The sequence below is a fragment of the Accipiter gentilis genome, chromosome 21, assembly GCF_929443795.1.
Source record: "Accipiter gentilis chromosome 21, bAccGen1.1, whole genome shotgun sequence".
NCBI lineage: Eukaryota > Metazoa > Chordata > Aves > Accipitriformes > Accipitridae > Astur > Astur gentilis.
Window position 1 is genome coordinate 25,077,225 of NC_064900.1, and position 72,089 is coordinate 25,149,313.

Below are 72,089 nucleotides of genomic sequence, written 5' to 3' on the forward strand. Positions count from 1 at the left end.
ATTAGGAAAACACAGTAAAAGTACAGGCTAGTATTAGAAAATAGTTTTAAAGAACTGCATTTATTAAGCATTTATTTATTTGTACACATTTATTTATTTGTATTTATTTTCTCTCACAAAAGAATTAAATAGAAAGTGAACCATTTGTTTCTTGGCTTTGTAATAGAAAGCTAAGAATCTCAGTATTTACGGAATCAGACATTCACAGAGACCAGAAATGTATGTCATTTGTTGAAAATGATGTAAAAGTCAGCTATATATAGTATTTTAAAAAGCATTTCCTTTCCTTTATATGTTTTCCCTACATTGGTTACAGAATAAATATTTTGAATTAAACAAGAGATACTGAGAAAGCATTACATTTTAGAAAAAGAACATGTCATCTAGATTTTTTATAGTGAACTTGTTAACTACCTTGTTTGTCTATTATATTGAGTCTGTTCTTCCGTTGTTAAAATTGGACATGCCATAATAACAGATTTGAACTTTCATTAGACACTAGGCCTGTAGGAATGGATCCCAAATAAAAAGAGTAAGATTCTTGAGGACAGTTCTGTGAGACCACAACCCTCAAAATGCTTATGAGTTTCACAGTTTTCACTCTTAAAGACAAGTTACAGTATCATTTGTTGGTACGTGAGTCTTAGAAGACAATAGCAAGAACATTAAAAATTAAAACATCAACAGCTACAGAGATGAGGGCCTACAAGCTCAATCCAGAAAAAAAAAAATCACATAACTTGCCCATTAATTATAAACGCTTCTGCATCCAGACCTTAGAGAGATATTTAAAGCACATATGCCCATGTTTATTACTATAATCTAAAAAAATTCTTCCCAGTTGTTATTGGGAGACACTTTACTTTTCAAATAAACAATTTTATTCATAAAGTTTTCCCTCTAGAAACACATCAAAACAACTGAGTCTTGTTAAGATTGAGCATGCAAAGTAGTTGCTGCCTAAATCTGACTATCAAAGATGCAGAACTGAGCTAAAAAGAGAAGTTACAACTGCTGATTTCTTTTTAAAATAAACAGAGGAGGCGATTCTGCTGCTTTCCACCTCTCTCTTGCTCACCCCAACATGCAACATCTTGGCAGGTGTCTTTCTAAGGATTAAAAGCACTTGGGTTTAATCCTCCCTCTGCCCATGGAAGACTATTACTCCCCTTTCAGAAGAGAGCTCTCACCACCTATCTCATGGTTTTGAGAGAGTATGGATAACAGGATTCAGTGCCATATGGCTACAGACAGAAAGCATACATGGCAGATCACAGCATTCAGTTATAACTTGAAGTACGTTGGTTCAGATTATGATTTCTTCTTGTTGCATCAAGCAGAGCCTGGAGCTTGGAACATCCTCTGCTACATAAAGGGGACATGGCCCATCATCTCCCTTCCACAGGGGCTCTTGGCTTTGAGGCTGTGTTATGTTTTGGGTTTAACACTTCAAGGCGCTGGCAGGGTAGGCTGCAGGGCGGCCTCTGTGAGGAGAAGCCGGGGCTGCCCTGAGCCGGACACAGCTGGTTCCAGCCGGCTCTAACAGACCCACCGTATGGCACAGCTGAGTCCTGCAGCCATGATGGTGGCACCTCAGGGAAAGCCTGAGTAAGAAAGGGCAAAACACTACCCGGCAGTGAGGGGTGAGAGAAAAGTGTCAGAAACAGCCCTGCAAACACTGAGGAGTGTGGTGGTGCATTCCTTCCCCCTCTCTGGGCTGATCTATAAACTTGGGAAGTCTCACTAGGCCTTAGCATGAATGTAATGATTTGGGCGGTTAAGCATCCCTTGACCGTACGAGGAACTCTCATGTGGCTAAGACAGACAGTTGTGCTGACCATTCCAAGGACTCCTGCTGCCCGGCAGAGTTCTCTCCTGACAACCTTGAGACATATCTCAGTCCTCTCCTAACTGCCTTGGAGCATCCTGTATCTGAATCTTAAGTCATTCTCTAACAGCCTTGGAGCCTTCCTTATCTGAATCATAACTCATGCGTAATGGTACCAGTGCAACTGGAATTCCAGTAATTTGCTGATGACTAAAGCCAATCATCTCCCAAACCTATAAACAGCGGTACTGAGACCCTTTGAGCTCTCCTGGACCACAGTGGGCTGCGACCAGTTTCTCTTTCTGAGGGGAACCCTTCTCAGGGCTCACAAACTTTTCAGTTTGCGAACATCGGAAGTCTGTCACTGAAAGCCTACAAGACAGGCTGATACTCCCCACTCCTTGAGGATCGATCCTTCACTCGTTGAGAAAGATGCTGAAGCATTTGACATGAGTATTTTCACTGAACTCAAGGGGAATTTTTAACAGATATACCTCTTTTACTTGCTTATGTATATCTCTTAGTGCCTTTACGCATGTGTGTGTACTAACCTGAATATTCTACAGCAAGTATATTACAAATACTACTTTTCAAATCTATACTTAAATTACTGTCATGAATTTTACTTGACTGTGAATGAATCTCAGGCTGGTATTATAATCTCTTTAGATATAAACTGTTGAGCAAGTTTGAGACTAGGAGTTGATCCAGCCACACCTAGACTCCGATAGCAGTTTAGAAAGCAAGGGGGTCTCCTCTGAACCTCATGACTCAACAGGAGAGAAACTTTACAATATTATGTCTCAGTTCTTCTTCTGCTGCACTACATGTTTCCTCAGCATGCCAAAATTCAGTTGTGTGAGTTTTGTTTCCAATTCAAATGTGTTAACTCTGGGCGTTCATTTAGTATCTGCACCAAGGCTTGTTATCTTTAATCCTTTCCAACCTCACAAGTGGAAGGTCTGTAGCATTTTTTTTTACACTATTTTTGTTTGAAAATAAATCAATCTGCACTTTTTTGTTTACAATATTTTTGTGTTACATGACACAGTTTTGTATTTTTGTTTTCTGTTTTTTTTTGTTGTGGTGTTTGTTTTTTTTTTTAATTTCTATAAAGATTTTTAAACTAAACAGGGGCCTGGAAAAGGAAAAACAATCACTACCGTTTCTGATTTTTTTTTATTAAGGAATGCAGCAATATAAAATGACTATCGTTTCTCAAGTAATAAGAACGAATACTTAAACACATTTTCTTTCCAAGGTAGCTTTCTATACTGCATATGTTAAGTGATGTTTTGCAAAGCTGGACATCTAACAGACTGTTCATAAGAAGTCATTCTGCTGGTGGTTCATCGGAAGATATTTGCCTATTATAAGATCACCAAATGTTATTTAAAAACTAAACTGTATTTTAAGAAGCTGTTTGGTGTTAATACATGCAATGAGAAAACCTGTCATGCTGAAAGAGGGCATAGCTACAGAATGCATTTGCCACCTGAATTCAAATTCCATCTGCAGATTAGCAGGAGTGACTAAACTAGTTATATATAAATCTAAATTTATGAATGGCTTAATTATGAATTAACCTCACTTCTGCAGTAAGTAGCACAAAGTCTATGTGCCGATTAAGTCCTGTTCAGTAGCTTAACTACAGTTTGCTAAAAAAAGACATCTTTGAAGGTCTTGTTGGGGTTGTTTGTTTCTTTCGTTGTGGCAGATGTTCCTGTGATTTCAATCATACCAGAACTAATTCTTTTTATCACTTGCACAATTGCACTGAAGTCATGCACACAGTGATTGTAACTTGCCTGTCAATTACTGTTCATGTTCAACTTGTCTGTTTTCCACAGCTTATAATTTATCCCTCTTCTTTAATTTTGGTAAACGTTGTGACCTATTGTTCAACGTCTTTGGCCTTTGCCAATAAAACTGTTTTGTCCTTATAACCTCTAGCTCAATTAACACAAAGTGGGTGGGAACCCAGCACAGACAGAAGGCTGATGTGATGACTAAATCCCAGAAATCTTTTCTTTATGTTTAAATGTATTTTTTCTTCTAATGTTTAATAACATTGCTAATAGAGGTGCTATTAACTCAGACTAAAAGTTGACATGCAACTGGTTTATGCCTGCAGTCTCCTCTGCTTTACCTGCCATGTAAAGATGTTTCAAAATACATTGACAGTCAAGCAAGAAGATAAACATCAAACAGAACAGACAATAATTCTGCTAAACATGGTAACATTTGATGTGCTGAGTTAGACAAGATTTGGGTTTGTCTCAGAGATTATAAACTTGCTTTTCTCCACACTAAAAAACAACCTATAATCACTGAAAAAAACAGTATTTAGATGGATGGAATTACACACAACAAAATTAGAAATTATATCTGCAATTTTTTCAGTTCTGTGGTATAGATGTGAGCTAATCAATTGCCCACTAAATGGATGTCCTTTTTTTTAAAGTGATGCTTTGGAAGAATCTCCCAAATGTATGACTCAAATACAATGGAATCTGTCTCCATCTGTGAAAGAATGTTGGGAATGTCAGTAGTAACTGGGATCATCAGCATCCTGAAGCATCCAGGGTGTGTGTGGTGGAAATATGCATAAATATGGACATGGAGGAAAGATCTTCAGTTTTTTCTGTGGTTTTGTTTTTTTTTTTTGTTTTTTTTTTTTTTTTTTTGCCAAACAGGTTAAAAATGGAAATTCATTACACTATCCATCCAATAAACTATTAACATTGAGTAACTAACATCTGGCTCTCGGGGAGCAGGAAATGTACATCCTTTCAAAATTCATCCCTCATACCTTGGCTTCTTATATCCATCTAAGTGCTATTGCACTGGACTACTGTCTATATTGACTTGGGTCTATTAGGTTCTGAATCCTGTTCATGGTTTGAAGAAACATATGGTTGAACTGAACTTAATAATTATTGAAAGAAAAAAAAAAACAAAACACTGTTCTGCTGAGTTAGTAAGTTTATGGAAAATATAATGTGAATTATCTGACTAATTCTTATAATTTACTTCGGGTCAAAATGAAGACATTTTTGTACCATTTTAAATTATTTAGTTACATAAAATATAATGTAACTGTGATACTAATTATGGGCCCTGTTTCAGGAAATCCTAAAGCAGGAAAGTCCCTGTTAAGTACATTCCCAGTCAGGAAAGTACTTAGATCAATGCCCTTCAGACCTAAAGGCCTCTCTGCCTCTATGAGAAGTTCCTTTCTGTTGGTAAGGTTTTTTTGTTTCCTAAATAAAATAAAAAGAAAAATGATTAAGAGGAACATCTGGCTTGAGCATCTCTACTGCTCATTGTTTCCTTCAGTAATGGAGAGCTACACCACCTGTGGAGAGCATGGTCTGGTGCTCCAGAAACACTAGACCAACTGCGATATATTTCAAAAGTCAATTTTCTTTTAGTGATATCAGAATGCAGTTGTCAAATTGAACAGGAATGTTATGTTGTATTGAGATGTAACAGCCAGATTGAACAGGGATGTTAGGCTGTAAACACTGCAACAAGCACAACTCATTATAGGTTCAGGATGTCAGTTGGGAACTATCACTACATGAACTGTAACCAAATCTAAGCTTAGAATGGTGCTTCAAAATGCACACATCACTCACCGAAAAGGCAAGGCTCTCAACCTTAGATGGTGTCCTGATCGAAGGGGAGAATCTCTGACTGCAGAGGAAGACTGGTGCAAGGGGGTCTTCCGGCGGGCTCCATCTATACCCTAGGTTGGATCAGGGCTCATGGTCATGTATGGTCACTCCCGTACTGCTCTTAACCGCGGTGTTCCATTGGATGAGGTGTTTCTGGCGGGCTCCGGTTGCTGGGGTACCTGACTTGGGGCTCTCTGTGTAGGGCAGCTCGACCCTGAACTGCAGCTTCTAGTTTAACCCTTTCCTTCCTGGGGTCAAGAAGTTTCAGTCTTTATCGGGGCAGGTGTACCTGCCACATCTGGCCACCAAGAGTGAGAGGAGAGGTGCAAGGGGTGAGAGCAGGGAAGAGCTATAATCAGTCAGTAGAGATTAAAAAGTGAGAACCTGTCCATGAAGGAAACAGGTAATGTAAGCTCTGAAAGACCTACAGGGAGTAATAGTTGGGAAAAATAAAAACAAACAAAAAACCCTTAGAGTTCTGGAGTAGTTGGCTACAAATCTATTTCTCTTTATCACACTCCAGTTTAACTACAGCAGTGTTAAGCACCTGGTCATGAAACGATATGCTCTTACATCAGGAGCATGCTTCACTTAAAAGGATTGCCACAAGTGTGTGTAACTTCATCATATCTGATGAAGTATTGATCTGTTTTAACATATGGTATTGACATAAAGTATTTGTTGATATAAAAATGTATGTATTGATTTAAAGTACTTATTGATATAAATTTTATTTATTGACTTAAAATATTCAAACAAGCTCAAAGCCCTGATCCTCATCATAAAAGCATGTATAACCTAGACCCAGCATATTTAGGAGATGGGGATAATATAATGAAGAAGGATTTTCCCAAATACAGTCCCAAGGAGTTCTCAGTTGTCATGGTGAAAATAACATTTCCAGGGGCCAAAGCCCTTTTCACAACCAGAAATTAATCTGAAGAGGTACTGAAAATTCTTAGAGCATTGCCTCCTGCAAGACTTCTGTCTTCAGTCTTCCTCTGTGTAATTGAGTTTGCAAGGCAAGTATTAAAACCCCGTCAAAGAACTCCACAGTTCTCTCCCACTAAAATTTGCAAAACGGAAAAAAAAGACTGCAAGCACTCTTCTCCATACCATAGTTTATGTAGTGCATGTGTTTTCATCCTATTAGATGTTAACAAGCAAGCTTCTTATTGAACATATCAGCACTCTCCACAGTGGTATTTTTATGAGCAATATGTATACTGAGGCTTTCTTACTGCTAACACTCTGTAAATGTAAGTGCTACTCTCAGCTCTGAGTGAAAACAAGCAACCCATGGTAAATTAAATAGCATTTAGGTAGTTAGATTGCCCTGAAATATCCTTCAAAGAACTGTATACAGCTGTCTTTCTGAAAAGCACTACAGTGGAGGCAGCACTGGGACATTAACTTTTAATGATCAGTAACTACAGAGGTGAGAAGAGTTTGGGTATTTGTAGTGCAGAATTCAAACAGAATGTCCAGAGGTTTACTGCCTGTTGGTCCTGTTATTCTTGCTGAGATAAACTGTGTCTTATGATATTGATCAAATGAGTATAAGAACTCCGAATGCTGTAAGCTAGTTCTGAATTAGTTTACTACCCCAATTAATAGCTGGAAAATGTTTAGATGGGCTTCTTGATTCTCTAATTTCATTGCTCTCCTTTAAAAGGAAGTCTCTCTCTGTATGGAGTCAAGTTACGTTAGATTCACTTCTGGGATGGAAAAGAAAAAGATGCCGACACCCAAAGTCTGTGTCTTGGAAGCAGAAATGCCACCAAATTTGCCTGTATAAAAATACTCAGGCTAATCTAAAGGCATATTCAATGTCAGGAAATAGAGGCTGAGTTTTTAGCAAAACCTATGACAATGAAACAATTTTTAATTTAGGATCTATATATGTCATACTGCCAGGGAATGAAACCACAAGCTTAAGGACCTATTTCCAGAAGATGTAGTGACCTGTAGCAATGAATAATTGCAGTATCCATGCTTTATTTTTTGACTGTGCTTTATTCTGTAGCATTATAGCTTAAGGACAAAAGCCAAAAAACCGAAAATCTTTCTAATAAAATCTGTCTTTAATTAGAGATTGGATGAAACTGTGCTAAAAAAAAGAAGAGAGTTTTCTGAAGTGCTTTATGTAAGAAAATAAAATTTCCTAGGGGTCCATATTTTAAATTTATTGTTTGTGGTTTTCCTTTTATTTTCTGAAATTATGCAGTCTTTCATTATATTTGAAGAAGAACCCATAAATCATATGTGTAAAACATTAGCAGCAATCTGTATAGATAAATAGTCTATAGAAATAAATCTTTTCTACAAACTTTATAAAATTTTGATCAATAATTTATGTCCTTTAAGCACAGTATAGATATGCATGTTATGCAAGATAGAATATAAGCATATATACAGAAGGTGCTGCAGGAAGTTATAAGCAGAGGAAAAAATTAACCCCTACATTGATCTAAAATATGAATAATTACTATATTATAGAAAATAGTAAGTAATCTATATAATCTTTATAATCTATAAGCATGACATTGATAGAAGTACAGTTCCTCTAAATCAAAAGCTGGATGTACTACATTGTCTTAATCTATTGGTTAGTGGAGTTATTTCAAATAAATTATCATAACCAAGGGCAAATTAAAAAATAAGGGCAAGAAGTAAGGGAAACTGAAACATAAAACGTTGATCAAGCTAGACTTGAATTTGACCTTTTTCAAAACTAAAATGCAGTTAGCATATATAGTCCCAATCTGATCACTCTTTTTATGAATTAATCAAGTGGAGTTAATGATGTCATGCCAGTACATGTGAAGCCATATGCCATGGAGATTCATAAAAACACTTGCTTCTTTTTGTATTGAAAACCACAATATCTGTTGGTGACCAGTTGGTTGGTTATTTCACTAATTTTCTAACAGTCTTTCTTGCTACACAAGAAGTGAGCACACAAACATCTTCACTGTACCTAAACAACTGTGGGTTGCATTCTACCATCAGCTGCTTATGTCAGGACTCTTCTAAGCCTTCATTTACAGGTTTTCACTGGGGCATAGTGTGGCTTTTATTGCAGCACCATTTAACTGTTCCAGTCATAGGTAAGGCACACTATACCTAGAGCATGCAGAGCTGAAGGGATTATATTGGTTTTCTCCTTGCAGAATTCGTAGTACAAGTAATGAAATATTAGGTGTTTGTGGTAAAATCGTAACTCCATTTGAAATCAATATGAGTTCTGTAGTGCAAATGGTAGAATTTAACATTTGAAGTTCATACCCAGGATTTTCATGAGACCTTGTCAGTTATAACCAGAACTTTCTCCAAAATATTAAACTAATGAGGTTGTGCCTTCAAATTTAAAGTCTTCAAATTATGCTTTAAACCCTTTTTTAACTCTGTTGCTTGTATAGAATTGCACTGCTACAGCAAGACTCAGAAGAATATATTCTTCAGGTTGTTCATATTATTATTTGTACTCTTGAGGAATATTGATTTTTAGTGTAAATTTACTTTAGTTGGTAATTAGTCATATTAGTAGACCAACAAATAATTATATTTAGTGCCTAACTCCTACATACAGGCTTAAATCTCAGTTGAAATCTATGCAATAGGGATACCTAAATACTTTCTTTTAGACATCCCCAACACACACTTGTGACACAGGACAAGATTCTTGAAGCTTTTTAAATAATTTTCATTAAGTTTTATGTGAGCTTGGAAACAGCATACAGTCTCTGAGAGGGGAGGAGGGAAAGACTCTCACACTAGTGAGAAAGAAAAGATGTGTACCTGAGGAAAAAGTAGACCAATAGCTGATAAATTTACTAATCATGAAAATCCACACAATTACTGAATTTGACAAAAATCAGATGTTAACATGCTTAACCAAAGAAGCACAGAAGATTTGTCTTCCTGTTCAACAGCAGATACTTTATTTTAAAGGATTTTTTTTCCCCCTAGAGATATAAATAGCTGGTTTTGAAATTATGTAGTTCATGAACCTCTGAAATTCTAACTACAACTTTTACATCTAAGCTGTTGACAATTTACCACATGGAAAACTGGATTCCAAATATATATATTTTTTTTTCCTTTTCTGATTTTTTTTTTGAAGCAGGGACAGATGAATACTAATTAGCAGTTAATAGGTAATATTCTCCATTCTGTTTAGCTAAATACTGAAATTACTTCCATCAATGTAGTACCTCAGAAGCTCTCTACTTTCATCAAAATAGAAATAGCAATATATTTGCTTACCCAGTTTTCAGAAGAGTCAAGCTGACATTTTTACAGCACATTTGTTAGTCTGAGGAAAACACTGATGGCAAGGTAAGCTGTGGAAATGAGGTTTGCTTTCAGTTATTATTGCTTGGGGTTGTGACCTGAGGTCTATAGTTCCTGTCTACCACAGTAATAAAACATACTAGTCTAAAATTTCCACGAATGGAATGTTACTATCACTGATTGCACATTGAGAAGCCCTGTCTTCTCATTGTTCTTTTGTGGGTCAAACCAATACAGGTATTGCTAAAGCTGTTGGTTTTAAGGTAACATATATATTCAGAAATTCTGTCTAAAACATCATATGTGCAATTAATTCATGAAAAAAAATGAATACTGTGTTTATTTATGGATTTATGATGGTATCAGTACTGTTGCCTCTACATGGGAATCATCAACTGTATTATCAGTAGTTTAACGAGATAAAGAAGAAAAAGCTTCTTGATGAAATCCACAAGTCTCAACCTAGGAGAAACTCCCCACACTGACTCCAGTGGTTCCATTCTGAAAGAACCCCCCCCTGAATTTCAGAGCACTTCTGCTCACATTTTTGGCTTCTTGGAGTTAGAAGTATTTGTCTATACTATCAAATGCTTCGTTCCCCCAAAAGACTGACTAATGCTGAATTTATTTTGTCACATTGAGAAGAAAGGCACACTTCAGAATAAGTTAGCAAACCATTTTCATTTCTATATCCCATAACTCTTCAGTTACTTCTTAAATTTTTTTTTTTTTTTTAATTGCAGATTTCCTAAGAATGAAAGCTTCTTCAGCAACACTGAAAATTCTAGCAGGGAGGAGGATGAAGAAAGTATAATCATAAGGTACTGACTGTAGTTTCATTTGCTGATTTTTTACTCAAATGTCATACGTTCATCACTGCATTATACTATTGGTAGTTACATCTGTCTAAAGTATTAAATTTTCAGTAGATAATTATCAAGGCTTCTCTGTTTACCAAAGATTTTTGGTGGAGAAATTAACTGTGTTACAAAAAAAAAAAAAAAAAAAAAAAAAAAAAAAAAAAACTGATTGGAAAGATTTATTACTGTGTCACACATGCCTTTATTGTGCTCCAGTGAAGAGTCAATGAATATTGCCAGAATAACTTCTTACTTTCTGATGTTCATAACACCAGGAAAAACACTGACAATATTAGAGTGAATTTAGAAAAGAACAACAAAATTGATTAATAAGTTGATGAGTCTGACAGACAAAAAATAAAAAAAACTCATTATGAAAAGCTTGGTTAAACAGTTACTGTGTACAGGAAACACTTATTGAGATGCTTTTGGGGTGTGAACACTGAGTCAACTGTAAATTCTCCTTTTACTACCAGGAAACTTACTCTTTTATTGATTTTGAATGCAGCATATGGTTTAAGGGAAAGTAGTGTCCTACTGCTGCTTTCATTTTAAAGTAGATGTAATGAAGGTGTATAAACGCAATCTTGGAAACTTTAGATAGTAGCTTTTGTCTGTATAATATTTAGAGATTGTTTCATTTATTTTTATATTTCTTCTGTCCTGGAAAAAAAGTCCTAAACCAGACATGATTATCCTGTAGGGGATGTAGGCAAGGAGTTTATGTTTATAGCTTATTTTGTCCAGATAACCAGCATAATCTCAACCAGATAATTGGGGTGGGTGGGAAGAGCAGTGTTTGTTGTTTCTGCTAAATTTATAATTACAGATGTAGCAAGAGACAATCTAGAATAAATACGGATTCTAAACATCCAAAATAAAGTACTCTAAAGAGCAACATTTCATGCTTTATAAGATTTTATTCATTGGAAATGTTATAGACGCTCGTGACAAATTGGAGGAGTCAATTTGTAGTGAATAAAAAGATCAAATTTATTAGCAAGCGATAAGAGAGCAAAACAGCACTGGGCGGCCGGGGAGACAGTGCTCCACCAAAAGCTCACAACTTTATGTTATAGTTACATTCCTTATATACAGTTCATGCACTCCTTTCTTGCAAGTCTCCGTCCGCCTTGTCCTGCTTCGTCTTTCTTCACTCGTGCAGGTTTGTTACTAGGCAGATTCGGTTGATCTTCTTAAGGAGGAGTGTCTTTTGATGTAGAATGTCTTTTGATGTGGAGAAGTACAGTCTTGGTAGAATTAATCCCTTTATCTGGTAAATTGTAGCTGTTGTCTTTTCCCTCCTTATCTAGTAAGTTATAGCTGTTGTTCTTTTCCTTCCTTAGCTAGTAAGTTATAGCCGTTGCCCTCTTCCCGCGACCTTTATGCACCATTTAAGCAAACCTTGTTACTTACACAAGGTATGTGCTAAATCTCAATATGTCTCTTCCCCCTTCCCGATTTCATGAACAAATTTAACCCGTTCATTACAGGAAATATAATACTTTTTTTTTTTTTTTTTTTTCTTTTGAACTCATACTACTCAGGTGCTGAATCTTGTAGAAGTTCTCAGTGACAGAAATTACATTATAGACTCTAAAGTATATTGCCATTTAATAAATTCTGTCATTCTATGCTAACTTGGGGATATAAGGGATTATATAAGTAAGCTTGTTAGCTTTTTCATTATATCTGACAGTTTTATTTGTGAATGACCATTCAGGAGGAAAAAAGATTGAAACTGGCACCTCAAATGCAGATCTATCAATTAGTATACTCTGGAAAAAAAAAAAAAATCCAATGTTTTTAGTTATTGCTATGTCTTTCTAAGAAAGTAACTTCTTTTGTTTTGAGTATGGAATCATCTATTAAACATCTGTTCCACTTTCTGTGTTCTGCAATGATCCTAATGTTTTTGTAATGCTATCTGAATATAAAAATTGTATGACGCTTAGATGTATTCATTGCCATAAATTCTCTAGTTTAGTTCTCTCTGGTTCACATACTGTGAGTTTCATTTTGACTTCAATATTCTATCTTCCTCAGTTCTTAATTAAGCATGTTGAAGAAAATGAGACATCCCCAAAATCTGGTTGTTTTTTTGTTGGTGGTGGTTTTTTGTTTTTTTCCATGTTAACTTTGTGATGCTCTGCAGTGAGTTTAAGTAGCTAACTACTGGCAGTTAGCCAAAAATGTACTGACTGTAGGTTAATGCTAGTCCTTTCAGATCTGCTTTTAGAAAATTGCCTCATGTGTCCTTCATTTGCAGGCTACCATGATTTTCCTGTCTTGCCCCACTGGAGAAGTGAAATGTCCTTTCTCATATTCTAATTTAGCAAAGTAGAGTTTACTTGCTCCTAAAATGCAGAAAAAGTAGAGTTTTAGAATTACTGACGTGCAAAGATATTCAGTATGGGTAACACCGTCAGTCCTTTGCACTTGTGTCACTTTGGCTCCTTTTGAAACACAGTTGTTCAATGCCTTTCACAACCCCATAGGTACTACGCCACCACAAATACCTAAGATGATAGCAAAGCCTGAAAGATTTCTGTGTCAAAGGAAGTAGAAATTGGTCTTTATTCAATCTGTATTTATCAAAGCATACTTTTTTCATGTTACTCTTAATAGTGCAGAATGAGAAATTAAAGTAGACTTAACCTATTCAAAGAAGAGTTTAGGAGATCCAAGAATAAATTTTACTTTCATTGAATGTCCTTATTTTAAATTGTGATGTCTTCTTTCTTCTGGTAATTTCAGACTGAGATACCCAAGTTCTCAAAAGCTTTAAGTATAATATAAAATTTAATTTCTCACCTTTTCTCAAAGTGTACAGTATATTTCTGTAACGTACCTTAAAATAAAAATATTTATGAAATATATTTTCTGTTCAAATAGGAACACAAAACCGCACACACAAACACACCTAATATAAAGATCTCAACTCTCTTTACTCCCTTACTTTATATTCATCAATAACTCTAGCATCAACACAATACTGGTGACAGAATTAAAAAAAAAATAAAAAATAAAAAAAAAGGTGAAAATTTTGATAATATTTTCATTTTCTTTTAGTCTTGCAAAGCTCCATAGCTGCAAGGTAAACTGCTGGCTGTAATATTTATAAAATTGATGTTACAGCAAAATGCAACACAAAGAGGATTACTGTTGGAACACAGATTTGTAGACGATACGGCTTCAGCTGCCTGAGGCTTTCACTGAACACTCCAGTGTGCTATAAGTGATGGGATCATCTTCTTTTTTTTTTTTTGTAAGCCAACAGCAATAGCACAATAAAAAGCCACTACAAAATGATGTTTCAGTATTAACCATGAAGTCCAATGGAAATTATATGGACAATCATGGTCATTATAGTCAGTCATTCAGTGACACTTGACACTACTATTGATTTTCATTTCATAAGCCCATAGCTAGAGAGTCTCCATATTGTTCACCTTTCTAACTTAGTACACATTCCAACAAAATGCTGTTGGATCATTTTCTGTTTACAGAGCATCCTGTTTTACTGGATGGCAACAAAAAGTTGGAGGACAGACTTGGATGTGAATTGTTTTGCGTTTTTTTGCTTGGATTTAGCATTATGAATAGTCGAGGAATATTCCAAGTGAGTATAAACACGCAAGATGACTAGAAAATGTGGATGACTGAGGGCTAAGAAGTTAGGAGGGCAGAACACACTATCATTTTTTTTTTCATGATATAAATCAAGAAGTATTTGTGCCAGTTGACATTCTACATATTACTGACAACAACTGTTCATGATTTTGAATGTGAATTGCACAATGTAAAATTCACTTTTATTTAAAGGCTAGAAGGGTAAAAGATTTAAGATTAATTACTGTGATAGTAATCAGGATCCAGTTATTAAACCTTTTTCCTCCCCTCCCCTCCCCTCCCCCCTCCTCTCCTCTCCTCCCCTCCCCTCCCCTCCCCTCCGCTCCCCTCTCCTCCCCTCTCCTCTCCTCTCCTCTCCTCTCCTCTCCTCTCCTCTCCTCTCCTCTCCTCTCCTCTCCTCTCCTCTCCTCTCCTCTCCTCTCCTCTCCTCTCCTCTCCTCTCCTCTCCTCTCCTCTCCTCTCCTCTCCTCTCCTCTTCCCTTTTCCCCCCTTATGTTGATGTGTCTTTTATTGCTTTTTAAAAAGCCATTTCCTTTTTTAGATTACTTTCTTGAAAAGTTTTGGAGTGTGTTTGCTGGACAAAGAAATGTGTGAAAAAACGTTTTAGATCAAGCATTGTACCCATGTCCTGGTTTTGGCTGGGATAGAGTTAATTTTCTTTCTGGTAGCTGGTGTAGTGTTATGTTTGGATTCAGTATGAGAAGAATGTTGATAACACACTGATGTTTTCAGTTGTTGCTAAGTAGTGTTTACACTAAGTCAAGGATTTTTCAGCTTCTCCTGCCCAGACAGCAAGAAGGCTGGAGGGGCACAAGAATTTGGGAGGGGACACAGCCAGGGCAGCAGACCCAAAGTGGCCAAAGGTACCATATGACATCATGCTCAATATATAAACTGGGGGCACTTGACCTGGAGGAGGCGTTGCTGCTTGGGAACTAACTGGGCATCGGTTGGCGAGTGGTGAGCAACTGCATTGTGCATCACCTGCTTTGTATATTCCCATCCCTTTATTATCATTGTAATTTTATTATTGTTATTACTACCATTATTAGTTTCTTCCTTTCTGTTCTATTAAACTGTTCTTTTCTCAACCCATGAGATTTACCTTTTTCCTGCTGATTCTCTTCCCCATCCCACTGGGTGAGGGAAAGTAAGTGACCGGCTGTGTGGTGCTTAGTTGCTGGCTGGGTTTAAACCACAACAACCCAATATGAAAAAAAGCACTTAAATTTGGTAGCTAAAGATTTTGCAAATGAGTTTTTGCAACTGATATTAATATTATTTAAAAATATATACTCATGTTATTATTTTGCAAGTAAAGTAATTGATTCTGTATTTATTTATTTTGTTTTGCTACACTTGTAAATATCTTTCTTTGTTCCCAGAACTCTCTGTAGTTCTAGATGTAGGTAGATTTTCCAGACCTTGGACATCTCTTGCAGTCACATTTCTGAATCATTTTAATATTTGAATATTTTTTAAGGTGTGTGAATACGATGCTGCTATTTATTTGAAGGATTTCTTTATAGTCTTGCACAAACGTAAGGACCAGAGGGGATAACTTTATGAGGAGAGATTACATTATATATTTGTTTGTTATCAAAATAGGTTTTATGTTGTTTTCCCTTATGACATGACTTTTTCAGTCTGTTTTTTTGTGTGCTATGAATCCAACTGACAAATGAAAGTGATAGTTTTATTGCCACCCCCCTTCAAAAATTTAAAGCTTTGCAGGCTATTCTGAGATTTCCAACATTTCACCATGTTTCAGTATGAAAATGAAGTAGAAACATGTAAAACCTTGGAAGATGAACATTTTGGTTTAGTAGCTGTTCTCTGTACCTGGTGTTGCAACCCCAAAGAGAATACGTGTTATGACAACAGGGGCCTTGTTGGGGCATGCTGGCAGCCCTGCCTTGTCCTCATGGCCCTGCTGGCTCTCCCTGCCCAGGGCCCAGGAGCCCCACCTCAGCTCTGGACTCGTCAGGAGCCTGTGCACAGATCTGGTCCTGGCCCCAGCCCTGGTCCAACGCCTCATTGCTCCTGGGGCTACTGAGGTGCCTGCTTCTGCCCTCGGCTCTGCCCACCACATCCAGGGGCTGGAGGTAGAGGGCAGGGCCTTGCCTGTGCCCAGGTCACCCTGGCTCCCAGTCCTGTTCTCATCCTTGGGGCAACCCCCTTCCCGCCATGCTCAAAATGCTCATGACCCCATGCCCTAAAGCTCCAAACAAGGAAAGGAGACTCATTTTGTTCCTCAGTGAGTCATCATCATCCACCTCACATAGCTCCTGGGTATGACGGTGTGTGGGTGGATGACCAAGCCCTGGCCCAAGGTCTCAGCTTCTGTAACACAGAGGAATCGTTGTGTGTTACGGAGAGCGAGAGGCTGACACGTTATAGCAGTGCCATGAGGAGTCCCTGGATGTTACAGGGGTTTAAGCTGTAGCTATGCAACAACAAGCTGAACTTCAGGGGTAATTGCAGGGGAGTCTTGGAGACCTTCTGGAGAGCACCACCATGCAAGGCCAGCAGTGCTCCAGTAACTTTATCAGTTGTACCATATAAGGCCATGAATGCCCAGGTGGTGGTATCAAAAGTAACAAAGCAGGGTATGGTTGGAGCAAAATGGGGTCCAGTGGGGCAAGTTGTTTATTTGGGACAAGGCAAGGTCTGAGAAAACAAGGGATCAAGGTGGGTAGGGAAAGAACAAGGACACAATAGTGGAGAGAATGGGGGACAGACAGGGCCAGCTGCAAGTAAATGAGCTGCTGGGTGGTATGCCTCTCTGGCTGAGCTCTATGCCTGATCACCACTGTTTATCCCTTCCTCTTATTAAACTCTGTTACTAAATATTTTAGTGTGATCTCACTCTGTATTCAGGACGTGTGGGGAGAATTATGTATGTATCCATTAGCTAACAGGCTTTGAAGTAGACTAGCTGGTGAGTAGAACACCTGCACCTCGAAATAGTAGAGATCTGAGCTGGTGACTGAATAAGGGTCCTGCAATCTAGGCACAGGTATTAGGTAAACATAAAGTCAATGCTAATATTTAATGGATCCATGGATGTGTGGGGCTTTGTGAGTCAAGAGAGTGAAGGTGTCTGCACATGTCACCAGTGAATTTCCAGTCTGATCAGTTGGAAAGACGTACAGGGCTGGGCCATCTGTCTTGTTCCGTGTTTATGTGAATGAGGTTTGTGTTTATTTGGATGCCAGTAAAGGCACTGCACTCTGTATTGATCTGTGTGGCCGGCTGTGTCTGCACTCTGTGTGTTCCCTGAAAATAGGAAAAAAGCAGCTGCATTTATTGGACTGGGATGGGAGGAGTCACCTGGGACTCTAAGGCTACAAATTTGGCTTTCTTCTGGCAAGCCACATAGTGTTTTGCACCTGCTTTATCTTCTCTTTCCAGACTGTATATTTGTTCTGGTTTCAGCTGGGATAGAGTTAATTGTCTTCCTAGTAGCTGGTGCGGTGCTATGTTTTTGAGTTAGGTATGAGAACAATGTTGATAACACTGAAGTTTTCAGTTGTTGCTAAGTAATGTTTAGTCTAAAGTCAAGGATTTTTCAGCTTCTCATGCCCAGCCAGCGAGAAAGCTGGAGGGGCATGAGAAGTCAGCACAGGACACAGCCAGGGCACCTGACCCAAACTGGCCAACAGTGTATTCCATACCATATGACATCCCATCTAGTATAGGAACTGTGGGGTGGGGGCAGGGAATTGCCGCTCAGGGGACTGGCTGGGTGTTGGTCTGCAGGTGGTGAGCAATTGCCCTGCTCATCATTTGTACATTCCAATCCTTTTATTATTGCTGTTGTCATTTTGTTAGTGTTATCATCATCATTATTAGTTTCTTCTTTTCTGGTCTATTAAACCGTTCTTATCTCAACCCACAAGTTTTACTTCTTTTCCCAATTCTCTCCCCCATCCCACTGGGGGGGGGGAAGTGAGTGAGCATCTGCGTGGTGCTTAGTTGCTGGCTGGGATTAAACCATGACAATATTGCATAAGGAGAGACACAAGCACGATGATGCTGCTCAGTGGAAGAGAAAACAGGAATAATGTACACACAGCCTAAGCTGTGGGGTTTCTTTTCCTTCCTGTCCCCCTCATCCAGGCAGAAGGGGCTCCAGACAGGAGAGGCAGTGGTCAGTGAAAAGGGATACTCCTTCAGCTGGCAATAAAACCATGTACCACTCTATGACCTAGCTTGCTTTTTAAAGTTTTATTTTCAGCGTCTGGATTGAAACACTTTAAGTAATAAGCTCTAGATAAAAATCTGGGAACTTAATTGCTCTGAAGTACTGTTTCCCTATGGAAAATCATGGAAGTGAGGAATTACTTTGTTTCCTAGGTTTTTTAAGATCATATTAAGGTTTATAGCTTTTGTTCCTGAAATTAGTTTTCATGTTTTGCTGGCTCTGCTGGACATTATGTAATTATGTTAAGATTTCCTGTGGTTCTCATTATTCTTTCTTGCTTGCTGTTGGTGCATATAAATAAATTTCACTTTTCCCTTGTGGCCTGCACTGTTTACAGCCAATACAGTCTTGGCAGGACTATATTAGTAAGGGTAAAATGAGTCTTATTCTAGTGAGGTCGTGCAAGAAGGCAGCTGTATTCTACTGGATGTTCTCAAGGATGGCAAAAGGTCCACTGGGCACTGCTGTTAATTTCTGTGATTTCAGTGAGTCTGTGGGTGAGCATGGCATAAGTATGATCTTGACTTTCTGTAGTTGGGATCCCAGAGTAGTATTTCACCAAGACAATAACAAAAACCATTGTGAAAGTTATATATTAAAATTACTTCGGTTAGCACAACATGCTTCTCACAGTCCCAGTGACATTAGGAATCCTACTCGTTGTGTCTCCACATGTGCAGCTCAGCTCAAGATTTTTCTCTTCACTAAACACTCTACGCTACATAATTCAACTATTCGCTGTTATGAACAGCAAGAAGGAAATATGATGCCTACCTGGAAATCCCCCTTGAAATCCTAATACAAATAACTATATAGAATAGAGAGTTTGATCTTGTGTCTCAAACTAAGAAGAGGGATAGGGTTTTTTTTATTATTCTTATTCTTTCTCATGCACCTAGAAATCTAAGCCAAAAAAAGAGTACATTGAAGTGGCTTAACTCCTTTTAATGAATAGAGGAAACTGCTTCTGGCAGTAAATGGATTTCTGTAGGAGACATTTCTAGCCAAACATTTTAATCTTCTTTTTGGAATGACTGCAAAGCCAACTGAGCAATGTAAAGGATAGCAGAAAACAGTATCAAACATGCAAGTGAATGGATGAAGAAGAGAAGACAAATGACCTTTAAGCTACCTTAAATAACGGTGACCTTACCCAGAAATCCAACAAGTCACTGGTTTGGTGAAGTGTATAAAAAATATTATGTCACTTCTTTCTACCATGTTAACATTACTTTTAAAATAGAAGAGGAAATGAAGGAAAGAAAGGTCTGTGATAAAAACTAATGCATTGACTCAGTAGAATGTTGTGCTGGATTTTATTATGTATTAAATCTGACAACATTTTTATGATATGAGAGTGTTATGGGATTATTTTTTTAATATTTTGTTGCTTGTATATGGCTTAGTATGCAAACAATTATGATGCTAAGTAGCTTAGTACAAGGTGTACTCATTATATGTGTGATTATTCATGTTTGTAACAATAGCATCAAGGTCATAATAATGGATATAATGAAAAAAATAGCATTTTATATTATATTTTTACTATGCAATCTTGCACTGGTTTAGACTGGGATAGAGTTAATTTTCTTCATAGTAGCTTCTATGGGGCCATGTTTTGGATTTGTGATGAAAACAGTGTTGATAATACAGGGATGTTTTATCCATCACTAAGCAGTTCTTACACAGAGTCAAGGCCTTTTCTGCTTTTCACCCCAACCCACCAGCAAGTAGGCTGGGGGTGCACAAGAATGTGGAAGGGTGCACAGCCAGGACAGCTGACACAAACTGTCCTGTCCTGGTTTCAGCTGGGATAGAGTTAACTGTCTTCCTAGTAGCTGGTACAGTGCTATGTTTTGAGTTCAGTATGCGAAGAATGTTGATAACACTGATGTTTTCAGCTGTTGCTAAGTAGTGTTTAGTCTAAAGTCAAGGATTTTTCAGCTTCTCATGCCCAGCCAGCAAGAAAGCTGGAGGGGCACAAGAAGTTGGCACAGGACACAGCCAGGGCACCTGACCCAAACTGGCCAACGGTGTATTCCATACCATGTGACATCCCATCTAGTATAGGAACTGTGGGGTGGGGGCAGGGAATTGCCGCTTGGGGACTAGCTGGGTGTCGGTCGGTGGGTGGTGAGTAATTGCCCTGCGCATCATTTGTACATTCCAATCCTTTTATTACTGCTGTTGTCATTTTGTTAGTGTTATCATTATCATTATTAGTTTCTTCTTTTCTGGTCTATTAAACCGTTCTTATCTCAACCCACAAGTTTTGCTTTTTTTCCCAATTCTCTCCCACATCCCACTGGGTGGGGGGGGAAGTGAGTGAGTGACTGCGTGGTGCTTAGTTGCTGACTGGGGCTAAACCATGACAGTCCTTTTTGGTGCCCAATGTGGGGCTCGAAGGGTTGAGATAACGACAAACATGACCAGAGCTTGTTAAAACAAATCTGTTATAAGCATTCATTATATTGGTCTAATAGTTGCTGGTCACTATGTTGATTTATGTGTTCTTAGAGTTGTTGCTCTGGTTTTTAAAGTTCTGTTATGTGTCACCTCGCTTGCTGTATGTAGTTCCTCTTCTGCTGCTTATTATCCGTGGGAGGTGGATTCAGGTTTTCGCTTTGATGTATTGTATAACACTGGTTTATGGTATGATAAAGTCATCGGCTGTGGGTTTAATCTGGTATTTGCACTTAGCATTGTCACCTTTGTACTTCGGGAGCCATCTGTGGGAAACTATTAATAATTACACCATTTACCTTTCCTCCTTGGAAAACCAGTCTATGGGTGAGGTACCTCTCTTCCCCTTTCCTTTCTCCTTCAGTCCAGTTACAATGGTGTTTGAGAATTTTGAAAAATTTGAATACTCTTGGGATGTTGAGACCAGCAAGGTCATAGCCCTACTGCTAGGAATTAGCATGCTTCTGAATGTGGTTCAGCTCTCATTTAAGGTTAAACAACTATTTAAGAAGATTACCCAGAGATCTGCCCTGAGGTTGGACAATTATGAGTGGCAGGGTGTGTGGGGTAGTATGGGCAAGTACCTAGAAAAGTGGGCACCTCCAATGTTTTGGAAATTCACCCCTGAACAAGTGCAGAATCTGGAAGAACTAGTAAAATATTTGGAAAAGGTATGTTGTCACCCCAGCAGCTCCAGAGAGATACAAATCACTGCAACGTGCTGGAGCCTGGCCCATGCCTATCGAGCCCTGTTCAACACCACTCAGTACCCTCAAGGGGAGTAGAAGGTCTCTGGACCTAACAACAAAACGACGAGCACTGTGGTCACCCAAACCTTGGCAACAGCCACTGTGGCCCCTCCAGCACCGGCAACGGGCACTGTGGCTACCCAATATCAGCGACAGGCACTGCAGCCCCTCCAGCCCCAGCGACGAGCACGGCAGCTACCCAAACCTCAGCAATGAGCACTGCGGTTATCCGAAACCTGGTGAGCGATACTGCAACTGAACCAGTGGACCAACCTGCACCAGTATCAGTTGCCCCCATACAGAAAAAGAAATATACAAAAAAATCAGTTCACTTAGCGAAGGATGAAGGTGAACCAGGGTCATCACAGGAACAGGAGGAAGAGGCAGATCCAGAGGTAATAACCTGATCCCTATCCTTGAGTGAGCTGCGGGATATGCGAAAAGACTTTGGCCACCATATAGGTGAGCATATTATCATCTGGCTCCTCTGATGCTGGGACAATGGGGCTAATAGCTTAGAATTAAAAGGTAGGGAAGCCAAGAAGCTTGGATTGCTTGCCAGGGAAGGTGGCATTGACAAGGCAATTGGAAAAGGGACACAAGCCATCAGCCTCTGGAGGAGACTCCTGTCAAATGTGAAGGAAAGGTACCACTTTAAGGAAGATGTTATATGTCAATCAAGCAAGTGGACCACTATTGAAAAAAGTATCCAATATCTCAGGGTATTAGCTGTGCTAGAGATGATTCATCATGACCCAGACAACCCACAATTACCCAAAGATCCAGACAAAGTCCAGTGCACACGACCCATGTGGTAGAATTTTGTACGGAGCGCACCATCGTCCTATGCCAACTCACTGGCAATAATGGACTGGAAAGACGAAGAGGCACCGACAGTGGATGAAGTGGCTCGCCAACTCCATCAATACAAAGAAAATCTCTCCTCCTCCCTACAAGCCTGCATTTTGGCTGTGGAGAAGCTGTCCGAGGATTTCCAGCAATTCAAAGAGGATATGTCCTACTCCACAAGTGCAAAGACCAATGTCTCAGCTATTAGGAGTGAGCATTCCTCTGCTCAAGAGAGAGAATATGGAAGGTACACACCGCAAGGTGCCCTGTGGTTTTACCTATGTGGTCATGGAGAGGACATGAGGAAATGGGATGGAAAACCTGCCTCAGCCTTGGATGCATGGGTACACGAGTTGCGAGAAAAAGCAACCAGAAAAGACAATTCTTCTTGGAAACCTGCTGTTCCAGTTTCCAAACAGAGTAGAAGGGCTGATCTTATTTCTGTTCCTCTTGAAGGGAATTCTGAGCCAATTTTACGAGAAATGAATATTGGATACTCTGACCAGAATTAGAGGGACCCTGCCTCCAGCCAGGTGGCAGAAAGGGATAACCAGGTCTATTGGACTGTGTGGATTGGATGGTCTAGCACGTTAGACCCACAGGAGTATAAGGCTCTAGTAGACATCAGAACCTATTTGTATTTCTGGTGTGACAGGGGGATCCCAAGAGTTAACTGTATTGGAAGCTGAAGTAAGCCTAACTGGAAATGAATGGCAGAAACACCCCATTGTGACTGATCCAGAGGCTCCGTGTATCCTTGGCATAGTCTATCTCAAGAGAGGGTATTTTAAGGACCCAAAGGGATATCAATGGGCCTTTGGTATAGCTGCCTTGGAGGCGGAGGGCACGGTCTACCCTGCCTGGTGTCTCTCAAGACCCTTTGACTGTGGGGTTGCTGAGGGTTGAAGAAGAACAAGTGCCAATTGCTACCACGACGGTGCACCAGCGGCAATATCGCACCAACCGAGACTCTGATTCCCATCCACAAGTTGATTCGCCAACTGGAGATCCAAGGAGTGATTAGCAAAACTCGCTCACCCTTTAATAGTCCCATATGGCCAGTGCGGAAGTCTAATGCGGAGTGGAGACTAACAGTTGACTATCGCGGCCTGAATGAAGTTACGCCACTCCTAAGTGTTGCCGTTCCAGATATGCTAGAACTTCAATACGAACTAGAGTCAAAGGCAGCCAAGTGGTATGCCACAATTGACATTGCTAATGCATTTTTCTCAATCCCTCTGGCAGCAGAGTGTCGTCCACAATTTGCCTTTACTTGGAGGGGTGTCCAGTACACTTGGAATCAATTGCCCCAGGGGTGGAAACACAGCCCCACCATTTGCCATGGACTGATCCAGGCTGCACTGGAAAAAAAAGTGAATCTCCGGAACACCTGCAGTGCATTGATGACATCATCGTATGGGGCAACACGGCAGAAGAAGTCTTTGAGAAAGGGAAGAAAATAATCCAAATCCTTTTGAAGGCTGGTTTTGCCATAAAATAAAGTAAGGGGCCTTCACAGGAGATCCAGTTTTTAGGAATAAAAAGGCAAGATGGACATCATCAGATCCCAGTGGACGTGATCAACAAAATAGCAGCTATGTCTCCACTGACTAAGAAAAAGGAAATACAGGCTTTCTTAGGTGTCGTGAGGTTTTGGAGAATGCATATTCCAAATTACAGTCTGATTGTAAGCCCTCTCTATCAAGTGACCAGGAAGAAGAATGATTTTAAATGGGGCCGTGAGCAACGACAAGCCTTTGAACAAATTAAACAGGAGATTGTTCATGCAGTAGCCCTTGGGCCAGTCCGGGCAGGACAAGATGTTAAATATGTGCTCTATACTGCAGCCAGGGAGAATGGCCCTACCTGGAGCCTTTGGCAGAAAACACCTGGGGAGACCTGAGGCTGACCCCTGGGGTTTTGGAATCGGGGATACAGAGGATCCGAGGCTCACTATACTCCAACTGAGAAAGAGATATTGGCAGCATATGACGGAGTTTGAGGTGCCTCAGAAGTGGTTGGTACTGAAACACAGCTCCTTTCAGCACCCCGACTGCCAGTGCTGGGCTGGGTGTTCAAAGGGAGGGTCTCCTCTACACATCATGCGACTGATGCCGCATGGAGTCAGTGGATTGCACTGATCACACGACAGGCTCGCATAGCAAACCCCAGTTGCCCAGAAATTTTAGAAGTGGGTGACCACGGACTGGCCAGAAGGCAAAGATTTTGGAATGCACCAGAGGAGGAGGTGACACGTGTTGAAGAGACCCCGCTGTATAATAAACTGCCAGAAAATGAGAGGCAATACTCCCTGTTCATTGATGGATCCTTTCGCACTGTGGGAAAGCATCAGAGGTGGAAGGCTGCTGTATGGGGTCGTACATGACAAGTCACAGAAACTGCTGAAGGAGAAGGTGAATCAAGTCAGTTTGCAGAGGTGAAAGCCATCCAGCTAGCGTTAGACATTGCTGAAAGAGAAAAGTGGCCAGTGCTCTATCTCTGTACTGACTCATGGGTGGTGGCAAATGCCCTGTGGGGTTGGTTACAGCAATGGAAGCCGAGCAACTGGCAGCGCAGAGGTAAACCCATTTGGACTGCTGCACTGTGGCAAGATATTGCATCCCAGCTAGAGAATTTGGTTGTAAAAGTACGTCATGTAGATGCTCACGTACCCAAGAGTTGTGCCATGAAGAACATCAAAAGAACCAACAGGTAGATCAGGCCACCAAGATTGAAGTGTCTCAGGTGGACCTGGACTGGCAACATAAGGGTGAGCTATTTATGGCTCAGTGGGCCCACGATACCTCAGGCCATCAGGGAAGAGATGCAACATATAGATGGGCTCGTGATTGAAGGGTGGACTTGACCATGGACACTATCGCACAGGTTATCCATGAATGTGAAACGTGCTGCAGTTGAGCAAGCCAAGTGGTTAAAGCCCCTGTGATATGGAGGGCGATGGCTAAAATATAAATTTGGTGAAGCCTGGCAGATTGACTATATCACACTCCCACAAACTCGCCAAGGCAAGCGCTATGTGCTGATAACGGTGGAAGCAACCACTGGATGGCTGGAAACATATTCTGTACCCCATGCCACTGCCCAGAACACTATGCTGGGCCTTGAAGAGAAAGTTTTATGGCGACATGGCACCCCAGAAAGAATTGAGTCAGGCAAAGGGACTCATTTCTGAAACAACCTCATAGACAGTTGGGCCAAAGAGCATGGCATTGGGTGGGTGTATCATATCCCCTACCATGCACCAGCCTCTGGGAAAATTGAGCGATACAATGGACTGTTAAAGACTACATTGAAAGCAATGGGGGGTGGAACTTTCAAGCATTGGGATACACATTTAGCAAAAGCCACCTGGTTAGTCAACACCAGAGGATCTGCCAATCGGAGTGGCCCTGCCAAATCAGAATTTTTATGTACTGTAGAAGGAGATAAAGTCCCTGTAGTGCACATAAAAAATATGTTAGGGAAGACAGTTTGGGTTACTCCTGCCTCAGGCAAAGGTAAACACATTCATGGGATTCCTTTTGCTCAAGGGCCTGGGTGCACTTGGTGGGTGATGTGAAAAGATGGAGAAGTCCGATGTGTGCCTCAAAGGGATTTGATTTTAGCTGAGAATAGACAGAAGTAAACTGTATGATATTAGTTGCTATATAACCTTGCTACTGTATGTTATCATTACTATAATTGTTGTGTGCTATAACCATAGTACTATGGTAAGAATCACTTAGATCAAGCAAGAAAGAACTGTGATAAAACTGAGCAAAGCACAGTACTGATGGAACCAGAACTGACTCCAGCATGCAACAATCCAACGGTGCACACCATCCTCCTGCTGCGTCAAATGTCACCTGCTCATCACACCCGATTTTCTCCCCCATCCCACTGGGTGGGGGGGAATAAGTGAGCAGCTTCATGGTGCTTAGTTGCTGGCTGGGGTTAAACTACGACATGGCCAGAGGGATATCCTATACCGTATGTTGTCATTCTCAGCATATTAAGCTGGGGGAAGAAGGATGAAGCAGGGGGACACTGGGAGTGATGGCATTTTTCTTCCCAAGTAACTGTTACATGTGATGGAGCCCTGCTATCCTGGAGATGGCTGAACAGCTGCCTGCCAATAGAAAATAGAGAATGAATTTCTTATTTTGCTTTGTTTGCATGTACAGCTTTTGCTTTACCTATTGAGCTAACTTTATCTCAACCCATGAGTTTTCATACTTTTACCCTTCCAATTCTCTCCCCATCCAGCTGGGTGGGGCTCAGCTGCCTACTGGGGATAAACCACAACAAATCTAAATAGCAACAGGTTTAAAATAGCTTTAGCTTTTTTTTCTTTTTTTTTTTTTTTTTTTTAACAAACGGCATTCTGTTATTACTCTTGGACTTTGGAAGAGATTTGACTTACAAGCATATAGACACCATTTATCTTTCCCAATTACATTTGTTTTCACCTTTAGAGATTAGTAGGGAACGTACATTACTGTTTACTTTTAAAAAGTTAAAATTTGACATGTACATATTGTTCTTTAATTAAATTTTTAGCATTTTTTAATGTGAAACTGAAGTTGCTGCTAAAGATAATACAAGTAAGAATACCTATCAACAAAGTAACGTAGTTGATTTTATTGTCACTGAACTCACTTACTCTTCTTCCTCTTCCAAAATTGCTCATTTTCGTCAAGTTACTTTGCAAACACTGTTCTTTACCACTGCTCTCCATATATGACTGGGGCTTTTAACTTTTTTATTTAAAAGAAAAACAACAACAAAAACCAAAGCACAATACATTGTAGTATTGCTTGATCCCATTTTATCTCCATAACAATTACAATACAAACTCATAAGTGAAATAGACTTTTCTATCGTTGCAAGTCATTTATTTAAGGGATAATTAAACAGGCTCAGACAAGAACTACTCAGTCTTGAAATGAATCCAGACCACATAAGAATGATACAATAATGTCAAATTTTAAGGTTTTTTTTCAACACAACCAGAACTAAGAAATTTTGTGAGGAAAGTGTTGTCTTCATGGCATTTCCAGTCTACTGCCAAAAACTTAATGAGAGGGCTTCTATCTAGTTCAATTTCCTAATCAGGGAGGCTGATATAATCTTTTAAATGTCTTTCTCCACTTTGATTGATTATCCAAACCAAACAAATTTCTACTTCCCATTATTTCCTTAAGAATATGGAGATAACTTCAGACAGATTTTCATGGCAGGGAAAAGGTAAAATAGCAAGGAAGACATTCAAGGCCTGTTTTGGATCAAGACTGAAAACTCAAATTCACACTTTATAGTGTGATATTTCAGGTTGGGGCTGGGGCGGAGGAGGAGGGCTGGAATTAGAAATTAGGAATCAGAGGTTTATTATTTGAATATTTTGGCATGTATAGTCATTTTCTCTTTTTTTTTTTTTTTTTTTTTTTTTACAGGCAGCAATACTTCCTATAGGTAAAATATAAATGTTGGTGGGATGATGAGTCCCATGTCTGATGGTTAAGCATGCTGTTTCACAGAGCTGTCAAATATGTCTTTAGATGGTAAATATGAAATTATGAGGGAAGTGGTCAAGCTTAGACTCCAGGATAGGCAGGTTTCTTACTTGGGACTTTTCTGGTGTTAGGAAAGCAAACCATGCAAATATTTCCTTCCATTTCTCTATCAAAGCACACTTAGGATATTGCAAAAATCCAGGTGCTTCATCATTAAGCCTTTTGAGAACCTGTCCCTCTGAAAAATAAAATATGTTACAAGTGCTGAACAGAAACTATGCAGGAAAGAAAATCAGTAGGAGAAATTTTATTTTCTTTAAATCTTACACCATTAGAACTGATTTGGCAGAAATTATACTTTAAAGCAAGTCTCTGTAAATTTCTAGCTCTGTTTGTACTACTGCAACATTCTAGTTCAATCCAGTAATGACAGAATAATCTAATAATTCCAAAAGCATAGCATACTTGTTTTAAGATTCTAATATGTAGCTGTTGCTCCCCACAGATGTAATAAAAGACAAAACAGCAATAGCTTATTAGCTGAGAAACAAAGCTAATACTTTTAAATGTGCCTTGTATCTGTAACCTTATATTTGGTGCCATCTTCCTCTTTTTGGACATATTTTACTCCTTCATTGGACAAAAAAAAAAAACCCTAATGGTCCTTTCTTCTTAATTCTCTTTCTCCTTTTCCTTCCTTGCACATGTTTTTTTAACAAATACTGGAGACATGTTTCCAGATTTTTTTTTTTCTGAAAAAGACATGTTACTTAACGGTTGTTCTTAATGGGACACTTCAGGATGGAACTCCTTGTAGTCCTCACACAATTTCTATCTTCTACTTTCAAACCTCTCACTAGACTAAAGATTTCCTGTTTCACCTGTTTCCATCCTCATTCCAAGGCCTGCATATATGGAATTTCTTCTACAAACACCAAATTCAAATGAAAGACAAAGGTGTAAATTGATTAATACTCCAAAATCAGTCATGCTTAAAACCAAACATGAACATAACAGGAACCTGTCACTGCTCAAATTCATTTACACATGTAAAAATTTATAAGTGTAATTAATTATCGCTGTAGTTATGATTTAAAAATATTATCTATGCAATGAAAACAAAGAAACAAAATGCTAATCATGATTAATATAGAACTGATGCCTAATGAGCTTATGAAAAGTAAACTGATTAATTTAAACGTAAGTGAATGAATTAGTTTGCTAATCATTAATTTATTGTAATATGTTTTGTATTTTGAAAAATGTCATAGCTTGAGAATGGTAGTGTGTTGCTAATCTTCTGGGTATATATTATAATTTAAAAATTAAAATGAAAAACTGTTTTATTTTGGGGGAGGCCTTATTTTTTTGTTCTTCTAGAAACAAGACACTTTCTTCTTAAAGGACGCTTCTATTGTAGCATGTAGAGAATGTTTTTTATCCTGAACTACTAATTTTACATTAATTTAAAAAGCAAATATTACAAAGTTGTGCAAAGACTTCTGTGCATGTGTAACTCTACATATGTGTGATGACACGGTAATTGGTAGGAATAAGTTTGCCAATACACCTATTTTTTTATTCCATTGGGCCCTCAAAGTAGCTTTAACCAAATTAATGCTCTAGACACATTACTATCCACACTGAATAGATAGCTCCCTGTGCTTTTCAGTCCCTACTTAAATGATGTTGGAGGTCTGATATTAAAGCTACCACATTTGAAATTTGATCTCTTTTCACAATTTCTTAAGCACCTTGTCTGACTGTCATCAAAGTTCTTTATGTCTTGTTTTCTATATTACAATATTTGACTATATAAGTGTAAAATGACACTTGCAAAATTCTTGTAAAAACAAGAATTATTGCAGAGATTTGATTATTAATCGCAATACGTTTTATGATTATATCTTATTTTTATCTGAGTAATGGATTTGCTGAACTTGTGCTAGATATTTTCAAAGGTATTTATTTTCTGGACATCTTCCTGATACTGGAGCAAAAATAAGAGCACCTTCTTTAAATGTTATTTTTCTCCAGCTGCTTAGAATGTTATTTCTGGAACCTGTCTGACCACCTGAATCACTTGATTATTATGGTACTACTGTGAATTATTGACATTTAAAAGAGGCTGGAAGAAAACTGAAGATAGGAATCTATGAACAGCAGATGATATTTCCTCATGTTAATATATTTTGGGGAATAATGACTATGTTCATTAATATAAAAAAAAATATTAGATTCTTTCATATGGCAAAACCAAGCAATAATTATTCTATTGTTTCCATTTCTCTAAAACCGTTTATATATCTGAATTTTAGATATAGTTTTAACTGCTCTATTTTTTTTTCAATTTTGTTTTAATTTTACTTTAAAACCTATCTTCACTCATACCTAAGCCATACCTTGATCTTGTAAATCTGGATTTAGCATTCTTTTCCTAAACTAGGAGGGAGCTGAGTTTCGTTTTAACATTTGTCTCCCAGTTGAGAACTACATTATTTAAAGGATTACTTCTCAGAAAAAAGTAAAACCCCAAATTGTTGCTGGTGATTGTTACCTCATTTACTTTAACTGTGTATGTTCAAAAAATAGGAAAATATTTGAAATTAATTCTAAACCATCATGAAACTTGCCAAGCTTGTTTAACAAGCACTTGTTCTCATAGTCTCATGATCACATATACATCTAAAATCAGGACTATTTGCGAAATAAATGCCTAAAAGATGTCTTGGGACTACACGTGAGTAGAAAGAAAGCCTGAAATAATTTACAATTGTAGTTTAATGCTTTCCCAGATTGACCAGACTGTATTTTTAGTCACTTACTACTTCTTTTTATACAGAAACTATTTAAAGAAGCCCTAAACTGAGACCAGTCCTAGCTACATTTTGAAGATTTCTTTTTCAGATCATCTAAATACATGTTTACCTTTCATACACATATATGAAGTATTATGTGAGAGAGTTTGAGTATTTGGGGATAGAATTTGTGGCAGGCAGGAGATCATAAATGGAAACTTAAGGAAGGTAAGAGAACTTCAGACTCTTTGATAGTGGGATTCACAGGTACTATGGAGTAGGGATTATTGTAGTTGCAAGCATGTAGAGGATATCATTGGCTAAACATTTGTTTATGTCAGTGTCACCATATTTTCCTTTTCCACTTTACATTTATGGTTTTAATGTTCAGCCTTCCTCAGTTCTATTGCTTCAAAAATAAATTCCTTGCTTTTCAATTGTTTTTCTTTGCTTTGTAAAAGCCACTTAAAAATTAATTCTAGAATGACTGGTAGCTGCAGTAATCCTCCAAAATAATTTAGTCATTATTCCTTCCCATAACTATTTTGCAGCAAAACACCTATACCTTAACTTTTGAACTAGAGCACAGTTTATCAGATACACAATTTCACATCAACAAGCTTCTGTGAATTTTGTCTTTCTTTTTATCCTCAGAGACTTGTTCTTTCCTGGAAGACTTGAAAAAAGTCAGACATCCTTTATCAGATATATTGCCATAAGAAGAGTCACGTTAACATTAGAAGTGTTTTATTTAGTAGAAGATATAGTATGTAGAATTAGCACCTTCTCTCCAGCCATGCATCATACATGTATACACATCTCATATTGACTTCAGTTACTTCTTGAGCTAACATTGTGTTTTTCACTGAAGTTGATAAGATAGCACATGCATACTTTTGTTGGCATGTTACACTGATGCTTCTGAAAAGTCAGACAACATCCTAAATTGATTGTTGAATCAGGCCTGGTATTTATAAGCATGACAAAAATACTGAATAAATAAGTTTATTCTAGATGTAGGAGAGCCAAGGACTTTATTGTAGATGTTTGGAATGAAAGCAATCACATATTATCATACTTTATTGATACTTAGTTTCTGTCATGACACCACACTTTCATTTTGCACTTCTTGTTAAGAATTTCAATGGGGGAAGGTGCTGCTCTGCTTTTATAGAACTTCACCTGAAGCATCAGAAATCTGTACTCTTCTGTCACACACTCATGGTCTTGCAAAAGTCTCATTAAAATCTGTCATTCAGTTATGTGCATGTGCATGAAAGCGTTAGCTTTCTTGTAATTCTTAAGTGCAATATCTTAAAGGAACTGTACATAAAAAAGCACTAGATATTTTATCAACTGCTTCAAGAAGATAATTTTAGAGCTGCTGCTTGCAATATGGTGCTAGAATACATCACACAGCTGTTAAACCCACTTAATCTCACTTTTATTAAGAGATGGTTCCCATTAATATAACTGAATCCTCAAAGTCTGGACATCTGCAATTAACTCTGATACTAAGGAACTTGTGCTATTATTGTAATCCTTTGAATATGACTGAGTATTCCCCCTGACCTCTTCCTTTTTGACTGGACAATCTATGTAATATTGCAAAAAGCTTTGGAATGCCTGTTTTTAACTAAAAATATTTTACTTTTTTTTTTTTTAATTAAAGTGCCCTGTTAATTTTGCAACTTTACTGTCTAAGTTTGCTGTTAGTTTTGCAACTTTGATTCCTATAGAACCATTAGAAATTCCTTTTCCTTTTTTGCTTCTTTGCTAGAAGAGAGGAAAGCAGAAAGGAATATGGACTCTTTCCTTCTGGAAGAGTCACTGTAGCCCATTCATCTAATTTTGAAAATTTCAGAACATAACAAATGACTGCTTACTATCCCAGCCTTGGAAGCTACTGTATAAATGAAAGGATTATGCCTGTTGCCTTAGTTTATGTGAATAAATCTTACCCAAGTAATCCCATTGACAAAGAGTTACAGGTAAATTCTTCATAATTATTGCAAGGTAAGATGATCACTACATTTTCAAATAACTGTTTATGAGACAACAGCTGAATATAAGGACATTTTGACCATATTGCAGTTCAAGTTCCAGCATACTTCATGCTTGGTCATCGCCAAAGGGTTGACCTTGTCACTGTAGCAGCTTTCAAGTGTTTAAGATCTTTCGTCTTCAGAGTCAGATCCAATGGAGGAAGATCTGCTTTACATGATAAAAACATCTTTTGTTTTGTTTTGTTCCAGTTGATAGTATTTTCTTCCATGTTCATTGTGTTTTCCAGGCATTAACTTTGAGTCTAATCTTAGTTTCCTGATATGCTGTGAAGTCTGGAAGCTCTCTACAAGATGATTCAGTCTGAACAACCACCATCCAGCATGATTTCCATGCTGAGCAGAGCATAGATTTGCTTGTTCTTTAACTACATCAAATGTAGCTGAAAGGCAAAATACAGTTTCTGAAAACTTCAAAATCAGCAAAAGATAATTAAGTCAATGGACCTAGTATCAAACCCAACTACAAACTTTCAATTAAAATGCAGATTGTATGTACAGACATATGCATACATATATATAATATAGGGTTATTAAATTCCTAATTTGTCAACAAAAACAGGCAAATAAAGCTCTCAATCCCAGGAGCTAGAAAGCACAAGAAAAAGGACGAGAAAAAGACTTTTTGTCTTTAAAACAGACAGTAACTTGCTGTGCCCATAGAAACAATTTAAAGCAGTGCACAGCATGAAAAACACACCTAGGTACTAAGAAAAACCATCTATTGTGGGTTACAGATTTCTTTCTTAGAGTCCTTTTTGTACTATAGAGGAAGTCTTATTCAAAAATATGAATGTTATTTCTTCAGAAGAGCACCTTCCTTTGGCCCTTGCCCGGCTGGTTTTGCAGTGGCTCTGCTTCACTTGCTAAGTTTAATGTGGAATTCATGCAGTTCGGAAGTCAAAAGCTGGAACGGAATCAATGGAGACACTTGGATACTGGCAAAAAAAGTTAAAATGACCACATAAAGCTTAAAAAAAGTTTTGTACAACAGTCCCTGTAAGTCAGTAACACTTTCAGTTTCTGTTAGCACTCTTAGGATCTTAAATTAAGAGTATTATTTTGCAAATGTATATCAAGTGATCACTATTGTAGATTGCTAAAGTATTGCAGATTTTTAGATAGCAGTCAGACACAACAGAAAATAAGTTGTTCATCTATAATTTATGTTATTTTTGTACAAGTTTCTTACAAGTTTTTGTTTTACAAGTAATTTGAATTTTTTACAGGTAAGTGATGTGTGATTTATTGTCTAAAATGATTTCTAACCAAAGCTTTGGGTTTTTTTACTATTTTTTAGGGAAAATGGAGGATAAGAAGAAAAGAAAAAAGAAAAAGGGGGGAGTGTTTTATTTAGAGAAATTGTCCATAGCACTGAACTAGTTATATTGTGCAAAGTAACATTCAACTGAATAAGAACACTAAAGTTAATTTTGCATGATAAACACCAGAAAGAGATTAAATACATCTTATTAACACATTTAGAGAATAGAGCATTCAGCAAAGCATAAAGTAGTGGTTTTATTAGTTAAAAAAAGTGTGGAAGTATTCAGTTTAAGTATATTAAAATAAAACATATTACTTTCCAACACTATAACCATAGGATGATGTAGTAAGAAACAATCTATCATATGAAGCATTCCAAATATTTTAAAGAATACCTTCAAGTAGCCTGTTTTATGCAATTAATACATTGTAAAACAGAACCAGGTTTGAATTAAAAATATATGCTCTGAAGAGCATATATTTGTCTGTTCATTAAATGAAATTCCTTTCAGTGAACAATAAATCTGACATTCATTCAGACACTGAGTGGAGAGTGCCAAAGATTTCAGTCAAGTCATATGCAGTGACAACTGATATGTCAACTTGTTCAGGAACAAGCACAATATTCTTAAAGTCTATGCTCAGCAAAAGTAGCAGATAAGTCAGTAAAAGACATTATTAGTACTATCTGTGTGGGGAAACTCAACAGAGTGTTTCAGATAACATGAGCAAAACACAGTTTCATGTGAAGTGTGTTTATTGACTGAATTCTGAGTGAGTTATTGAAAGCTGGATAAGCTTCTTAAAGAGACAACCAACTGCCTTTGTACCAACTCTTCACAGTATCATCAGTTCACTCAGCTAAGCCCTCTTTGCTCTAAAGAAAACAGCAGAGCACACAAAATAAAAACCTTTTGAGGAAGGGGGAAATGTTGCTAATATGAAGCATGTTCCCAGAAGCCTGGATAGTAGAGCTTGAAAATGCATGATGCTGGTATCTTAGTTGAGTAGGAAAGCTATAGGTTATTTAGTGCTGCTTAGATCTTCCTTATCAGTTTACATATATTATGCTAAGTTCTATTGGTCAGTTATCTGGCATCCGCCTCAGGAAGCAGGCTTGGAGCATTTTCTAATGAAATGAGTGCATTATCCACTGATTTCTCCACTTACTTTTATTGAACCAGTTCAATAATAAATCACATACCGCAGCAATCAGGTTAGAGTAATATTTTAAAGTAAAAGTGAAGTGTCTCACTAATATTGACAGATTTAGAATCAAGTATGTGGTGGTGTCTTCTCCAGATACCATTTAAATGTTTATAAATGATCATAGGATCATAGAATAATTCAGGTTGGAAGGGACCTTGAGAAGTCTCTAGTCCAAACTGCTTAAAGCAGGATCAGCTCTGGGATCACACCAGGTTGTTCAGTGCTTTACCCTGTTGGGTCTTGAAAATCTCCAAAGACAGATACTGCACAATCTCACTAGGCAACCTGCTACACTGCTTGCTTATCCTCATAGGGAAAATATATTTTACTTATGTCCAGCCTGAACCTCTCTTGTTTCAACATATGCAAATTTGACAAGCATGCACTCTGTCACCTCTTCCAGGTAATGATCTTAAACAAGACAGGTGCCAAATTAGACCCATTCAATGCTGCACTTGTTGGTGGCTTCCAGTAGAGTATGACCCACTAGCCACTAACTGTCCGATCAGTTTTTTCCCATCTAGTTGTCTGTGCATCGAGACTGTAATGTCTTAACTTGATACAAGAATATATCAGAAGGCAGGATCAAAACCCTTGTAAAAATCATGGTAAATGACTTTCATTGCCTCTCCCCTCATCCACAAACCCCGTCATTATATCCTAGAAAGCAGTCAGGGTGGTCAGGAATGATTTAGCCTGGGTCAATCCCTGTTTACTGTTGCCAGTTGCTGCCTTCTCCTACATGTGCTGAGAAATGTCCCTGTCGTGGTTTCAGCCCGGCCGGTAACAAAGGACCACGCAGCCGCTCGCTCACTCCTCCGCCCCCCTCCGGTGGGATGGGGAGGAGACGGAGGAGAGAAAAAAAAGAAAAAGAAACTGGAACCTCGAGGGCTGAGATAAAGGCAGTTTACTGGGACAAACACAAAGAGATTAAAACAATAACAACGGCAATAATGAAAAAAAGTATACAAAAAAGAGTGATGCACAGTGCAACTGCTCACCACCCGGGACCCGACGCTCCGCCACTTCCCCCACCAAAAGCTGAGAGCTCCCCCCGGCCCGCTCCCCATTTATATACTGAGCATGATGTCCCATGGTATGGAATAGCTCCTTGGCTAGTTCAGGTCAGATACCCCGGCTATGCCCCCACCTCCCAGGTTCCTGTAAAAATTAACTCTATCCCAGCTGAACCCAGAACATTATCCACCCCTTATTCTATACCATCTACATCATGCCCAGATCTTACTTTTTTTTTTCCAATCAACCACTACTACTTTCCTTCTCATATATATAAGTATATGGACTCCACCCCCCGACCTTGCACACACACACACATGGTGTTCCTTTAGCCTATTGGGCTATCCCTATAATGTGTCCATCGATTTTGGGGTTCTATCTGTTGCAACAGTTCTTCAGGATAAGAGAGAGATGGTGTGAGGTGTTGGGTTGTTGTACGCTGCCTCTGGAACTTGTGGCTAGTACATTTGGTGCAACTCATGCCCTTGGTCTGCAGGTCGAGGATGTTGATCTTGAGGAAATTGCTGGGTGCCAGTTCAAGTTCTATCGCTGTCGTACTTGGCTCAGTTTCAAAAGTCCATCCTGTAGTCATTTGGATAATTCTCACAATAATACCCTTGATATGGCATATAGACACTGTGGATACAATGACATGCATTGGCAGGTTATTTAGCAGTTAAATATCATACAGCCCAATTCACTGGCTATTCTCTCCCAAAATCAAATGTCCCTGAGGTACACATCAAACTTCCCCATCCTTCTGCATCACCCACCAGGTGTACCCAGGTCCTTGAGCAAAAACAGCCCCTTGAATGGGTTTGCCTCTGCTTGAGGGAGGACTAACCCAGACTGTCTTTCCTAACATACTCCTCATGCGCACTACAGGGACTTTATCCCCTTCTACAGTATGTGGAACTCTTGGTTGGGCGGGGCCAGCCCGATTGGTGGATCCTCTAGTACTAACTACCCCGGTGGCTTTTGTTAAATGTGTATCCCAATGCTTGAAAGTTCCACCCCCCATCGCTCTCAATGTAGTTTTCAGCAGTCCATTGTATCGTTCAACTTTTCCGGAGGCTGGTGCGTGATAAGGGATGTGATACACCCACTCAATGCCATGTTCTTTGGCCCAGGTGTCTATGAGGTTGTTTCGGAAGTGAGTCCCGTTGTCCGACTCGATTCTTTCTGGGGTGCCGTGTTGCCATAAAATTTTCTCTTCAAGGCCCAGGATAGTGTTCTGGGCAGTGGCATGGGACACAGGGTATGTTTCCAGCCATCCAGTGGTTGCTTCCACCATTGTAAGCACATGGCACTTGCCTTGGCGTGTTCGTGGGAGTGTGATATAGTCAATCTGCCAGGCCTCCCACTGTTTATATTTCAGCCATCGCCCTCCATGCGACAGGGGCTTTAACCGCTTGGCTTGCTTAATTGCAGCACATGTTTCACATTCATGGGTGACCTGTGCGATAGTGTCCATGGTCAAGTCCACTCCTCGATCTCGAGCCCATCTATATGTTGCATCTCTTCCCTGATGGCCTGAGGTATCGTGGGCCCACTGAGCCATAAATAGCTCACCCCTACGTTGCCAGTCCAGGTCCACCTGAGACAATTCAATTTTGGCAGCCTGATCTGCCTGCTGGTTGTTTTGATGTTCTTCAGTGGCTCGACTCTTGGGTATATGAGCATCTACGTGACATACTTTTACCACTAGCTTCTCTATCCGAACAGCGATATCTTGCCACAGTGCGGCAGCCCAGATGGGTTTACCTCTGCGTTGCCAATTGCCCTTCTTCCATTGCTGTAGCCACCCCCATAGGGCATTTGCCACCATCCATGAGTCAGTATAGAGATAGAGCACTGGCCACTTTTCTCTTTCAGCAATGTCTAACGCTAGCTGGATGGCTTTCACCTCTGCAAACTGACTCGATTCACCTTCTCCTTCAGCAGTTTCTGCGACTAGACGTGTAGGACTCCATGCAGCAGCCTTCCACCTTCGATGTTTTCCCACAATGCGACAGGACCCATCAGTGAACAGGGCATATTGCCTCTCATTTTCTGGCAGTTTATTATACAGCGGGGCCTCTTCAGCCCGTGTCACCTCTTCCTCTGCCGACATTCCAAAATCTTTGCCTTCTGGCCAGTCCGTGATCACTTCTAACATTCCTGGGCGACTGGGGTTTCCTATAAGATCTCGCTGTGTGGTCAGTGCGATCCACTTACTCCACATGGCGTCAGTTGCGTGATGCGTAGAGGAAACTTTCCCTTTGAACATCCAGCCCAGCACTGGCAGTCGAGGTGCTAAGAAGAGCTGTGTTTCAGTACCAACCACTTCTGAGGCGGCTCGAACTCCTTCATATGCTGCCAAGATCTCTTTTTCAGTTGGAGTATAGCGAGCCTTGGATCCTCGATATCCCCGACTCCAAAACCCCAGAGGTCGGCCACGGGTCTCCCCAGGTGCTTTCTGCCAAAGGCTCCAGGTAGGGCCATTCTCCCCAGCTGCAGTGTAGAGCATATTTTTAATATCTTGTCCTGTCCGGACTGGCCCAAGAGCTACTGCGTGAACAATCTCCTGCTTAATCTGTTCAAAGGCTTGTTGTTGCTCAGGCCCCCATCTAAAATCGTTCTTCTTCTGAGTAACTTGGTAGAGAGGGCTTACAATTTGACTGTAATTTGGAATATGCATTCTCCAAAAACCCACAACACCTAAGAAAGCCTGTGTTTCCTTTTTATTAGTCGGTGAGGACATAGCCGCTATTTTGTTGATGACGTCCACAGGGATCTGACGACACCCATCTTGCCATTTTACTCCTAAGAACTGGATCTCCTGCGCAGGTCCCTTGACCTTACTTTCTTTTATGGCAAAACCAGCCTTCAAAAGGATTTGGATTATTTTCTTCCCTTTCTCAAAAAATTCTTCTGCCATGTTGCCCCATACGATGATGTCATCAATATATTGCAGGTGCTCTGGAGCTTCACCTTTTTCTAGTGCAGCCTGGATCAGTCCATGACAAATGGTGGGGCTGTGTTTCCACCCCTGGGGCAGTCGATTCCAGGTGTACTGGACGCCCCTCCAAGTGAAAGCAAACTGAGGCCTGCACTCCGCTGCCAAAGGAATGGAGAAAAATGCATTAGCAATGTCAATTGTGACATACCACTTAGCTGCCTTTGATTCCAGTTCATATTGAAGCTCTAACATATCAGGCACAGCAGCGCCCAGCGGTGGCGTCACTTCATTCAGCCCACGATAATCTACTGTTAGTCGCCATTCCCCATTAGATTTCTGCACGGGCCATATGGGACTATTAAAGGGTGAGTGACTCTTGCTGATCACTCCTTGGCTCTCCAATTGGCAAATCAGCTTATGGATGGGGATCAGGGAGTCTCGGTTGGTGCAATATTGTCGCCGGTGCCCCGTCGTGGTAGCAAGTGGCACCTGTTGTTCTTCAACCTTCAGCAACCCCACAACCGAAGGGTCTTGGGAGAGACCCGGCAGGGTAGACAGCTGTTCAATCTCCTCCATCTCCAGTGCAGCTATACCAAAGGCCCAACGGTACCCTTTTGGGTCCTTGAAGTACCCCCTCCTGAGATAATCTATACCAAGGATGCACGGGGCCTCTGGGCCAGTCGCAATGGGGTGTTTATGCCACTCATTCCCGGTTAGACTCATTTCAGCTTCCAATACGGTTAGCTCTTGGGATCCCCCTGTCACACCAGAGATACAGGTGGGTTCTGCCCCTTTACAACTTGATGGCATTGGGGTACATTGTGCACCAGTGTCCACTAGAGCCTTATATTCCTGTGGGTCTGATGTGCCAGGCCATCGAATCCACACTGTCCAGTAGACTCGGTTGTCCCTCTCCTCCACCTGGCTGGAGGCAGGGCCTCTCTAATCCTGGTTGGAATATCCGTTACTCATTTTCTGCACACGTAAATCAGAAGTCCCTTCAAGGGGATCAGAAATGAGATCAGCCCATCTACTGTGTCTGGGGGACTGCTCACGGGAAACTGGAGCAGCAGTTTTCCAAGAAGAATTCTCTTTTCTGGTTGCTTTTTCTCGCAACTCCTGAACCCGTGCATCCAAGACTGAAGTGGGTTTTCCATCCCACTTCCTCATGTCCTCTCCATGGTCACGCAGGTAAAACCACAGGTTAGCCCGTCGAGTGTACTTTCTCTCTCCTCTCTCTTGGGCAGAGGAACGCTTACTCCCAATAACTGCGATGCGGGCCTGTACAGGTGAGGAGGAGGACAGATCCACTTTGAATTGCTGGAACTCTCGGGACAGCTCCTCTACAGCTGAGACACAGGCCCGTAGGGAGGAAGAGAGACTTCCTTCATATTGCCGGAGTTGGACAGCCAATTCATCCACCGTTTGTCCATAGCCTTCTCTCCAGGACATTACTGCCAATGAGTTGGCATAGGTTGGTGATGCACTTCGTAGAAACTTCCGCCACATGGGTTGTGTGCATTGGACTTCATCTGGATCTGTGGGTGACTGCGCATTTTCTGGATCATTGTAAATCACCTCCAGCACGGCTAATTCTCTCAGGTACTGGATACCTCTCTCCATGGTGGTCCACTTGCCTTGGTGACACGTAACTTCATCCCTGAAGGGGTATCTTTCCTTTACACCTAACAGAAGTCACCTCCAGAGGCTGAGGACTTGTGTTTTTCTCCCAATCGCCTTGTCGATGCCCCCTTCCCTAGACAGAGATCCCAACTGCTTGGCTTCCTTACCCTCTAATTCCACACTACTAGCCCCGCTATCCCAGCATCGGAGCAGCCAGGTAACAATGTGCTCACCTGGGTGGCGGCTAAAATCTTTTCGCATGTCACGCAACTCACTCATGGATAGAGATCGGGTGATTATTTCAGGTTCTGCCTCTACCTCCTGTTCTCGCGATGACCCTGGTTCATCTTCATCTCTCATTAAGCGAACTGATTTCTCTGTGTGTTTCTTTTTCTGTACAGGGGCGACTGATACTGGCACAGGTTGGTTCTCTGGTTAAGCTGAAGTGTCTGTCACTGGGGTGGGGGTAGTCACTGTACCTGTTGTTGGGGTAGGGGCAGCCACGGTGTCTGTTGTCGGGGTTGGGGTAGCCACGGTGCTTGTTGTCCTGTTTTCCATCTTTTCCCCCTGAGGGTGCTGCCTAGTATCAAGCAGTGTTTGGTAGATACTGGCCAGGGCCCAGCACAATGTAGTGAGTTGTGTGTCTCTGGGATAGCCACAGCATTTTTCTTTCAAATATTCTACCACTTCATGAGGGTTCTGTAGTTGTTCAGGAGTGAACTTCCAAGTCACTATGGTGAGAAGTTCTCTAGATACCTGCCCACATCCTCCCACATGCCATGCCACCCATGAGTATCCAGCTTTGGGGGAGATCTCTGAGTGGTACTCTTAAAGAGCCTTTTTGTAGCCCTAAAGAAGACCTGAAACATATTCAGGAGGCATAGCACTAACAGCACACTGGCTTGCGCATCCCAAGGATATTCAAAATTCTCAAAAGCTGTTGTAATTAGTCGGAAGGAGAAAAGGGAGGCGAACGGACAGGGGGAGGTATCCCCCCCTAATTTCCCCATGGATTGGGTGTAATTACTGATAAAATCCGACAGAAGGTGCCCAAAGTATGGAAATGTTATCACTGCCTCATACAGATACCAGCTTAACCTCATGACCAGTGATGTAATCATTTCATAAGTCGACATTGCCCAGTACAGCAAAATGATAATCCCAATCACTCTCCCAGAGATGAGATACGCAACTACAGGCAATACATAGAGCATATAAGAGCTTACAAAACCCCACCATGTAAACAAATGAAACAACATTGTGACTAACATCTATATATCTAAGAAATGCGTTTGGCAAATTTGTTTCAACACGCTCTGGCCAGATCTGTCGTTATCTCAACCCTTTGTGCCCCACGTTGGGCGCCAAAAAGGACTGTCGTGGTTTCAGCCCGGCCGGTAACAAAGGACCACGCAGCCGCTCGCTCACTCCTCCCGCCCCCTCCGGTGGGATGGGGAGGAGACGGAGGAGAGAAAAAAGAAAAAGAAACTGGAACCTCGAGGGTTGAGATAAAGGCAGTTTACTGGGACAAACACAAAGAGATTACAACAACAATAACGGCACTAATGAAAAAGTATACAAAAAGAGTGATGCACAGTGCAACTGCTCACCACCCAGGACCCGACGCTCCGCCACTTCCCCCACCGAAAACAGAGCCCACCCCCTGGCCTGCTCCCCAATTATATACTGAGCATGATGTCCCATGGTATGGAACAGCTCCTTGGCTAGTCCAGGTCAGCTGCCCCGGCTATGCCCCCACCTCCCAGGTTCCTGTAAAAGTTAACTCTATCCCAGCTGAACCCAGGACAGTCCCCCAAGGGGTCTCACTCACTGATTTTCCCAGGGACTGATGTGAAGCTGATCAGCTTGTACTTTGTTGGGTAAGCCTTTTGGACTTTTTTGAAAATGTGTAAAAATCTGCCTTTCTCCAGTCATTACCTCATCTCCAGTCATCACCTCATCGCCAGTCATCTCCAGCTTCCCTAACCTTTCAAAGGTGATAAGAGAGGCAAGGACATTGGCTCTTTGTCTTTACACCCTGTGGTGCAGCTTGTTCAGTCCTCTGGACTTTTATGGATTGAGTTCTTAGAAGTAGTCCTTGACTTGATCACCAATCACCAATCAAACAATCACCAGTCTCATTCAGCAACTGCCCCACACTTTCCTTGTTCAATCTCTCACTACTAATGTAGAAGTAGAAACTCTTGTTGACCCTAACTTACCTTGAAGGTCTCACATGCAGTTGAGACTTGGCTATTATAGCACCACCTCTTCATGCCCAGGCATTGTTCCTAAATACCTCTTTTTTACTTATTTCTGCTTCTGCCTTCTGTACGCTGCCTTTTTGCATTGGAGCTCTGACTTGAGTTGTCTGTTTTGCCAAGCCAACCTCCTGATATGTCTGCTTATTTTCCTGACTATCGGGATGAGCTGCTATTGTAACTGGAGCATGCAGTCTGTAAAGAGCTGCCAGTTTTCTTGAGCTTTTTTGCACTTCAGAGCTGCTTCCCATGGGATCCCACCTACCAGTTTCCTGATGGTAATTGCGATTACATTTATGATTTACTAATATTGGAAAACTAGGTTGTGAAACACATGCTTAGGTGTGGAGACAGATCGAACTGTGTCATAGTATTCCTATTTCTTCTGTTTTAGAAATATCTGGAGTTGTTTCCCTGTATTATAAACTTCAATTTTGAGAAGCAATTTTATCTTTTACAGTATTAATTATCATTTCAAAAGAATGTTTTTTTCTCCAAATAAAATAAATCAGTCTTTAGCCCAGCTTCAGTTAATACATGAATAAAATGGAGATACCCTTTTTTCATCTAGTTGCTGTTAGTTGAACATCTGTTTATCGACATATCAACATACACAGTTATAATATTCCCTCTCTATATTGACATAATTTGCCTCCTCACAGTCATCTAGCTTGTGCTCTGAATTGGGTCCCAGTGAATGTGTATGTTTTGCTGTATATGGATGTTTTACACCTTGAACCATCTTAACATCATTTCAAAGACTGACTGCTAGAAAAAGTATTATTTTAATTTTTAGGTTTTTAACACCTTTCTTCCACATTTGTTTTTTCTGGGTAGCAGACATGACCATGTTATGGTCTTAATTATTCCCCCTACCTGTGCTCCACCCCACCATATGCTACTCTTTCTACTTTCGCAATGGAGATACGTAACAGATAACCCCGCTGTATCTGAAAGCTGTTCCATGTAATGTGGTATAATTGCTGTCTCAATGGGATCACTTTTATCTGTTACCATTATCCTGCTATAGTCATCCTGTATCATTTGTACCTGCTATTCATCTGTCATGTAGTGGAGAAAGGCCTGCCACTCCCTCTTTCATTATGCCTAGCATAGTAAAATCTGATGTAGTCAAACTCTATGTACTTGCCACTGTGTAAAACCTGTGTAATAACAGTGATGAAGAAGTTATGTAAAAAAAGAGAAAAGTCTATACTTTATCACCATACCATAATCAAAATAAATCTCAGGAAATGGTGATTGTATCTGTGCAGTTTGCCAGGCCTTTCTCTACATCTTGTATCTTAAGAGACATTGTTCAAGCAATCCTTGGGCTCTTAATCACTGTGGGTGTAGTTTCTTCTTTCAATGGAAAATCTAAAGTGGAAGATGTTCAGAAGATAATGCAAACAAGAAGATGTAGGTTCCCATTTAGTAGCTCAACGGGAGTGACAAAATGTTTGTCTCCCAGCAATGATGCTCGCTGGCCATTTTGCAGTTCATTGTCTGAAAGCTTCTGGATGGTGGCATATGACTAGGAACAGAGGTTGTTTCCTCATTGGAAATACAGCTTCCAGAGAACTGCACCTATGTTTATCACTTTTATCATAGGGACTGAAAAGAAGAAATGGGAGATTATGGCAGCTGATGTTTACTTTGTTGGTGCTAATTCTGTATTTACAAAATATAGTTATAAAATATATTTATAGTTATACTTATTGGGGGGGGAGGGATAATAATAGGGAGGGTTTATCTTTGTTCTTACAACTATTTCCCCTCTAACCACTAGTATACTTCAATAATACTTTCATTACTCTAAAGAGGAGATTAGAATTGTGGGATGCACCTGCCTTAGAGATTTTACAGTGACAGTCACAGTTAAAATATATCTGTAAAATGCTTGGATATCAGCAGGAGAAAAGTGCTCCATTGTACAGGGTAGGTGCTGGTTTTACTCATATAAAGACTAGTGTCACTATTTATTTGTATACAATTTGAAGACAAACATCTCAATCCAGAGAACAAATTGTTTGTTAGACATTGTTCAGCCAATGGAAATTGATGATACACTTGATGCATTCTGTCCTTTTTCTGGAGTACATCATTTTACCTGTCCTACAAGGACTTCGGGAAAAAAGCACCCTCAATTTCAGAAAAAGTAAGGATTTTAAAACTGAGGAATCTTATATTTTCAAAATACAATGTAATGCACAACTGGACACCTCTTATAGCTCATACTGAACCTTTCCATATATCACCCTCCCCAATATGTATTACTGACACAAGCAGGAGGGACAGGGGAAAGTTCTTTGTTCTGTCCTTTAAATCAGAATGTTCTTATATTCATAAAGGGGGAAGAATAATTCATTTGGCAAATAAATACATTAAATCTCAGTTACTGGAAATATTTGTCAACTATTTATTCACACACTAACATAAATACAGAGAAAAGGAAAGATGACCAGAAGACCATTACTCTTTTCTGCAGTAACTTCTAAGTTATTGGATTAGTTCTCCAAGCAGTAGGTGACAATGTTTGCTTGACTCTAGCTTGAAAAAAATCTTGATAAGCAGTTTCCAAAAAATGTTTCAAAATATCAATTTCAGATTAAAAACTAGTTCAGGAAGAACTTGAGGGACTTAAATATTCTTGTCAAAGCAGATGTATGAATCTTTAAAAATCTTAGCATAGTGACTAACATGTTGAGATGGATATTCAGAAGCATGCTGAAACCTGAGAAGCTCACACAAAGTAAAATTGCTATATTACCCGAAGCACTGTCTCTATGAAGAGCAATGAAATCACCTAATATTCATCCTCTGTAGCATAAATCATGCAGATTCACTGTCTTGATTAATTTTCACTGTTTCCATATCTGAATGTGGGTTATCCTTCCCTAGATAAAATATTCCAGCATCCATTTCATTGTTGGTTCTGCTCACTTGCTTTATGTTAAACATGCAATTAAATGTTATGCTAATAAATGCCTTGTTGCATTTGGAAAATAAAACAAAATAAAATAAATATTCTTTATTCTTCCGTGCTAAAGGGTATATCACCTTACCCAGCAGTACTTTTGCAGCACATAGAGTGAAAATGGATTATGTCAGAGTAGGCTGAGTAAACTCAGTTACTTCTAAAGTATTACTATTTTTAGAATTCTGTCTTTTCTTACAAATTTTGTTAAAATATTCAAGTAAAATATGATAGCAGCTCAGCTGTTCTGGCTTTAGTTTTACTGTGAACAAGAGACATACTGGAATATTACAGATAGGCTACCACACAGCAAATATGACCAGACTTCTGGCTCTGCAGGAAGTGACATTGGTGAACTTTTCAGATTCCTACAGTGCTGCTTTTTTCCTCTCTTCCTTTCTTTGATTTCCCCCTAAGAGACCTTGTTCTGGCTGGCAAGTTATGTCATTAATCTTTTTTTTTTTCTCCATGACCACCCATAATTTCTGTATTACCTCTTCTTATGACAATCACACCACCACAGATGTCATCTCACCACATTTCTCTAGGGATATGCTAGGCTTTCACATTGAAATGACAGTCACCATCAGTTAGACTTAAGCTACAGCAAAATGGAGTAGGATAAGGAAGTCTTCATAGACTGCATCTCACACATTAAAGTGGAAAACAGGCTCATTACATTAACTCAGATGATATTACAAATATAGAGACATAGAACTCTGTAATGTGTAGTATCAGATCAGAACAAAAATACAGATAAAGGAGGAAAGGTCTTCAGAAAAATAGGAGGGGATTACTGAGGCTGAGTGAAAGTGGGTTTTAAGACTGTTTCAGAATGGCTACTATATCAAACATTATTGTATGGTACTTTTGAAATTCAAACTCTGAACTTGGCACAGAATCAATCATCACAAGTCCTGGTCTATCTTATATGTTAACTCTGTCAAGATGGCAGGCAATATTTCCTGTCTTCCTATCTCCATAATCAATTGCTGATATGTCTTCTCAATGGCCTTTCAAAGCAAAAGAAATTAAATACTGCATGCAACTTTGTTGCAGGCCTTAACAACTGAATGCCAAAGTTTTCTGCCCTGCAGTTTTGTATCCTCTCTCTAAAGAATAGGTAAACTTATTCTCAGTGATTTTAGAGAAGAAAGGGAGTTTTCTGCAAGGACTTAAACTCACCGTGTGAATTAAACAAGCAGTAGCTATTTTGCTGACTTTCAGATGACCATAGTGAGTTCAATACAATACAGCCCAGCTCAAGACATGTTTATTTTCACTTAAATTCCAGAATGTGCAGTACCAAGATTTTGACCCTGATCATTGTCTCCAGCATTCTTAGACAGTCTCAGCTAGGATGCTGATCTTGTGATTTAAGAAAATTAGAGAGCTTTATCATACAAAAGAAAAATAACTTACATAACTTTTAGAAGTTTGAGGGTGTAAACTAATTGTGTAGATATAGGTTATTTGATAACCTAAACAGGAGAAAGTCATGCTCACTTACTTTCCTGTGACTTTATTCAACAGAAATTTTTTTGGCAATTGTGAAGAAAAACAAAACAAAACAAAAAAACCCTGTCTTGTAATGCTTACAACGCCTTTACTATTAGCGAGCAGTATTTTTCCAAGTTGATGAAACCATAGGTTAGCCCTGGCACACAAGTTTGCTAGTACATCTTTTTGTCCAGAACATGGACAGAGGTGTCCAGGGAAAGCTCCGCTTATTCATGCAGATGTGCCTGAAGTTGGAAGTGACTCAGCTGAAAGATGCTAGAAGAAATAGAACCGCATATTTAAAGATATTTAAAATAAGGCCAAAACAGCACTTTGGCCAAATTTTTTTAAAATCCATGGACCTGATTTATAACTCCTAGAGTCTGAGGCTCCTTTCCTGTGTGAATGTCATGAAACAACTTATTTTTCTAACTTAGAACCTATCATGTTTAATGGCACTTTGTACAACACTGCTGAGTTCAACATAGTTTCCTATTACACATTGCAGGTAAGATGACTGGATTTAGCTTTTCGCAAGCAACTCAAGGAACTCCCACTGCTACAAAAAGAGAAATCACTGAAAAGGAAAGTAATTTAAAAACAACTGACAAAGTATATTTTTTTTATAAAGACTCTGAGTTTTAAACTTTTCCAAATGATAGATCATTTGTAGCAATGAGAGCAACATGGTCATATAAAGTTTAACTTTGTGTATTTATATCTAAAATTTATCAGATTGTTAAATTACACTTGTTTATTAATACATTTACACAACTGATTCAAAACCAATAAAATAGTACATAATGTGAAACAGGACAAGCCTAAGTGGGTGAACCAGTAAAGATGCAATTTATGTTTCTCTAACAACTGTTTTCATGGGATTTTATAAGGGTAGGTCTGCAGGCTCCTGTGTGCATTAAAGCCCAGCCAAATCCATAAAATGAAAACAAAGTTAAACAACTTCACAGAAGACAGAAATAGCCTTTTAAAGATTCACAGGAGTACTTTTTCTTTGTCTAATCTAAGCAGCCATCATGGTGAGATTGATGGGCACTGGCAGAGACGCATTTCATGAGGAGTCTCTCTGCTCGATGGTATTAGAATGGAGCTATCTGTCTTCATTGTACTTCATTAACATGCCCCTCAGATCTATCAGGAAAACGTCTACAGTCCTATTTTATAAAATATTACCTCTGACAGTTAAATATTTTAGACCATATTTAGGAATATTGCTCACTGATAGTTCTTCATTCACTTACATATTTTTACAGTTTAAATTCCATGCATACTTAAAAATAGCAAAAAAGATGTTTGGGGTTTTTTTTCCTAATGTAAGGGTATTTCTAGTCTATGTGTGTTAAAAACAATTATCCACTTACTTGACGTCAACAGTGCAAGGTATAGAAATGTGTTCCATGTTAGAAGAAGATAGGTGTTCACTAACCAGGATATATATTTTTAAAGATAGATTTGCCTGCAACATTGCATTTAAAGGTGAACAATCACCATATGGAAATTACGTTTGTGATTGCTTTCAGTTCTGAACATAAAACAGACATCTGACTCAGTCATTTTGTTATCATTTGCTCAGCTTTGTGAAGTCTTCAATTTTATTTGTTCCCATCAATTACATTCTATTAAACAAATTTGATATATACAGTCTTCATACAAAAGAAATCTTTTAAAGAAACCATGGTGTTCTAGTTTGTTATCGTTGCCCTGAAGACCAGATAGGCTTTGATAACATGAAATGTTATTCATTTTATGTTTACTTCAGTGTCCTCTCAAGCTGTATAGCCAGCAGTTTGCAGTGCATTTTTTTGAAGGGAGGAAAGAGAAGGAAAAAAAGATGCTCACTGTTTAATAATGATCAGGCTTATTTTAATTTCCTATTCAGATTAAGTAGATTTTAATCTGAAATGTTTTAGTCTGGCTTAATAAATAAATAAATCCTCTGTTAAATATCTTTTTCTGTTCAAGTCCCCCTGGGAGAGGCTTTCCTGTGTGGAATAAAAAGACTGTATCTAACAGCAAAACAGTCCTTTTTTTTTGGAACAATGATGTATAACAAGTATATAGCAATGTTTGGTAAGGAGGAGGAGAAATTCAGTGTCCCAGAAGCTTTCAGAAAGAGACCGCTAACACTGTCATTGCGCTGCCCCTTCTGTATGACAGTGTCCAGGTGGGACTTCAAAAAGATCCCCAAGTGCCCGCAGATATAGAAGTGTTTCCTTAGAAGTCTCACTTAGATAACCTAGTTCCTTTTTTTTTTTTTTTTTTTAAATGCTGCTTTCTAGCCCATTTCATGAAGCATGAAAAAAATATGGAATAATGAACAATATGATATTAGACAAGTTCCACACCAGAAGATTATCAACTTAACTGCATTGATCAGAGACACAAGGGACAGTAGCTAGGAGGAAGCTATCTAATAAGCAAAAGGCTTTAAAAAATGAGAAGTATACAAGGAAAAATTGTAACTTGATCATTTTGGGAGCTATAACCAAACAATTTAGTTCTAATGCAGCTGAAGAAAGAAAATGTAGAAAAATAATCACAGAAACACTATTAAGACAATATGAACAGATATCTGTGAGATAAGGTTATAGGAGAAAATCTAACCTAACTTAACATGAATGACTGATTTTAAAACACCAAGTAACTAGCTGGTTCTACTCTAAGCTGTATACCACATGTATTGCAGCTGAGGGAAGCTAAAAAATTGAAGAAGTGAGAAGAATGTGATGCCTAGCTGAGGGAATGTGTTAAAGTCTTGTATTTATAGCACTAACACATCTTTCTAGTCACTTTTCTTTGTTTCTGCACCTAAGAAGGGTATAAATTAAAGAAACTTTCCTCACCTTGAATTTTAAAGTTTTAAATCCACGATCAACTTCCCTTTGACTGCATTTCCTAACAAATATATTCTATTGGTATATATAATGCTAAGGCATATGGAGGACAGGGAGATGATTCGAGACAGCCAGCAATGCTTCACCAAGGGCAACTCCTGCCTGACCAGCCTAGTGGCCTTCTCTAATGCATTGAGTGACTACATCAGTGGGAAAGGGAAGAGCTACAGATGTCATATGTCTGGACTTCTGTAAGGCCTTTGACATGGTACCCCATAACATCCTTCTCTCTAAATTGGAGACAGATGGATTTGATGGATGGACTGTTTGGTGGATGAGGAATTGGTTGGATGGTCACATCCAGAGGGTAGTGGTCAATGGCTCACTGTCCAGATGGAGAACAGTGATGAGTGGTGTCCCTCAGGGGTCTGCACTGGGACCAGTACTGTTGAGTATCTTCATCAATGACATAGACAGTGGGATTGAGTGCACCCTCAGCAAGTTTGCAGATGACACCAAGCTGAGTGGTGTGGTTGACCTGCCTGAGGGATGGGATGCCGTTCAGAGGGAACTGGACAAGCTCAAGAAGTGGGCCAATGTGAACCTCATGTTGTTCAATAAGGCCAAGTGCCAGGTCCTGCACCTGGGTTGGGGCAACCCTCAGTATCAATATAGACTGAGGGATGAAGGGATTGAGAGCAGCCCTGTGGAGAAGGACTTGTGGGTACTGGTGGACAAAAAGCTGGACATGAGCAGACAATGTGTGCTAGCAGCCCAGAAAGCCAGCCGTATCCTGAGCTGCATCAAAAGAAGCATGACCAGCAGGTTGAAGGAGGTGATTCTACCCCTCTACTCCACTCTGGTGAGACCCCACCTAGAGTACTGTGTCCAGCTCTGGAGTCCTCAGCACAGGAAAGACATGGACCTGTTGGAGCGGGTCCAGAGGAGTGCCACAGAAATGGTCGGGGAGATGGAACACCTCTCCTATGACGACAGGCTGAGAGAGCTGGGGTTGTTCAGCCTGGAGAAGAGAAGGGTCCAGGGAGACCTTACTGTGGCCTTTCAGTACTTAAAGGGGGCTCATAAGAAAGATGGGAACAGACATTTTAGCAGGGCCTGTTGCAATAGGACAAGGGGTGGTGGTTTTAAACTAAAAGAGGATACATTCAGACTACATATAAGGAAGAAGATTTTTACAATGAGGGTGGTGAAACACTGGAACAGGTTACCCAGAGAGGTGGTAGATGCCCCATCCCTGGCAACATTCAAGATCAGGTTAGACAGGGCTCTGAGCAACCTGATCTAGTTGAAGATGTCCCTGCTCGTTGCAAGGGGGGTGGTCTATATGACTTTTAAAGCTCTCTTCCAACCCCAACTATTCTAAGTTTCTACGAATCCATAAAATTCGTCAGCAGAGTTTAGATGGGTGGTACTGAAAGTTACGCACTTTGAAAGCCTTAACTTTTTAATGTGTGACGCCAGCTTATAAGTGCATTGTAACACTAAAGTAAAAAACACTAAATATTTTCTTCCTTCCCTATACAGTAAGTTATATCTAACTTAGTTCCTTAATAAGGAAAAGGTTTTTTTGCTTCTGGAATAGCACTGTTTATAACATTAGGCATATATAACATTTAGGAAAGGACTCACAGAAGTAGGTGCCTTCGTTTTCCAATCATCATTATGTAAACTCCTGTAGACCAAATGAAGTTGATGATAAAATGGATGAACATAAGCTTGCTTAATCTTGAGAAAGTAGCTGGTAAAAATAAATTGGTAGACAACCTTATTACCTTTTCACAGAAAAGCCTGTTGCTAATATTTTAAATCATTATTTGCTCAGACTATTTTCAAAGATTATTTTAAAACAGCAATTTCAAGATGGGTAGCTGAATTTCATGACACTACAAGGAAGAGTTCCAAATAAGGACAGATGCCATATTTTGACACACCACACCACACCCCCCCCCCCCCCAGTCTAGATAAAATCAAAAGAATGGCAATTTTTTGTTATTTTATTTTGTTGTTTAAAAAAGGGTTCTACCAATAAAATAATAATTTAAAAAAAAGCTGGGATTGACTAGTTATTTACAATTAGTTGGGGACAAAGAAGATTTCACTCTTTGTATCAAGTCCATAATTAATCTTGAATGTTAAGCCATAAGAAACAGAAAAAGTACAACCTGCACAACCCTATCTTCAAAAGATATTTCAACTCTATTTTCAACTCTGTTCCAACAGTTATGCACTGTTTCCTTCAGTGGAATGCTAGAAGCTGTATTTTGTTGAAACTGGACCTACATGATCTGAATCTTTCCATTTTATTGAAAGGATGTTATCCAAACTCTTTGCCACTGTGGGCTTCACAACTTCTCTTCTTGCCTCAGCAAGCTCCTTGAAAAGGCATGTGGGGGAGTACAGTTGATCTACATTAAGAACTTAGCACTGACTATAACAGAACAGGCTACGCACAGGCCATCCAGCTTCTTGCTCTAGAAATCAGACAATACTGACACCAAGGGTCCATGATACATTACTGAGCACGAGAGCAGGCCAAGCACTTCCACAGAAATCTTACCCTGCTCCCAGTCATATATTACAAAGCTAATGTCATCTTACTATGTGAAAATAATGTGTCTATAAAAATGAAACCCTTTATGGTTTTCCCCTATATCGTTTAAAGAGAGCCTTAACAAATGACTGTGACAAACAGTGGCATCCATTTAGCCTGTGTCTGAGGGACCTTGAGTGTGATGGTAGTAAGGGATGGGCTGTGGACAGGTGGATTGTCCTCCTGGATCACTGGGCAACCATTTGTCACCAAAAAAAAAAAAAATCATGTCTAATTAGCCACCTGATACAAAAGTTCTAATTCAACTTAATGCCACACTGGCAGAAGAAGAGGATATTTAACTGTGAGCAATATTGATTGTGAATGGAGTGTTAGGCTTATGAAAAATCAGTGAGAATTTAGGAGCCTAAAACAGAGGTGGAGGTGTCTGAACACTTTAAACTATGCCTTGAAAAGCAACTTTAAGGGAAACAGCGTTCACTTTTAGAGCATTGTGTCCTATAAGGCCTACATGTCTTTAGTAAATTGAGGGTAATTGTATGTCATATTTGCTTAAACAGATAAGCACATCAAGTGACCACAAGAAGACACATTGGTGTTTCAACAAGGCAGTGAAATTATTAAATTCATAACATTTGTCCTAGTTTCAAGATCAACATCAGAAAACCGCTGACTGGTGAGAAATGCTATTTCCTGTTCAAAAGGTAGAGAAAGGAGTGTAATGATGACACACAGGAACTGCAAACCAGGTTTAGAGGCATGCAATACCAAAGATTCTACAAAGAAAAAATACTAACTTTGCCTCAGATGACTTACAATATGGATTGTAGAGAATATACGAGAGACTACAGAGTTCCAGAGAAATTAAGGTTATAATTTAGCTACATGAAGATAACATCCAGTCTTCGGAAACTTAAAGTAACTAATAAATCAGAGGTGACATCTGTCAATCCTAGTGCATGTGACTATTGCTAACCTGTGTCAGCTGAAGAATTAGGGGAGGTAGTTTTGCGGTTTGGAAGGATAGTGTGGGTTTTCATATATTCTGATTCCACATTTCACTTTCATGGAAATCACTAATACCTAAGGTGGCTGAAAAGTAATTTCTTGAGCAAATCCCAGTGTTACATACTCTGGCATATCAGAGGCATACTAAGTTTTTTTGAGGACGTAGGTAAAACAAGGCATTAAACTGTCAAGAGAACATGACTAATAGGGAAATCAAGAAAAGATAATGATAGGCAAACACTGCAGCTTAGGTGTTCAAAAGCAGACTAGCAGGCAGCAGTCACAGAGAGTGCTTTGCAGTTACAAGACGAGCAGATGCAGACATTTAAAAGAAAAAATGACAATGGGGTAAATCTGGGTAGGAAAACTGTTTTAATTGTATATGCACTACAGTGTCACTGACTGTTAAAGATACTTCTATTTTTAAAGCCCTATTCATATACTTGGGGGAAAGCATGTTAGTACTTAGATATTAAATTGTTGAGATACTGATAAGACAACATAACTCCATGAATCACTGCTAACCAAACTTTGCTCTATTATAGAAATGTTAAATGTGTGTTTTCCTGTTCAGCCAGCTCAGTCCGAAATTCTTCATTCCGCTTTTCTCATTTTTAAGAAAAGCTGACCATATTTTATTAAATACAAATTTTGCCCAATTGAGCAATTCAATGAAGAATCTCTATAACTGCCAGGATGCTTCAGAACTACAGTATGAACAAATACAGAATAATCTTTCACAGGCAGGACTCCTCCCTCTGGGTTATGGCATATATTACTTTTCAGGGAGCAGAAAGAGCAAGTATATACAAACTTGTGATAACTTGTGGCAGGACAAGTGTGTGTTAATGCTTCCTAAAACTGATGCTGCAGACTTAAACACTTGTGTAGAAATCTAAATGGAAAATGCAAAGGAAGAAAAAAGTCTTTAAAAATGAGGTTAAAAAACAGGGAAAATTATTACACACTTTGAACATCTGTAGGTGTATATTTTCTGGATGAAGACAGAGTGGGGGAGGATGATTTATTATTTTCTGGTAGTGTAGCGCCATATAGTTTTCTTGATCTGGTATTTGTACACATCTATACTGCATATATCATATATTCAAGTTTATTAAAATGCAAACATACACAGGCATATTTTCTCATGATGCTAAAAAGACTCTGGACTAGTGAAAAGGTATGTTGTTGCTTGCTTACCAGAATATAAATGTTGCCTGCAGTTTTGATATTAAATTAGGACTAGTTCCTGGAAGTTCATCTCATTCTAAACTAGTATTATTGAGACACTGTGCTCTTAATGTCTCTGTACCTGTGTAGTTAAGCATAAAAAACCCTGGAAGGCGTGTCATGTAAATGGTGATGTTATAAAGGTAAATATTGCAGAATTGTATTGGGTTTACACGGTAAGCAAGACTTAAGATTATCACCATCTCACTGTTGTGCAGTCACACGCATCTTGTGAAATGATTTGGTGAAGTCTGATGAACATAAATAACAGCAAACAACTCGTTACCATATTACTCTATGGACACTGACATATGGGGTGTATGTGTGTATGGGGTGCGGGTGCCCAGGCGCTGGCAGGGTGGGCTGTGGGGCGGCCTCTGTGAGGAGAGGCCGGGGCTGCCCCGAGCCGGACACAGCCGGTTCCAGCCGGCTCCGACCGACCCACCGCAGCGCACGGCTCAGCCCCGCAGCCACCACGGCGGAGCCGCGGGGAAAGCCTGTGTAAGAAAGGGCAAAATGCTGGACAGTCAGAGAGGAATGAGGGGGGAAAGTGTGAGAAACAGCCCTGCAAGCCCTGAGGGCAGAGGGGGGGGAGGGAGAGGAGGTGCTCCAGGTGTTGGAGCAGAGATCCCCATGCAGCCCCAGGAAAGACAAAGTTGAAGCAGATATCCACACTGCAGCGCCTGGAGGACTCTAGGCCGGGGCAGGTTTATCCTGAAGGACTGCAGCCATGCTGGAGCAGGGGAAGATTGTGCAGAGGAAGGAGCAGAAGAGAGGAGCTGTTATGGACTGACCACAACCCCCTATTCTCCATCTCTCTGTGCTGCTTAGGGAGGGGAAAGGAAGCAGAGAAATCAGGAATGAAGGAGTGAAGCTGAGCCTGGGAAAAGGTGTGGGGCTGGGGGAAAGGTGTTTTAGCTTTTGTCTTTCTCACCATCCAAATTGGTTTTATTTGGCAAGAAATTAAATTAATTTTCCCCAAGTGGAGTCTGCTTTGCCCATGATGATAAATGATGTGTGTGTCTCCAGCTTGACTCATGAGCTTTTCCATCTTATTTTCTCATCCTGTCCTCTTGATGAGGGGGTTGAGAGAGTGGCTGGGTGGGCATCTGGCATGTGGCCAAAGGCAACCTACAAAAACAACCTGTTACAAGTCAATGTCTGTAGACCTGCAGGCTGACTACAGGGTGTCATATACAGGAAAGACAGAAATTTAGACCTTAGACCCTGGCAACTCTTTGCTCTGAGCATCCTCAGCAAAAGTTGTCCTGAACATCTGGGAAGTTGTGTAGATTATTAACCTTCAGAATATATCAGTTGTATAGAATTAATGTTTTCCAGAAATATACCCAGAATAAATGTAGCAAAGAGAAATGTTCATCTAAATTAAGTTTAAAAAACAGGAATTCCAGCCAACTGTATTTCATTTATTTAGGGTTTTGGGTTTTTTTCATATTAAAAGACCTTCTCTTGGCCTCCTTTCTCAAGAGAACTCTTCCCTGCTTGTACTGGTAAAGAAGAAATAACTCTAGTAAATTACTCATTTTGGGGTGTATGGAGGGAGATAAAGATTCTGAATATGCTAACTTGCCATTTTTTGTGTAAGACCAAATGGCAAAATGCCAAAAGCAAGTAGCTAAGCAATTTGTCTTCTAAGGATGAAAAAAAAGAAATTTCACATCTATACTTCCAAAGAGGAGTCAGGGAAAGGAAGAGCAAATGTTCACATGATTCCTTTCCTTCTAGGAATATTTTCAGGTTTTTTGTTACAGTTCTGCCACCCTATGCTACTATTACATCCCTACCAAGGAACTGTAATATTTAGAATTAAATCCTATATTTATGTCAGTACTGGTTATATCAGAGGTACCCACTTACATTTTTCAAATACATATTTTCAAACCTGAAAGAGCCCATTTCTGAAGGGAAAGATCTTGGCTGGTTCACATTAACGCAGTTAAGGAAAACTGTTGTCTAAGACATGACCCAAAATACGGAAGATTAAAATCTTTATTTACAGTCTCAGAAATAAACTTCAACAAACATAAGAAACATCTTACCATATGCAGCCAGTTTAAATCCTATTTGCCATCAATATACATTTTTAATGACAAGTTTTGTTGGAAAGTTTTATATGTGCAGCCAGTCTAAGGAAAAGTGGATTAGCAGACAGACTTTTTGTTGTTGTTTCAAGTAAGGAGTGTTCACATATAAAATAAAGTGTAGGCAGTGAAAACAAATAATGAAAAAGAGAGTTGGTCCTAAGGATTTTGTTTTTCCCTAGCAGTGGGAAATCACCTGCTAGAATATCTAGAAATCAATTGTTGTACTAATGGATAGACAATCTTTTCCCCTGTACTCAGCACTGGTGAGGCCGCACCTTGAGTACTGTGTTCAGTTTTGGGCCCCTCACTGGAAGAAAGACATTGAGGTGCTGGAGTGTGTCCAGAGAAGGGCAACCAAGTTGGTGAGGGGCCTGGAGCACAAGTCTTATGAGGAGCAGCTGAGGGAACTGGGGCTGTTCAGTCTGGAAAGAAGGAGGCTGATGGGAGACCTTATAGCTCTCTACAACTACCTGAAGGAGGGTTGTAGTGAGGTGGGTGCTGATCACTTCTGTCAGGTGGCTGGAGTTAGTATGAGAGGAAATGGCCTCAAGTTGTGGCAAGGGAGATTTAGGTTAGATATGAGGAAATTTTTTTTTACTGAGAGGGTTGTCAGACATTGGAATAGGCTGCCCAGGGAAGTGGTTGAGTCACTATCTCTGGAGGTATTCAAAAAGGGCTGTTGTGGTTTAACCCCAGCCAGCAACTAAGCACCATGCAGCCGCTCACTCACTCCCCCCCATCCAGTGGGATGGGGGAGAAAATCGGGAAAAAAGAAGTAAAACTCCTGGGTTGAGCCAAGAACAGTTTAATAGAACAGAAAAGAAGAAACTAATAATGATAATGATAACACTAATAAAATGACAACAGTAGTAATAAAAGGATTGGAATGTACAAATGATCCGCAGGGCAATTGCTCACCACCCGCCGACCGACACCCAGCTAGTCCCCGAGAGGCGATTCCCTGCCCCCACTTCCCAGTTCCTAAACTAGATGTGACATCCCATGGCATGGAATACACCGTTGGCCAGTTTGGGTCAGGTGCCCTGGCTGTGTCCTGTGCCAACTTCTTGTGCCCTGGCTGTGCATGAGAAGCTGAAAAATCCTTGACTTTAGTCTAAACAATACGGAGCAACAACTGAAAACATCAGTGTTATCAACATTCTTTGCATACTGAACTCAACACATAGCACTGTACCAGATACTAGGAAGACAGTTAACTCTATCCCAGCTGAAACCAGGACAAAGGCATAGACAAGGCACTTCAGGACATGGTTTAGTGGGCATGGATGATGGTTGGACTTGATGATCTTGATTCTATGAGTCTATCTTTCTAAACAGACTTCTTGTTTTATATACTTCTTCTTTTATAGACTTTTGGTTTATATCACACATAAGAGATATAAGCTATAGTTTAAGTTGGAATTTCCAACAGTAATTGAAAGTCTGGATGTTTATTTCATATTTAAATAACGGCAATTAGTATCTAAATTTCCATGACATGATTTGAGGACATCAACATTATGGAAAACCTTGCAGTGTCAGTTTAATTACTGCAGCATTACGTATGATTGCTATCTCAAGCACTACTGTTTCTCTTCAAAAACCTAGAGTGTTACACTTCAAAGGTGAAAGTTTTAGTGGTTCAATAAGTCTGATATATGTCAATTCTTAGTTCCACCACTTTTTTCCATATTAATAATACACTTATATAATGATAATTGGACAAAAGTTTCTTGAAATTAAGAATTATTTTAGAAGTAAAGTTTTTAGAGTTGGTTTTTTTATTTTTTTAATAAATTGGGTGGGTTTTCTGGATTTTTTGTTTTTTGTTTTTACTGACCTCCAAGCTTCCTATGCTATCAAACACATCACATTCTTATCACAAAAGAACAAAAGAATGCAAAGCAGTATGGGTAATTTCCAGTGCTTTATGTTTGCACATAGTGCTTCAGAGATACAGCTGTTGTGATGGGTTGACCCTGGCTGAACACCAGGTGCCCACCAAAGCCGTTCTATCACTCCCCCATCCTCAGCTGGACAGGGGAGAGAAAAATATAACAAAAAGCTTGCGGGTCAAGATAAGGACAGGAGAGATCATTCACTAATTACCGTCACGGGCAAAACAGACTCAATTTGGGAAAATTAACACAATTTATTACAAATCAACCAGAGCAAGGGAATGAGAAATAAAACGAAACCTCAGAACACCTTCCCACCAGCCCTCCCTTCTTCCTGGGCACAACTTCACTCCTGGATTTCACCACCAAGCCCCCCCAGCGGCACGGGGGACAGGGATGTGGTTTATGGTCATCACACGTTATTTTCTGCTGCTTCACCTCCTCAGGACGAGGGCTCATCACACTCTTCCCCTGCTCCAGCGTGGGGTCCCACCCACGGGAGACAGTCCTCCACGAACTCCTCCAACGTGGGCCATTCCCACAGGCTGCAGTTCTTCACAAACTGCTCCAGCATGGGTCCATTCCACGGTGTGCAGTCCCTCAGGAGCACACTGCTCCAGCATGGCTCCATTCCATGGTGTGCAGTCATTCAGGAGCACACTGCTTCAGCATGAGTCCCCCACGGGGTCACAAGTCCTGCCAGAAAACCTGCTCCGTGGGCTCCTCTCTCCACAGATCCGCAGGTCCTGCCAGGAGCCTGCTCCAGCGCGGGCTTCCCATGTGGTCACAGCCTCCTTCGGGAACCCACCTGCTCTGGCCTGGGGTCCTCCACGGGCTGCAGGTGGAGATCTGCTCCACCGTGGACCTCCCTGGACTGCAGGGGGACAGCCTGCCTCACCAGGGTCTTCACCACGGGCTGCAGGGGAATCTTCGCTCCGGCGCCTGGAGCATCTCCTCCCCCTCCTTCTTCACTGACCTTGGTGTCCGCAGGGTTGTTTCTCTTACATGTTCTCACTCCTCGCTCCGGTGGCTGTTTCTCCCTGTCCCAACTTTTTTTTTCCTTCTTAAGAATGTTATCACAGAGGTGTTACCACTATCAATGATTGGCTCGGCCTTGGCTGGCAGTGGGTCCGTCTTAGAGCTGGCTGGTGTGGGCTCTCTCTCGAACACAGGGGAAGCTTCCAGCAGCTTCTTACAGAAGCCACCCCTGTAACCCTCCCCCGCTACCAAATCCTTGCCACACAAAACCAATACTTCTGTAATGAAAACTAATTGAAAATTCTCTGGAGTTCCTTATGTATCTCTGAGTGCTTGAGGCTCCATGCGGAAATTTCTTTTTGCTAGTCCCTTTGGGAAAACTAAACCACACAAATATTGCAAACTATTGTTCCTAGCAACCAGTCGATATTTTAAGCAAGGCCAATTAATTCTTATTATAATCCTATATTCAGTTGCATCATCTTGAATATGCCACAGCAATTACTGTAGTAACCATTTGCAACCTTGTTTATAGCAGCAATGTACTTGCAGTTGCTATTAGTTCAGTTAAAGCGCCCTCCTTATACATATTCTTAAGGGAAAAGAAATACTGCAAGTGAAACAGAACAGTCGTAAAACCTGTATTTGTTAGAAAGCAATAAATTTACAAACTTGTGGGCAAAATAATCTTTCCAACATTCAAGGATCTTTCTTTCCCAATCTATTCCTTAAATGGGCCTGTGGACAGGAATGGGTGGCATTGTATTAGACAAAGATTACTGAAGAATAACCCGATTGCAATTTGTGCTGATAACATACTCCCTTTCTCCACTCCCCTCCTCTTTCTGCCTGAATGTTTGTTACAGACAATTAAACAAGTGATACATGAACTGCAAACTATACAAAGTTTGAAAACACCAATATGTAATATGAATGATGAGCCCTTACTGACTAGTTTGCATTTCAATTGGCCTTGAAGAGTTTTACATGTGGAGCAATTAACAATCCACAATAATCATTGAATCTGAAGAAAATAAAAATCTTTTATCAATGGGCTAAAACCAGGAGGTTGTACCAACACTTAGCCTATTTTTCTTTTGGAATATCCAAATGCTGTGCAGTATTTTCTACATGTGTCATTGCAAGGCGGAATGGCAAAACGGATTATATTTATCTCTATTCAAAATTGTTGCTACTGCATTAAGGAACAGAACCAGCTCCCATAAGATATAAAATTTTGCAGATAAGTTTGTAATTTCAAGTGTATGTTTTCCTTATTATGAGGTGCACAGCCATAATAGCATGTCTGCAGTGCAATGGCTGCACTGACTTGATTCACACCTGCAATAAGTACATCTCCTACTATTCTTGAAATCATTGCACTGTGCTGATGATAGGATATGTAGACATTCGTCTGATCACCCCGTGGGACTCGGCACAGGGTCCACCATACCCTGGGCCACAGAGCACTGACACCAATATGAGGATGCTGCAAATGGCGTTTATTCAACTGCGTCACGCCCTTACATACTGTCTGTCGGTCATCCCGCCTCCTTTAACCCTTCTCTTTCCGTACATCGCGAGATCTTCCGAGCGCCAATCCCTACAAGGATAAAAGAAGTAGATGAGTGTTTGCTGCTCTTTATGTTAACACAAAAATATGGGAAAACAGATTTCACATATGTAAGAAAGAAACTGGAGTTTTACATGTTCCTTTTTAATTCCATGCCTTAGGGGAGTAAAACAAACTAAAATACAAACACCGTAAAATTTGATAGGTAGTTATTTTTCTTGCCTAAACTAAGAAGATTAGAACTCTGCCTTCAGATTGCTCAGGGAACACTTTTACAAACCCTTAGTTAGTCTAATCCAACTCCTATCAAGCATCCCTGTTGATTTTCTGGAGAAGCAGGCCTCCTATAAGGAAATCACTGTTTATTGAAGATGGTTTTCCACTAAAAGACATAGGGCCAAAATTCCTCTGTTCTGTGCCTCTGGGATTTGTGAACTCACAGTATAACTGGGCTGTTATTTGAATTTTAATGGTTTAGGCTTTTAATTTAACTTTTAAACTAATTCCAGTCCTAATATATTGAGGTTTACTTTAGTTTACTCTGTTCTTAATGTACTTAAGAATAAAAAGAAGATAGTTACAAAATAAAAAATCTGAAAGGTGTGAAAAAATACAAGCATTTCATTGTTCTGTACTACTCATGAATTATGTTCATGACTTCCAATTAAATCCACTAAGACAAATATTTCATTACTAAGTTCCTGCTAGCAACTGTGCTATATGAATATTTTTGAAACATTTATCTGCTCTCTCTAGTAAAGCATAGCAGGGAATATAATGTAATGTTTTAATATACTTCAAAATGTCAACTGATATTCTTTAAAACTTAATTTCTGATATTTTTTATATTCATTCATTTTTAAATGCCCCACAAAAACATAATGTAACTAGGTCCATAATAGAGCACAAAATAATTGCTAGGATTTATTTTACTTAACTATATCCAAAGAGTAATTCTTCCAAGTACTTTAGTTGCTTTAGAGATTCTGTGTTATAAACTATTTATTTTTCTGAAATTAATGAAAAAAAATAATTAGGATTATAAATTAATCTCCTAATAAATCTGAAAACTAAACACAGTCAAAATCTGTACTGAAGTCTTAATATTACAGGAATGAAACACTTTTTAAAAGAAAACATGTTCCCATCTTAAAAGATTGTAGAGGAAAAATGTCTCTTCATTGTATAGATAAATATCCAAAAACAAGTGCCAGTTTGTTATTAAGTTCTTCTGCAGTGTTATTGAACAGAAACACTGAGCAGAATGTTGGCCCCATAGGAGGTGAAGAGGCTTCCCTGACTGATCTCAGTGGAATCATGTTTTAAGTCTCCAAGTCTCCCATATAACCCATAAGGAAATTCTGCCTCATAGTCTGTGGTGGGTTGACCCTGGCTGGATGCCAGTGCCCACCAGCTGTTCCATCACCCCTCCTCCTCAGCTGGACAGGGGAGAGAAAAAATATAACAAAGGGCTTGTGGGTCGACATAAGGACTCACCAATTACCATCATGGGCAAAACAGACTCAGCTTGGGGAAAATGAACTCAATTCACTACAAATCAACCAGAGTAAGGTAATGAGAAAAAAAAACAAATCTCAGAGCACCCTCCCTCCACTCCTCCCTTCCTCCCGGGCACAACTTCACTCCTGATTTCTCTACCTAGCTCCCCCAGAGGCACAGGGGGACAGGGAATGGGGTTTACAGTCATTTCATCACACGTTATTTCTGCTGCTTCATCCTCCTCAGGGGCAGGACTCCTTACACTCTTCTCCTGCTCCAGCGTGGGGTCCCTCCCACGGCAGACAGTCTTCCATGAACTTCTCCAACGTGGGTCCTTCCCATGGGCTGCAGTTCTTCATGAACTGCTCCAGTGTGAGTCCATTCCATGGGCTGCAGTCCTTCAGGAGCAAACTGCTCCAGCTTGGGTCCCCCACAGGGTCACAAGTCCTGCCAGAAAACCTGCTCCGTGGGCTCCTCTCTCCACAGGGCCACAGGTCCTGCCAGGAGCCTGCTCCAGCGCGGGCTTCCCATGTGGTCACAGCCTCCTTCAGGCACCCACCTGCTCTGGCCTGGGGTCCTCCACAGGCTGCAGGTGGATATCTGCTCCACCGTGGACCTCCCTGGACTGCAGGGGGACAGCCTGCCTCACCAGGGTCTTCACCACGGGCTGCAGGGGAATCTTCGCTCCAGCGCCTGGAGCACCTCCTCCTCCTCCTCCTTCTTCACTGACCTTGGTGTCCGCAGGGTTGTTTCTCTTACATGTTCTCACTCCTCACTCCGGCGGCTGTTTCTCCCTGTCCCGACTTTTTTTCCTTCTTAAGAATGTTATCACAGAGGTGTTACCACTATTGCTGATTGGCTCGGCCTTGGCCAGTGGCAGGTCCATCTTAGAGCTGGCTGGTGTGGGCTCTCTCTCGAACACAGGGGAAGCTTCCAGCAGCTTCTTACAGAAGCCACCCCTGTAACCCTCTCCCCCTACCAAAATCTTGCCACACAAAGCCGATACATAGTCAACGGGGAACTCATTACTCAGTGTGAAGTGTGATTCTACCATGGTCTTTGCTCTGTGGAGAAGTATTAATCATGTTCATCTTTTCTGTAATAAGATGCTAAACACTGTCATTTAGTACTGCAGAGGTATAAAATTAAACCTCTCTACACACTGCTATGTAAAGGCTACATTTCATCAAGGCAGAAGGCTGAGCCCATTCACTCCCTTTGATAAGAATACTTTTGCCCGTATAATGACAATGCCAATAATTTCATTTTTATGGATATAGTCCTTTGTGTAATGAAATTCAGAGCTTGATCCTTTGTTTATTGCAGGATTGGAGCCAAAGAATATAGCTGTCTATTCTTAGATTTCATCCTGGTGTAATTACTTTGGTTAAGGGTACAATTTTCTACAGAAACAGTTCATTTTCCAGTAAAACCAGTAATATGAAATAATTTATAGAATTTGTCACATAGCAGTGCCTAAAGAAACATCTCTACTGGCTTAAATGTATAGTAGAACAGCTGTGCCAATTTCAAGGAACTGTAGTGTGTTAACTATATCCATGTAACTATATTGGTATTATTTTTGTATGAAAATAAGGCTTAAAAGAGCTAACAGTTTGGCATATGGAAAGGTTTATCAAGCTTCAAAGGAACAAGCTAATGGAGTGTGTCTGAAATACACAAAGAGAAAAATTAGCAGGAAATCAATTACAATACTAGTAAGAACATTAGTGATGACAGAAAGCCTGAAGAATTTTTTCAGAAAAAAAATAAAAATAAAAGACAACAAACAAATTAAACAGACATTTAAACCTGAGCCTACGTTTTCCTTACAAGGATTTGTGGCCCAGCTATATAAGAAAATTCACTGACATCAGTAAGGCTTGCAGATAAGTTAGAGGTACAGAACTGAAATCTACATTTGTAAGAATATAATTTCTTTGTAAGATTAATAGTACTCAAAATGAGTTTAAAAGGAAGTCATTGACTTTTTCATTGTAATGTTGTAGATGTCAGATCATATACCTCTGTTCATCCTTCACATCACATATCAATTCTGTCATAAGCAGTGATTTCTTTCCAGTAAAACTGTGTAAGGATTATATGAAAACTCTTTAATATATATGTATAATAATGATACATGCTGCATATGTTCAGTTGCATCTCCAGCAATCATTTCTGCTGACTTGTTTCACCACATGCTATTTTTGAAATATAATGTAAAAGAATCGAGAAGGATCTAGATCTTTTTAGAAAAAGAACTGCTGCACCAATAAGTCAATAAGTCAACCAAATAAGTCAATATTAAGCTTGTTAATGTGGTATGACAGTTCTACAAGCAATTGAAAGTAGAGAAGAATCTTTTTTTTTGTAGTTATGAAATGCAGACAAATGTATGAACATGTCTATATGTGAATATACATGCATACTCACTAAAGGAATCCTTCTCTATTTCCATGCTGACAATTTTTATAAGGAACTGTATGTCTTAAACCCCAAAATTGAGAAGAATGAATAATTTCTTGCATTCAGGCTGGGTTAGTCTATGAAGAGTCAAAATTAATAGCATTCTCACTAGTATGTGGCAGAAGACAGAATGTTTTGGAACTGCATGCCAGGAATGCAGTGGAAGGATTAAACAAAACTCATTCAAAATGCTTATTGCATATATCCTAGACATGACATTACCAATGCATGTATATTTTGTAGAAAAGACATATGTAAGGGGAAACAGGTGAGGGGCAACATCCTGACCCATTATGTATGTGTTACATTTAACACATAAAGCTTCATTTCCTACCAAAACTGTATTATAGCTATTAGTATATGATAAAGCAGTATAGTCTCCAGTTGTACAATAGAAGGTCTTTAGGAAAAGTTACACAAAAAGAACAAGTGGAAAATATTGGTATGACAAATATTACACTAAAAATCTTATTATAAGCAAAAAGATAACATACCCTATATGTTCTCAGGAATTTATTTTCGTGTGATTAATGTTCTAACAAGATAATAAAAACCAAAAAGGTTACTATTACTAGTCTAGTTACAAGGATGTTAACATTGGATGCTCAAAGCCGAAATCATCTAATTATTACAGAAAAAAAAAAAAAAAATTACACACTTAAAAACCCCATAATGCTTTTAATGTTGTTATACATTAACTTTGTAGTGTCTTTATCTCCTCTTGGGTATTATGTTCATCCTTCTGATGTTCCTCTAGGTCCTAAGATTGACATAGCTGGTTTTCCTCAATAAGTTGGAAGAAAACAAGAATTGAAAGCAGTTTGCAATGAGTCATCAGGCATCTGAGTATTTTGTTAAAAGTATGATGCTAATGATCTGAGGTTGACATATGTCTATTTTTATATGACTTCTTATATATTTCATAATTCTCTTATACCTATAATTTTCTTAAATTTTTTATTTACACTTTATTTATTGACTTCTAATTCTATGTTTTGCGTGCATTTTCTGTTCCCTTTCTTATCTCTAAACTTGTTTTTATCTGACCCACAGGATTACATGGCTTTCGTAACCAGTAACCATGATTTGTTTACAGTCTGGGGCTTCTATCATAATCTTTTGGCTTTCTTTTTATACCACAGAATAGAGGATGAATCATAAAACTATCTGCTGAACATCAAACAAGTTCAACCATTGTAAAAACAGGCCCTGCATCCTTTTATAATCATCATTTAAATGTATTTAGATTGAGCAACATGGTCACTAGTAGTTTAATACCCAGCTGGCTTGTTCTGAGTAGAAAAGGAATTGTAACAGTTGCATTTCTGCTATAATACATATCACTATTTGGAATTGCTAAAGCTGAAGGAAAAAAAAAGTACTAGGTTTAATGTAATTTTCAACTAAAAAAGGTATTAAGACTTAAATTTGAATATTGTATTGGGTCTGTGTGGCAAGGTTTTGGTAGCGGGAGAGGCTACAGGGTTGGCTTCTGTGAGAAGCTGCTAGAAGCTTCCCCCATGTCCCACAGAGCCAATGCCAGCTGGCTTCAAGATGGACCTGCCGCTGGCCAAAGCCAAGCCCATCAACAACAGTAGTAGTGCCTCTGTGATAACATATTTAAGAAAGAGGAAAAAAACCCTGCAGACCCCCAGGTCAGTGAAGAAGGAGGAGGAGGAGGAGATGCTCCAGGTGCCAGAGCAGGGATTCCCCTGCAGCCTGTGATGAAGACCCTGGTGAGGCAGGCTGTCCCCCTGCAGCCCAGGGAGGTCCACAGTGGAGCAGATCTCCACCTGCAGCCCGTGGAGGACCCCACGCCGGAGCAGGTGGGTGCCTGAAGGAGGCTGCGACCCCGTGGGAAGCCTGCACTGGAGTAGGCTCCTGGCAGGACCTGCGGATCTGTGGAAAGGGCAGCCCATGCTGGAGCAGGTTTGCTGGCAGGACTTAGGACCCCATTGAAGGGACCCGAGCTAGAGCAGTTTGTGAAGAACTGCAGCCCATGGGAAGGAGCCATGTTGGAGAAGTTCATGGAAGACTGTCTGCGGTGGGAGGGATCCCATGCTGGAGCAGGGGAAGAGTGTGAGGAGTCCTGCCCCTGAGAAGGATGAAGCGGCAGAGACAACATGTGATAAACTGATAGTAACTCCCATTCCCACTCCTCTGTGCCACTGGGGGGTGTAGATAGAGAAATCAGGAGTGAAGCTATGCCCAGGAAAAATGGAGGGGTGGAGGGAAGGTGTTTTGAGATTTGGTTTTCTTTCTTATTATGCTACTCTGGTTTGAATGGCAATAAATTAAGTTAATTTTCCCCAAGTCAAATCTGTTTTGCCCATGATGGTAACTTGTGAATGATGTCTTCCCATCCTTACCTCAACCCACAAGCCTTTTGTTGTATTTTCTCTCCCCAGTCCAGTTGAGGAGGGGGAGTGATAGAACGGCTGTGTGGTGCTTAGTAGCTATCTGGGGTTAAACCACGACAAATATAAACAAGGTCAGATTATCTCAAAGTTGCAACTGCAGTTATTTTACATAATAATAAAAAACAAAACAAAACAAAAGAACCCAATCCTGAAGAAAACAGAAGGCAGATTCAATTTATTCAGAAGTTGAATCACTCTAAAATAAATGCTTGTTTGTCTACCTGAAGATGCTGGTTTTCCTGGAGTTACCAACAAAAAAGACAAATACTCCTTCTTCTATTTCCAGCATGCAATTTATCTCCATAACACTGGAGAATTCTACTATTGGTATTCAACTATAACTCAGTCTTTCTGACAAAGAATAGTCTGTAGAAGTCAATAATGTTGAATGTATTAAAGATGCATTGCAATTGTTTAATGAGTAAACTGGGCAGTTTCAAAGTACTCTAAAAGTCCATAAAAACCTCTTGTTTTGCTAATGAAAACACTTGTTTTGCATATTTTTTATGGCAATACATAACCAGGAGCTAGGAGGAAAAAAAATATTAATTCTCTTTTTATTTGTACATTCCTTTCAGAAAATAAATTCTTCTCCAATACTTATTTTTTTACCAAAAAACTTACAGAATTGTCACTTTGGTGCTATTAAAAGTGAGGCTAGGTTTTAATCCAGCAAATGAATGTGCACACTGGCTCTGAACCAGCACAGCAGTTACTTATATTGACTCACATATATAGGTTTTATTATTCATCTTTTACATATATACTCAAATGCTTTGATGGCCTAGGAAAAGAAAAAATAAATAAATAGACTCAGAAAGAACTTTTAGCTTCTAGAAGTACTGTCAAGCAGCACTGTCAGCTTGATAATGCCTATCAGGCTAAGGAAGAATCAGAGCTCCAAGGAGGGTGAAAAGTAGAGAGAAGTAAGCATGACTTTTCTGTTGTTATGTTTTTACAGTTCTTTTAAGGTCAATTTCACATTTCCTTTTTTCTTGATGTTATTGTTGTTGAATTTTTATATCATTGTAATTACCTGTTTATCTTGTACTCCTAAGCAGAGACACCAGAATAGTACAGCTGCACTTATTTGTGTGCCTGGCTGCAGGTTTGCCCTTCCCATCCTCATAGATAGCATTGAACTGTGTCTCCTGTTGTAAATGGTATTAAAATATCATCTTCTACATCAATGGAAATGAAGGAGTAGGAAATACTTTGTAACAGTAATTCGACATTCCTTTTCTTAAAGTTTTGTATTCTAAACAAAGATTTTAAAAGGTATTTGGCTGTTTCTTGGTAGCCAGTCAAGAAGGCTGTCCTAGAAGTATTTACAGTTGTGTTTATGATTGCAATGGGGAATAATCCTAGAGACTACTTATTTTCAGTTGTGTGCAGAAGGGTTTAAAGTGTTATGATAGAAGAAAATTAAAAATGATCCGTTTACATTTCACTCTGTCCCTTCCCTAAAACTTTATACTCAATTGTCTGTCCCAGAACTTGTTAACAGTTATGTTGATATATTTGTTAGAATATCGAATAATTTTTAAGTTTTCAACTATGTCTTCAATTAAGTTACCTCAGCTAAATCCAGTATATTTTTCTAATCCATGTTAAAATTCGGAAACAAAGCACCGAACAACAGTATCATCTGCTTCTGTCTCAAAAACTCTTAAGAAAAGAAAAGGTTAATGAACTATTTTAAAGGTTCAGTTTTTAATTTTGCCATACACAAAGACAGGTCTTAATTTCACTACAACATGTGTGTACAGTAAATGATACACTAACTTTTTTACTGGGTTGGACAATCAGTCAGACATTAACTGAAACTGTAGAAACCCATCATCTTCTTTAAGTAGCCAGGCATAATGTAGTATACTGATACCTGACAACTAAATACATATTCCTTCTAACTTCTTTTGTATAAGCATCAAGGACCTTCAATTCTATCTGCAATGACAGAGTAGTATGCTTGAAAACTTGCCATATCACTCTTGGTAAGCTTGATTTAATTTATACTTAACAGGTATATTTATTAAAAAAATGCCACAGAAAGTAATGACTGTAGACTCACATCTTTCTAAAATGTCATCCTTTTTTTTTTTTTTTTTTTTTCCCCCAAAGTACTAAATTGTGGGTTTCCTGTAAATAACATCAGCAAACATTTCACATTTTTATAAGTATAAACTTTAAAGAGTAGCAAGGTGACCAAACCCATAGGATCATGAAGTTGCACTATATGAATGAATTGCTTTATAGATTTTGATGTGATAATTTCACTTCATCTCACCTCTCACTATAAGTTTATAGCTAGTCGTGTCATCCAGGCTTCTTCTGCACTTAGAAGGGTATCTGGAAAGGATATTCTGTTCCACCTACAGTTGGTTACTAAACTAAAAAGGGTACCTCTCCCCATTGACCATAGAGAATGCATTAGACTAGTCACTAGTTAACTTAATGACTAGCTTCAACCACAAGTCTACCTCTTAAATAGATAAAATTAGATAATTTCATTTGTACCTTCTGTTTACATTAAAAATAGATTGGTTTCCAACCAGATTCCATTCTCATCTCAGACATGGAGTGTTTTTCTGTTCTTAGTGTTATTTATGAAATAGATGACACGACAGAAATGTTTTTCTCTCTAAGTTCTTCTTACAATTCTTATTGTAAGACCTGAATAATAAGCAGTTTTTCTGTTCTTGTCACATATTTCCACTTGATTCTGACAATATATAGGAGAAAGAAATCAAGGCAAGGCACAGAAACATATAAATATTCTCTTTGATAAAAAGAAGTTTAAAAAATATTGGGACAGATTGAGAAATGAAGCAAAGTTAATATGACAATTTTTATAGATCTCAAGATATTGAAATTCACTTAGAAGTATAGCAGGCAGCAGAAATGGTTTTGCAAATAACTAGGCATCGTAAATTGATTTCCAATGATCGTTTCTTGCATATGTTTGACAAAATATTGTGCTTTGCACTTGTTTGTAGGTCATTTTCATGATCTGAAAACAAAAGAAATAAATGCCCCACAATTTACAAACAATCAGAAAGCAATCTACACAGCATTTGGGTCCCTGAATCAATTTATTTATATAGTTATTTTCTTACCTCATAATTTTTAATAGCTACCACTATTTTTCTATGTCTTTTTATGAAAGAAAAGAATCTAGGTATAAGAAAAAGCTGTCCTGGATTTACGGTTGAGTTATAATTCCTTGGATTTATGGTTAGTTTATAATTCATTTCAGGTGGTATACTGAAGTTAGACAAAAATCAGAGGCTGTCCAAGCGAGAAGACATGTAAACACCTTGGGGTTACAGCCATTTTGGAAGTGGTTTTGAATCAGCAGTTCAAGAACAAGAGCAGGAGGTAAGACATGGGGTATCACTGATGAAAGAGCTTGGGTCAGGAGGAGTGGATGGCCAGGGGTCAGTCATGGTAAAAACTGCAGTAAGTAGCCTAAGGGAAGAACTGTAAGGCTGTGCATGCCAGGCACAGCAGAAGGTCATCTGCCAAGCAGTGAAGCGCATGGGTGGTTTAAAAGGTGATCTGAATTAAAAAGGTAAAAGCTGTAGATGATGGCTTTAAAGAAGCAACTCTGTGAAAAGAAAAAAACAACAAAACCCAAAACCTTTATATATAGGGAATACTTTCATCTGCAAGTGATTCTTTATGCTTTAGATAGAGTTGAGTTGGCATGAGACAGAGGTGGAGGTTATTGTATGTGAAATTTTTCAAGACTTAC